Genomic DNA, 72,089 nt, shown 5'->3' with positions numbered 1-72,089 from the left:
TCTTCCAGCCTGGCATTTTGTATGATGTACTCTTCATATAAGTTAAATAAGTAGGGTGACAATATACAGCCTTGATGTATTCCTTTTCCAGTTAGGAACCAGTCCATTGTTCATGTCTGGTTCTAACTGTTGCTTCTTGACCTGCATACAGGTTTCTCAAGAGGCAGGTGAGGTGGTCTGGCATTCTCATTTCCTTAATAATTTTCCACAGTTTGTTGTGGTCCATACAGTCAAAGGTTTAACCCTGACCCTATGCATATATGGTCCCCAACTGAGTCCCAAATGGTTCTGTTACCCACAGCCACTATGGTATCTTTAAAATATAACCTACCACAAAATGTGTGCTACTAGCCAAAAAGTAGGTGTAGGCATGCAAGCTAATCTCTATTATTCTAGATTATTTAGAACATGGTTTTTACTCATAAGAGACAAGGGTCAGTTCTTTTACCTTTAAATTACAAAGTTTATTTTGTATTAAAATTGAAGGATTCTAAACAAACTATATTCTTCCAGCGGACAGGCACAGTGCCTGGGCCCTATAACACATTTAGAAGTTCAGAAATATTGGAGGAGGTCATGGAGAGATGGTGACCACCAGCTGATCCATGAGTTGGACAAGGTAGCAAAAGTTTCCCCACCCACTCCACTGTCTTTGGAATGTATGTTCCACCCACCATCATTCCCACATTAGGAGCTGTTTCAAAGATACAGCCTTGAGAGAGTAAGGTGTTGCTGAGACCACCTGGATTGAATATCTGACTGAACCTTTTAAAGGCCTCTCTATAAGCTTTTCAGGTTCTCCTTGTGGGTCCTGGGATCACAAGGTAAGCCTACATAATTTTTCTCGCTTATTATCAACACCAGCATGGAATGGCTGCCTCTTTCTTCATTCTCCTCTTGACCATCATGTCTGGTGCCAAATTTTGAACAAACATGAAAATGTTTCCATTGTGATTTGTTTTAAAATCAGAAGTAAAGCCAATTATAATAATGATGAATAGCAGTATTCCATTATAAATCCAGCACTGACTGTATTTGTCTTTACAACAGTGCGGTCATAAAATAGTTCATTTTATTGAGAGACAGGCCTATGAAGAAAATTGCCTAGGTCCCTCAATATCAAAATGCAACCTTGAATGATTCATAGTCTGAAAAAAACTCAGAGCTCCCAGAGGACTTCAGAGCTAGGTGAAGCCCAATGGATGCCAATCCTTCTACAAGGCTCAGTAGCTACTCCCTTGGCAGACCTGAGTAATTGACTCCTGCATTCTTTCCACTGGAGATCAGCCTTGAAATCCTTCCCGGCACTCACTGTTGCAGCCAGTAACAACCTCAGCTTCTATGACACAAAGCATTTTCATTTAGCCTGTTTGAAGCCATTAGTTGTGAATTTAATTTAGTATCTTTTAAATGAATTAAAAATATTAGAATTTGACTCTAACAAGACCAAAAAGTGTTTAGTTTTGTCTTCATCCATTGTTATTACTATTTTTGTGGTGCCTGCTTATGGATTTTGAGAACTCAGAGGTCAAGATGCTGTTCTGTCTTGAATAGAAAGAGTTGAAAAATCAGGAAGAATAAATCCTTATCTAAAGAAGTATATCAGAGAAGGCAATGGCAACCCACTCAGTATTCTTGCCTGGAAAATCCCATGGACGGAGGAGCCTGGTAGGCTGCAGTCCATGGGGTCGCGAAGAGTCGGACACGACTGAGTGACTTCACTTTCACTTTTCACTCTCATGCATTGGAGAAGGAAATGGCAACCCACTCCAGTGTTCTTGTCTAGAGAATCCCAGGGACGGGGGAGCCTGGTGGGCTGCCGTCTATGGGTTCGCAGAGAGTCGGACACGACTGAAGCGACCTTGCAGCAGCAACAGCAAGGAAGTATATATAGAGTATGACTCCATGCAAAAAATTGCCTTTGCTTGCTAATAGGCAAATAAAGTTAATATTTTAAAGTTAATATTTTAGAAGTGGGAGGTGTCCAAAAGGAAAAAAAAATGTCCGGTAAAGGTGCAAACTTTTGTCAAAAGAAGAGTTTATGTGTGTGTTTCTTTGTGTTTACATGCTGGGTCTCAAGCAAATCTTATTTCATGGCCATGGTCAAACAAAGTCCCAAGTCGTTGCCAAAGTACTATGAAAGGGAGAAGTCACTCAATCTCAGGTCTTTGTCCTGCCCAGAGAAAGAAAAGGCAGACGAGGGACGTGCAGGAGAAGAGGAGAGAGAAAAAGATAAATGGTAAATGTTAGGGCTTCTTCTGTGCTAAACATCCTGTTTACAAAAAAAGAAAAAAAAAATTAATCCAATGCCATTTTTCTTGAGAACAAAGCCAAAGCAGACCCTGAAATGGCACTGACTTTGGTGGCCCAAGTGTCCCCTACTGCTTTCTATTAAGTCTGAAAGAAGAGGAATAAAAGCTCCATGAGAGACTTCAGTTTCATTATGTTCCCTGCAGACTAAAAAGCAATGGTAAGTGGCGTCAAGGTCTTTAAAGAAATCTGAACAATCACAACAGCTTCCAGAATGTTTACTTTGAAGGAAGGAACATGTATTTTTCTCCACATGAAAACAACAACAAAAAGAGACTTCATTCCTAAATCTGAGTGCACAGATCAGAAAGTGTGGGAAGTGGGCTTGGGAGGTCTTGATTCTTGTCCAGGGCCCCTTGGGAGGGTTGTGCTGGTGGTAAAACAAATATACCTTCACCTTCTCTGCAAACACCTGCCGTATTTCACACCAGCTCCTGCATTACACATAAGTGCTTAAAAAAGTGTGTGTGAATGTTTTTAATTCACCTATTTGAAATACATCCATGACAATCTCTTTGGAATTCCTGTTCATGTTTTATAGTTTTGTTTATAAGATAATATAGTTCCCAGATTGTAAACTCTCAGAGAGATGAAGCTATTTATGGCTGACTCTCTTCAGTAAATGACAGTATAATGTGAGGGCCCAAGAAATAGTATTGAATAAATGAATGGGAATTCCATTGAAAACCATTACAATAATTCTTATTAACCCTAATGACTTAAGTGGGTTAATTCCAGTTAAACTCTAGAGAGTCTTACCTTCCTGAATAAAATGAGAAGTGATATTTGATCATCTCTAGCCTCTCTATCCTATAGAATGTGATGAGTCTCACTTCATATCTCTTGGCAACATTTGAGATCCCTATATGATTGAAGTAGAATAATCCCTAATATATTTGAACTTGACTGTCTTTTATTTCTCTAAGCCTGCTCCATGGATAGATTTTATCAATATCACCTGGAACACTTGCTACAATGAAAACAGGGATCTGCATTTGGCAGCCTGGAAGATTGTTAAACAAAACAGTTAATGAATGATCAGGTCACACATTTAGGAAAAACCTAGGCAGCACTGGATCTGGGGGGGAAATGGCAGCACGAGACTTTTAGTCTAGTTCTCTGAGGTGCAGTTAATCTATTGTCATACACTATAAAGGAATGGGGAACCAGGCCCATGATAGGACTGAGAGTGTGTTGTTTCTGTGTCTAGTTTAACAAATTCTGTTATTTAGGACAGGCCAAGGAATAAATTCCTGAGTGTTCAAGAAAAAGCATAAGCTTTGGAGTCAGACTGAATACATGTATGTAACTTGTCCAGCCTCATCTGCTGCTGCTACTAAGTCACTTCGGTCATGTCCAACTCTGTGTGACCACATCGACAGCAGCCCACCAGGCCCTTCTGTCCCTGGGATTCTCCAGTCAAGAATACTGGAGTGGGTTGCCATTTCCTTCTCCAATTCATGCATGCATTCTAAGTCGCTTCAGTCGTGTCTGGCTGTGAGATCCCAGAGACAGCAACCCACCAGGCTCCTCTGTCCACAGGATTTTCTTGGCAAGAATGCTGGAGTGGCTTGCCATTTCCTTCTCCAACAGCCTCATCTACACAATAAGTATTTCAATACAAGACTTACAAGGTGATAGAATTCTGTTAAACAGTCTATGAAAAATGTCTGACAGATGGTTGATGCTACAGATTTAGTATCTATCTCCATGAACTACTAACTTCATTCATTTATTTAAGTCCTTAAATACTTATGGATACAGTATCAAAATATTAAAATTTCAAATCACATAAACTATAGTTGAAACTTAGAGCACTACAGAATTGTATAAACATGATCTTCATAATGCCCTGGGAGAGAGAGATATCATCATACTCATTTTATGGACATGGGGTTTGGAACACTGATAGGTAACATAACTTTCCCAACATTATCTGGACGTATATCTCACCACTTAATGATGATCTGATTTCAGGCAGGACATGAAGATACACAAACAAGGCTTCAACTTTAAGATTCTTTTAGGCCAGATGCAACATATACACATATAAGTAATTCAAAGTAATATTAATAAGTTTTGAGGGTTACAAATAGAAAGTTATAAAAATTCTGGGAAAGAAGAGATCATTTTCAAGTACAGTAACAGGAGAGATTTCAAGAAGCTTTTAAATTTAGCCTTGAAAAATATGAGGGTCTGGTAGGTAAAGATGCAGGGAAATCTGTATAAGGAAAGGGTACAGCAAGAATAAGGTGGTGTAAATGGAAAAGTACAGAATATGATGGAGAGTAATAAAATAAACCCAAAGTAGGAACTGTGTAGGCAACAAGGTCACTGACATTTAGTAGATACCCAGTAAATTTTTATGAAAGGAATACAGAGTTAGTTTAAGGCCAGTTAAGAAAGCCTTGAATATCAGGCCAGGGTTTGGACTTTCCTGACAGGCACTACGTAACTATTTCAGATTTTAGGGTCAGGAATAACAGGCTGAGCTCACACTGTAGCTCTGAAAGCAGTTTCACAACATCCCCAAAAGCAGAGAGACAAGAGCAATGATAAATCAGAAAGCTACTGCAGTATCACAGGCAAAGGTAAGGTTCGGAAACACAATGGTACCATAGATCCCGGGGAGGAAAGACTAGAAGGTGATGAAAGATTTCTCTCACATTTACCACATAGCCTTCTTCATATACAGAGACAAAGACAAACACACCTCATCTGTAGCCTCTTATCATCAAACCATGTGTATCTACCCAAGATGGCGAATATATTTCTCCTCCAGGGAAAGAGGACCAATGCACACCATTTATTTTTTATTTTCCCATTAATTTTAATTATAGAAATGGGGTATATTATGCTATCTTGAAAACTGCATATCATGAATGCATTCCGAGAGTGCTTTCAAACTGCATTTCAAACAATTCAATTTCTAAGCTCTTAAAGTAGATACAAAGAAAGCGACAGTATAGTTGACATCTCTGAATTTTAATATGCGTTTTCTTGAAGCCCTACCCTCTAACAAATGATATCTTTTTAATCCTTTAAGCAAATTCTTTGGGGATTTGCATTGTAGGGGCAACTTTGTGTAGCTAGAAAGACAATAGACTGAAAGAACCAGGCCTTACTGTCAGTTTTCCAGTCTTCCCCACTGTTTGTAAAGTATCGGGCCATTCCTCAACCAATATTTCAGTGGGCTCGGCTGTCATCAGCTGGGAAATGTGTTGTTCACCTTCCCTTTCCAGTTTTTGAACCCCTTGTCCTGCAGCACAGATTTCTTCAGTACCAACAGAAAATACAAAATGCATAAGTCTTGGTAATCATACAGAGGAAGGGCTTCATTTGCATACCCTTCATAATTCAATTTAATTTTTTTTTTTTGTCAAGAGTTCTGAATGCTTTGTGTTTGCTTTAATCAGAATGTTGACATTTACACTGAAGCCAATTTCTCTTTTTCTCCTCCGTGTTTTGTTTAACCACGACAAGTGACAGCAAACTGGAAAGAACAGACTTTTTAAATTGGCTCCTTGCCCGGAATGCATCATTTCTCTTGTAGCTTTGCCCCCCTTCCTATGCATCTCAAGAGGAAATGTGAAAACATAGTCTGCGAACACAGGAGTGAGGTGTTAGTGCTTTTAGATAAAGATTTGTGTTGTATTTTAAAACTAGATTGCTATACAGTTTCAAGCTATTAGCAGGAGCCTATTACGCTGTGACTCTGGTCCTTGGAGAGATATGCTTAGTATATTTCAGTAATTCAAGGCAAATAGAAAACTGTATATGAAAATATTTAATGGTGAAGCATCAACTGCTGAAAGCTGCCAGAAAGCAATAAGCAAGCATGGCACCTGCCATTAACTCTTTCCAACAATATTTTCTCTGAGCTTTTCCTGTCATGCCCCAAATGGTGGAGGGGGGCACCAGTGTGGAAACAAACCTGCAGATATCAGGAATTCAGAAAAGCCTCAGCACAGCAATCACCGTGCCCTCTTTAGCAGAACATGCTATTGTTGGGTTTCACGCTTGATGTCAAGCAATTCTATGAGGATGTAGCTTATACTTGAATTAGAATTTTTCTTTATATTTGATTCAATGGTAGAAACCAAAAATAAGTTCACAAATGGCTTTTATCAAACAGAAGAAAAATATAGCACCAAAGAACCACCTGGTGGAAATAAAATGTGTCCCTTCATGGAATTTAATTCTACCTCAACAAAGGGAGAGTAAATAGGAAAAGATTGGGTTTCAAATAAACCAGATGTTGAAATAACAGATTCCTCTGGTAGAACATCATTTGAGGTGTCTGTCCCCTCACCCTCCTCACCCACCTTCAGGCAAACATGCCTTCAATAAAACTTTAAAAATATGTCTTCTTTCTGTGTATCAGAAATCTGAACTAAATAAATAAATTTCAGAGAATTATAAGAAGGGAATCAGAAGAAAGATATAATGAGAGAATGATGCATTCTTCCTGATCTTTCTTTAGCTTCACTAATGTGGGATCCCACATCGTGATCACCAGAAAGTACAGTCAGGCAAAAATCAGTCACCTCCCCAGTGATCTTCAAGGTCTGGATCATGATTTGTTATTGTGAGTTCATTTTTAGTTGCCCATGAATTGGATTTTGTTAACTATAAAAGCACATAATTGAGCAGAAAACAGATTTTTATCTTAGTTAAGCTAAGAGTTGCATGCGAACATTTTTTCAATTACATCTGTGTGTGAATGTGTGTGTGTGTGATTTTAAACATACTGTAAAAATATTTCATACTGTTGGTCGGCAGACAAAAAATTTTCAAAAACACTAAAAATGTAAATGTACCCTATTACACCTGATCTGTTCACATCGTATGGTGTCCCATTCACTTCTCCAGGGGATCTTCCTCACCCAGGGATCAAACCAACATCTTTTGTGTCTAATCTGCATTGGCAGGTGTGTTCTTTACCACTAGCACCATCTGGGAAGCCCCCCTTAGCACACACCCTGTTATATCTGATGTGTTTACATCCTATTGTGTCTCACAATTTATCATTGCAGTATGTTGAAAACGCAAGTATGCCTGAGAGAGGGAATCTATTCCTGAAAACTAAACATAAGTTTACCAATAGCTTCTCTTGCCAACAGAAGCCCCTGGAAAAACATAATAGCCCTTGATAGTTTAGCAAAAAGCTGAAGCAGTCTCTGACATATCCAAAAGAAGAAGTACAGTTATATTAAAGAATAAAAAGAATAAATGAAGAATGCTAACATGGGGGACAGACCAGAAAGGAAAGGTAACAGAAAGGAAAAAAAAAATCACTAATGTCACCAGTTGCAGACAAGGAATTCATTAATGTGGATAAAAGGACTGTGAGAACAAAAGGACTGAAAAGAGACCACAGTCAATTTAGAAATGTAGAATTTTGAGAAATTATTGGGGTGAAGAGTGGGGTATATTAGTTTCCTAGGGCTATCATAACAAAGTACCACAAACAGGGTGTCATAAAACAACAGAAATGTATTCTTTCAACATTTTGGAGAAGTAAAAAGTCAATGTGTCAGCAGGATTATTCTCTCTGAAGTTGATAGTAGAGAATCTATTCCATGCCTTTCTCTTAGCTTCTGGTATTCCTAGCAACTCTTGGCTTATAGATGCATCACTCCAACATCTGCCTTTATTGGCCATTTAGCATTCTCTCTGTGTCTTTCTGTGTCTGTGTCTATTTTCCTTTTCTCATAAAGACATTAGTCTTATTGGAGTAGGGCCCATCCTAATGGCTTTATCTTCATTTTATTACAGCTGAAAAGATGCTTTTTCCAAATAAAGTAACATTCAAAAGTATCAGGAATTAAGATTTCAACATATCTTTTTGAACCATAACAGTGGGTTGAATCAAAATGTTTTCATACCAAAACATTCTCTGAAATAATAATGAGGAAGAGAGAGAGGAGGAGGAGATGAAGGGTGGGTAGAGTGAGCTGTGTATTTGTAATGAAAATTATTTGTCAATACAAAAGCCATACTCAAGCCTATGAAAAACATAATGTATACGAGGAGTGGAAGTCTAGATAATGCCAACTTAAAACACATAAAGCTGGATGAACTATTTTAAATACAATACTTGAAATCATCTGACTATTTATAAGGAAATGAAGAGTTATAGGGACAAGATCTTAAAGAAGAGAAAAATCCAGAGAGGCAAGACTGATATTTGATGCCATTTTCCCCCTCAGCATATCTGTCAGTTCTAGAAGAGAAGCTGGGAGGCTGAGAGGATTAAAAGTTGAAGTTGGTTTATGGTAGATGCACAGAGCTAAGGAAATAAAAATTCAGAGCCTGCCATTGGAAGCAATGGTAACTTAAAGGGACCAAGAATTTCATTGTGTTCTCAAGACACTACCTAGGAATGGAAAGCAAATAGAGTAACATCTGTGAATATTAGATCTCTTGAGGTCTGATTATATTAAGGTGCTCTAGCGTCGATCTACTACCAACATCAGTAGCAAATATAGTGCTCCATGGAAGAAAACACATAATCTATGGTTTTAGTTATCTTTCAATTTTGTAAATATAACATCCAGCTCATAACTGACATACATAACTCAGTGGAAAATAACCAGGTATGAAGAGTGCAATAAAATATGACTGGAAAATAAGAAATGTAATATATAATAGAAGAGCCATAAATGTTCAGCACAATGGAGGTATGACACATAAACTTTAAAACAGTTAAAGATAGTATGTTCAAATAAATAAAAGATTAAAAATTTAGATAGTCAATAAGAAACCATAAAAGAAACAAACATTTTAGTTAAAAGAAATTAAACTAAAATTAAGTACTCTGTAGATGGAAGATAGAAGACAACGTGAAAATATTCAGAGACACAACAGTATGAAATGTTTTCAGAAAGAGGTAAAAAAAAAAACAAACCCAAAATTTTTTACCAAAAGTAAAATTTGAAACCCAGAGAAAAAAGGATAGAAAATTAAAACAAAAACAAGTTAAAAAAGATAATGATACAGAATGTTCCAAACTGATGAAAAAAAAAAAAATCATCACACATGTTCCACATGTTCCAAATGTACAACAGTAAGCTATAATAAATAAAATCCTAATTATATACATTATAGTAAAGTGGCTTAAAACCAAGCACAAAAAGAGACTCTCAGAAGCACAAGGATGGAAGAAAGGATAGATTTTCCTTAAAAGAGCAGTGACAAATAATAAGGGTCTTTCTTCTACTTTGATGTTCCCATTATACATATGTTGCACCTTTTGTAATCACCCTAGAGTTCTTGGATATTCTGTCCCATATTATTTTGCTATTTGTTTTAGTTTGGGACATTTCAGTCCACATATCAGGTATAATGATTATTTATTTGATTATATCCAGTTCACCAACAGGCTTATAACAGGGAATTTTTGCTTCTGTTAGATATACTGTTTTAATTTATAGCATTTAATTTTAATTCTTCCTTAATTTCTGACTCTATACTTACATTATCCATCTATTCTTCTATATTGTCTACTTATTAGACAATAGCACATTAGTGTTATTTAATCAGACTCTTTAACACATTAATCACAGTTATTTTGAATTCTCAGTTTGATAATTCTAATATCCCCGCTATGTATGACTATGGCTGTGATGCTTGCTTTAGCTCTTCAGATTGCATGTTTGTGTATTTCTTACCTTTTGAAAGTGAAAGTTGCTTAGTCATGTCTGACTCTTTGCAACCCCATGGACTATACAGTCCATGGAATTCTCCAGGCCAGAATACTGGAGTGGGTATCCTTTCCCTTCTCAGGCGATCTTCCCAACCCATGGATCAAACCCAGGTCTCCCACATTGCAGGAAGATTCTTTACCAGCTGAACCATTTTAGCATGTATTATAATTTTTGTTGTTGTTGTTCAAAGCGGAGAATGGTGTATTGAATGACAGGCACTAAAATACATAAGCTTTAGTTTGAGGTGTTTTGTTAATCTGGGTAGGAGCTATCCTGTGTTTATTTCTTTGTTATAGATGTATGTGTTAAGAGGCTTCAATTTCCTCTATTCTCGTGTTTATGTTCCCCCTATTGTCTTAGGGTTTCCTTAACAACTGCTTCTTAGACTTGAAGTTCTTTAAGCTTAGTCCACTGTTGTATAGTGAAAAGACCCTGATTCTGTGAGAAATTGAAGGCGGGAGGAAAAGGGGACGACAGAGGATGGGATGGTTGGATGGCATCACCGACTCGATGGACATGAGTTTGAGTAAGCTCCGGGAGATGGTGATGGACAGGGAGACCTGGCGTGCTGCAGTCCATGGGTTCGCAAAGAGTCGAACATGACCAAGCATCTGAACTGAACTGAACTGTTGTATAGAGGCCCTACTGATGTGATGGGGGTGGGGTGGTGAGAGAGTAAAGGGGAAGGAAGCATTTTATAGTAATAGGATTAGGTCCTTTAGTGAGCTTGTGCTCCTGAACTGTGATTCTCATTTTTTTTTCCTCCTTAAGAGAGACAGAAAGGCTAGAAGTGCCTGGAATTGTGTTATTTCCCTTCCTTCATTGCATGTAAGGTTGATGAATATTGTTGTGTAGGTCTTTGCTGTATAGAATTATCTAGGCTTAATTCAAAATTGATTGCTATCCTTGGGTATATTTCAAAAATTTTCCCCTTCCACTAGCAAAACAGGTGTGTTTCCCTTGTGGCTCAGGGGTAAAAAATCTGCCTGCCAATGCAGGAGACACTGTTCTGTCCCTAGGTCAAGAAGATCCCCTGGAGGAGGAAATGGCAACCTACTTCAGTATTTTTGCCTGGGAATTCACATGGATGGAGGAGCCTAGTGGGCTACAGTCCATGGGGTCACAAAGAGTTGGACATGACTTAGCAATTAAAACAACAGCAAAGCAAACCAGGTGGAGATTTTTCTCTAGTCTTCACCCTGAGAAACTGATGGGGTTCCCCGGGAGGTAAAACCAATAAATTTATGGGGGTTTTCCAACAGACTGAGTCCCTAGGAGCTTTTAACTCTCAGGCTACTATACACTGAACCTCTGGTAATTTGTTGATGTTGACATTTAAATGTTCCCACCATTACTGGCTCTGGCAGCTTCAGCTTCAGCAATGGTGATCTATATCTCCATATTTTCCTGTCTCCTCACTTTTCAGGGTGTCTCTTTGTTCTATGACTTCAGTTCTCTGAAGAATCTTTAAAACATCATTATTTTTCAGCTTCCTCAGGTTTTTATTCTTGTTGTGAGAGTTGAAATGATGATTTGCAGTTTTGTACGTGTTGAACTAAAAACTGGGAGCCCATATAACTTTTTAATAATTATTGCTGATATTATATATATATATATATATATAAACTTTCTATTTTGCATTGGGATATAGCCAGTTAACAATGTTTTAATGGCTTTAGGTGAACAGCAAAGAGGCTCAATCATACATTTACATATACATATACATATACATGTATTCCTTCTCCTCTAAACCCCCCTCCCATCCAGGCTGCCACATAACATTGAGCAGAGTTTCTTGTGCTATACAATAGGTTCTTGTTGGTTATCTATTTTAAACATACCAGTATGTACATGTCGATTCCAAACTCCTAACTATCCCTTCCATCCAGCAACTATAAGTTTGTTCTCTAAGTCTGTGAGTCTCTTTCTGTTTTGTAAGTAAGTTCATTTCTATCATTTCTATTTATAGTCCACCTATAAGGGATGTCATACAATATTTCTTTTTTTTAATCTGTCTTACTTCACTCACTATGACTATCTGTATGGCCATCCATGTTGCTGCAAATGGCATTAGTGCATTCTTTTTATTGGCTGAGTAGTATTCCATTGCATATGTGTCCACATCTTTATCCATTCCTCTAAGCTGCTTCCATGCCTTGGTGATTGCAAACAGTGCTGCAATGAATATTGGGGTGCATGTATAACTTTTGGATCATGTTTTCCTCCGGATATATGCTCAGGTGTGGGATTGCAGAGTCATATAGTAGCTCTATTTTTAGTTTTTTAGGGAACCTTGATGCAGTTTTCCATAATGGCTGTATCATTTAACATTCCCATCAACAGTGTAGAAAGGCTTCCTTGTCTCCACACCCTGTTCAACATTTATCATTTGTGAATTTTTTTTTTTTATAATATCCATCATGACTGGTGTGAGATGGCATCTCGTAGTTTAATTTACATCTCTTACCTTTGCATAATTAGCAATGGTGAACATCATTTCATGTGCCTCTTGGATATCTGTATGTCTTCTTTAGAGAATGTCTGTTTAGGTCATCTGCCCCTTTTTTTGATTGGATTGTTTGTTTTGATGCTATTAAACATCATGAGCTGTTTGTAAATTTTGAAAACTAATCCTTTGTTGGTCACATAATTTTCAAATATTTTCTCCCAATCTGTGGGATATCTTTTTGTTTTGTTTATTGTTTCCTTTGTTGTGCAAAGCTTTTGGGTTTGAGTATGTCCCATTTGTTTATTTATGTTTTTAGGAAGTTGGATTGAAAAACATTATTGCTGCATTTTATGTCAGAGAGTGCTTTGCCTTTCTTTTTCTAGGAGTTTTGTAGCGTCTAGTCTAACATTTAGGTCTCTAGTACACTTTGAGCTTCTTTTTGTGTACGTTGTTAAAGAATCATTTAATAATATTGTTTTACATGTAGCTGTCCAATTTCCCAGTGTCATTTATTGAAAAGACTGTCTTTCTAACATTGTTTAGTCTTTCCTCCTTTGTCATAGATTAATTGACTGTAGGTACATGGGTTTATTTCTGGACTTTTTATCCTGTTTCATTGATTTATCTTTCTATTTTGTGACAACTCCATACTGTTTTAGTGACTGTAGTTTGGTAGTGTAATCTGAAGTCAGGGAACCTAATTCCTCCAGCTCCATTTTTCTTTCTCAAGATTGCTTTGACTCTTCAGGATTTTCTGTGTCTCCATATAAATTTTAAGATTTTTGTTCTAGTTCTGTGAAAAATGTCATTGTTAATTTGATAGATATTGCATTGAGTCTGTAGATTGCTTGAGCAGTATAGTCAAATTCTTAGAAAGATACAGTCTCATAAAACTGAACCAGGAAGAAACAGAAAATATGAATAGACCTAATATAAGCACTGAAATTGAAACTGATTTTAAAACTTTTAACAAACAAAAGTCCAGGACCTAATGGCTTCATTGGCAAATTCTATCAAACATTTGAGAAGAGTTAGCACTTATCCTTCTGAGTTTGTTCCAAAAAGTTTTCAGAGGAAGGAAAACTTCCAAACTCATTCTATGAATCCACTATCACCTTGATACCAAAACCAGATAAAGATAACCCCAAAAAGAAAGCTACAGGCCACTATCACTTATAAACATAGGTGCAAAAATAATCAACAAAATACTAGCAGTTGGAATCCGGTAATACGTTAAAAGATCGTACTACATGTTCAAGTGGGCTATATCACCGGGATGAGAGGATTTTTCAATATCCACAAATCAATCTATGCAATACACCACATCAATAAATAGAAAAATAAAACCATATGATCACCTCAATAAATGCAGAAAAATCTTTTGACAAAATTCAGGACCCATTTATGATAAAAAGAAAGTGGGTGTAAAGGGAACATACCTCAATAAAGACCATATATGACAAACCTACAGCTAACATCATACTCAATATTGAAAAGTTTAAAGAGTTTCTTCTAAGATCAGGAACAAGACAAGAACATCCACTCTCACCACTTTTATTCAACATAGTTTAGAAGTCCTAGCTACAGCAATCAGTGGGGGGAAAAAGAAATAAATTGAATCCAAATTGGAAAAGAAAGAGTTTAACTGTCATTTTTGCAGATGACATGATACTATGAAAACATCCTAAAGTTTCTACCAGAAAACTACTAGAACTCATTAGTGAATTTAGCAACGTTGAAGGTTATAAAATAAATACATAGAATTCTGGTGCATTTCTATACACTCACAATGAAAGATCAGAAAGAGAAATTCAAGAAACCATTTACCATCACAACAAATAAAGTAAAATACCTAGGAATAAATCTACCTAAGAGGCAAAAGACCTGTGCTTCAAAAGGTGTAAGACACTGATGAAACAAATCAAAGAGGACAGAAAGAAATGGAAAGATACATTGGAAGAGATATTATATTATATTATATTACATTATATTATATTACATTATATTGTGTTACATTATATTATATTACATTACATTATATTATATTATATTACATTGCATTGCATTACATTATATTATATTATATTATATTGCATATTATAATATACCACATGTTGTATCATATTAGTATAAAACTTATCAGACTTTACTGGTGCCATTTTACAAATTAGAGTGAAGTAGGTAAGCCCTAACTTTCTTCATGTTTTTTGGTGTACCTCCACTTATGAAAGCGTTAGTTGCTCAGTTGTGTCTGACTCTTTCGGACCCCATGGACTGTAGCCCACCAGGCTCCTCTGTCCATGGAATTCTCCGAAGAAGAAGACTGGAGTGGATTGCCATTTCCTTCTGCAGAGGATCTTCCCAACCAAGAAATTGAACCCAGGTCTCCTGAATTGCAGGCAGATTCTTTACCATCTGAGCCACCAGGGAAGCCCATCTCCACTTATAATTGTCTTAAATATGTTCTCCACATACATCTAGAATCACATCGGACAGTGTTATGACATAATAGTTACTTTAACTGTTAAAGTTTAGAAGACCCCAAAGGAGTAGGAAAGCCTGTTATATTTACCCATAATATTGCTTAAGTTACCTTCTTTTTGTTCTGATATTATAAATTTTCCTCTTTTATTATATTCTCTCCTTTTGAGAAGTTCCTTTATCTATTCCATTAGAAAAGATCTTCTTGTGCTCAGCTGTTTTAATTTTCATATATCTGAGAATGCTTTCTTTTCTTAATTTCTGAGGGATAGTTCAATGGATATAGGGCTTAAGGTTTACAAATCTTTTGGCACTTGAAAAATGTTACATTATTTAATTTTGTTCTCTGTTATATCTTATGAGAAATTCACTTTCATATGTATCACTATTCCTAGTTAAGGTGTCATTTATCCCTAGATAATTTAATGATTTTTAATATATTTTTTTTCTTTTTAACTTCAAAAATTTGCCTATGATGTATATTCTGTCTTAATTATTTGGGATTATCCACTGAGGTTCACTAAACTGTTCAATTTGTAAGTCTTTGTGTCTTGCCAAATTTGTGAAAATTTCCAACCATTATTTGTTCTAAAACTTTTTCAGCCATACTCTATTCTCCTCCACTTCCAGAACTTTGATGAAGTGAATATTAAAACTTTTTGTAATACCACAGATCTTGGAATCTCTGTTCACTTCTTTTCTAGTATATTTTATTTCTGTCTTCTGATTAAGTAATTTTATTGTTCTATCTACCTATTTAATTATTTCCCCCCTTTCCTACATTTCACTATAAAGCCAACTGACTGATCTTATTTAGTCTTTATATTTTTCAGTTCTAAAATTTCCACTTGCTTCTTCATTCTATCTCCTGTTTATTTGCAGACAATTTCTATTTCTTTATGAGAGTTCTACTGTCATTTGTTTCAAGTGTGTATGTAATTGTGAAAGTTTTAAAATAATGGCTAACTATAAAATCTTCCTTGCATCATTCCTTTTTATTTAAAAAAAAAATTATTTTGTGTTAGAGTATAGTTTATTTGACAAACCTAGACAGTGTATTATAAAGCAAAGACATCACTTTGCTGACAAAGTTTCATATAGTCAAGGCTATGTTCTTTCCAGTAGTCATGTACAAATGTGAGAACTGGATTATAAAGAAGAAACAGCACTGAAGAATGGATGCTTTTTAACTGTGGTGTTGGAGAAGACTCTTGAGAGCTCCTTGGACAGCAATGAGATCAAGTCAGTCAATCCTAAAGGAAATCAACCCTGAATATTCATTGGAAGGACTGATGCTGAAGCTGAAGCTCCAAAATTTTTGCCACCTGATGTGAAGAGCCAACTCACTGGAAAAGACCCAGATTCTGGCAAAGACTGAAGGCAAAAGGAAGAGGGGGCCTCAGAGGATGAGATTGTTAGATAGCATTGCCAGTTCAATGGATATGAATTAGCAAATTCAGGGAGATAGTGGAGGATGGAGGAGTCTGACGTTCTACAGGCTATCAGGTCACAGAGAGTAGGGCATGGCTTAGCAGCTTAACAACAACAGCATCAGTTGTATCTTTTGCAAATATATTCTGCAAGCCTGTGGCTTGTCTTTGGATTCTCTTGATATTGAATTTGGACCCACTGGAGCTGGGAAGGCTGGTGCTGCATTGTTACTGCCAGTTGGAGGTTAAATCCAGATCTCCCCGAGCCTACATTGGCAACTGAAGGAGAGAACTCCTCATAAATGACTGCTGGGCAGGCTGGGATTTCCAGTCCCCATGTGCTCTCAACTGATAATGCATTTAGAGCTGGATGCGGCCTTGTTATTGCTTAGTAATGGTGAATGTCTGCTCTCCCCACCAGACCTCCTTTGACCTCATCGCCTCATGGAAAGAAAGGGGCACATTATTAATGCTGAGTGGAGGTGAAGTCCAGCCATCTCTTGTGGTTTCCACTGACTTTTTTGGAATTGGTGTCACTTACTAGCAAGTTAGAATAAAACTCCAAACTCCTTATCTCCTGTGACAACTCAATAGGAAGTTTGGTTTGACTCATAAGATTGGAAGTGTAAGTTTCCCACTCAGCCTTTGCTGATCTGTGAGGGTTCAGGAAGAGTTGTTATCTATGGTCCTTGGCTGGAGCATAGAAGCACTGTATAGAAGTTTTCGTCCTTGTAAACCTTCTTTTTTTCTCATCTTTTGTCTACCGAGGGCATGCGTTTATCAGGGATTTTGTTTCATTTTGTTTGTCTTTTTTTATGCTTCTGATTTATTAGCTTCTATTCAGCTCCAAGTCTGTGATGTATGAGGCAAAACGGAAAAATCAAGGAACTCATCGTTTTATTGTTACTCAAGTCCTGGGGTCCTTAATTTGTCTGTCTTATTCTATCCATACTTCAGAGTCATCTTATGCTCACTGTTCTTAAAAGGCCTGCAGTTATTAGTCATACTTAGCAGGAATACGATGATAAACTGTGCTTACTCTATCTACTCAATATTTTGAAGTTAAAGATTTTACTAGTCTTTTTTTAATTTTCTTTCTTCCATTTTTGGTTCTTAAAATAAACCAAACTTGTTCCTGTCTCGTGGATTTCTATTTGCTCTTTTCTCTGCCTAAAACTTTCTTTTCCACATCTTTATAGGAATGGACTGGTGTCTCAGCATAAATGTTACCTTCCTGGATGACCATACCAGACAAGCAATCTAATTTTCTCTTCTTCAATGTAATTTTCTACTACATTGCCTTGTTTATTATTATTTTTTTAATAGTGACTGACCTGATACTTTCTTGTTAGATTTCTTTTTTGTTATTCTGTGCCTATTTCTTGTTACTGGAATATGATGAAGCAGAAACTTGTTTTATCTAAGTAACCACTGTCTCTACATATTTCTAGAAGAGTCCCTGACACCAGACTAAGTATTCAAAAAAGAAGAATAAGAAGCATTGTATTTGAATAAATAATAAAATTGTGTTCATCTTATGTTTTCCTAGCTTAGTCCCTCATTACCTAGAATAAGAAATGTATTACCTCATATTGATAATAGGAGCTTTTCTTTGCCTTTCTTGATCATCAAAGCTACTGGCAAGCAGGAGCAAATGCCTGAGTGACAGCCTTATGGCTTTGTGGTTACATCCTGAGGATAATTAGCTCTCCTAGGCCAGCTGTGACCCCTGCTGGGAGTCAGCCTGTGCCCAACATGATGAGAGAATTGGCCTCAAATGAGGCCAGTACACTGGAGGCTCTCTAGTGACTTCTGATATTTTAATGAACCTAAGTCTCTGCCAAATATGAAAACTAAGGCAGAATTTAGGTACCAATTGATTTCTAGACAGCCTTACAAAAGACTTGAGAATCTTAGAAAGCAGGTTTGGTGGTCCCTCTGGCCAGTTTGGATAATTCCCAGAAGTGAAAATACAGCATTTTCTGATTTCCTTGTTTTTTTTTTTTTTTTTTTCATATGTCTTCATGTCTGGGTTTAACAAATAGAAACTAAGTGTGTCAGTTTTAGGTTTTTCTCACCCTTCAAAGCACAAATACTTCAGGGAAGAGGAACAGCTGGTCAGCCATTTTGATCTTAATATAATGAGTTTATTAGAGCTGGCCTGGAGAGGGGATTCTGACACTGTGCCTACTGTCCCCCAAACATGCCTGTCTTTTGACGCTTGCCAGTACTGGAAAGTTTCCCCAAAGGAGAACTTCTCATACATGCAGCAATGCAGTGAATCTAGTACATGCAGATGGAAGACATAGCATGGAAAATGAGAAATTCGATCTCAGAAGAAAGTACCACTATGGAAAATTATGTTATTTAGGGGGAGATACAAGAATCTCAAATTTTATTTTGTTTTTTAGTGTGTCAGGATAATTTTATCTATTTTAAATTAATTTTTGTTGGCATATAGTTGCTTTAAGGTGAAGAGTATGTGGAGAAAAGGGAACCATTTTACACTGTTGGTGGGAATGTAAATTGGTGCAGCCACTATGGAGTACAGTACGGATGTTTCTTAAAAAATTAAAAATGGAGTTACCATGTGATTCGTCAATCCCACTCCTGGGTATATATTTGGAAAAAACCACAGCTTGAAAAGATACATGCAATCCAGTGTTCATAGCAGCACTATTTACAATACCCGAAGTTATGGAAGAAACTAAATGTCTATTCTAAAGAGGATGCTTTATCGTGTCATGTTAGTTTCTGCTGTAGAGCAAAGTAAATAAGCTACACATATAAATATATCCTCTCTTTTGGACTTCATTCCCATTTAGGTCACCAGAGGGCATTGAGTATTTCCCTATAATATACAGCAGGTTCTCATTAATTACCTATTTTATATATTTGTCATTGAGTCACTAAGTTGTGTTGGACTCTTTGCAACCCCATGGATTGCAGCAAACCAGGCTTCCCTGTCCTTCACTATCTCCCAGAGTTTGCTCAGATTCATGTCCATGAAGTAGGTGATGCTATCTAACCATCTCATCCTCTGCCATCCCTTCTCCTTTTGCCTTCGATCTTTCCCAGCATCAGGGTCTTCTCCAATGAGTTGGCTCTTCATATCAGGGGGCCAAAATACTGGAGCTTCAGTTTCAGCTTCAGTCCTTCCAATGAATATTCAGGATTAATTTTCTTTAGAATTGACAGGTTTGATCTCCTTGTAACCCAAGGGACTTTCAAGAGTCTTCTCTAGCACCACAATTCTAAAGCATCAATTCTTTGGTGCTCAGCCTTCTTTGTATACATATTTTATCAGTCTCCCAATTCATCCCATCCTCCCCTCACTCCCAAGTATCCATTCTCTGTCTATGTCTCTATTTCTGCTTTGCAAATAAGTTTGTCTGTATATAAGCAATAGTATACTATAGTTGCTTTTCTCTGACTTAATTCACTCTGACAGTCTCTAGGTCCATCCATGTCTCTGCAAATTGTACAATTTTGTTCCTTTTTATGGCTGACTAATAAGAATCCCAAATTTTAATCTTAGGCTTCCCTTATATCTCAGTCTGTAAAGAATCTGCCTGCAATGCAGGAGACCCAGGTTTGATTCCTGGATTGGGAAGATCCCCTGGAGGAGGAAATGGCAACCCACTCCAGTATTCTTGCCTGGAGAATCCCATGACAGAGGAGTTCGGCAGGTTACAGTCCATGGGGTCGGAATAGTCAAACACAACTTAGTGACTAAACCACCAATTTTAATCTTATTGGATTTCACAAAATAAATGATCAATATGTCCAATGAAATCCTGCTTAAACTCTTATTATTTTAGATAGGATAACTACATTATATGAATATTACATTAAACATTATGAATAAAGGAAAACTGAGCAATGCCATTGAGAATGACACAGTAAGAGAAGAAATTAAATTGCTTAACTTGTACTGGAATGGCCACCCAAAATGGTAACATTTGAGCTGTGATTCAATGTCATTCCTATCAAGCTGTGGACCATGGAGATGGAAATGGCAACCCACTCTAGTATTCTTGCCTGGAAAACTCCATGGACAGAGGAGCCTGGCAGCTACAGTCCTTGGAGTCTCAAATAGTAGGATATGACTGAGTAACTGAGAACAATTTATGTAAAGGAAAGTTATAGACAGAAAAAACTTCTTTAATGTAATAACATGTTTAGTTTATTTAAGGCGTAAAAAGAAAGTCAAATTATTGAATATATAAGGCTTTTTAGAGTTGTATGATGTTTAAGCTATATTTTCTAAAAATAATAAGTACAGATAGATATCTGGAGTGAAAACAAAATAGAAATAACTCAGGGATAAAATCACCATTATAAGAGCTTCAACTTGGAGTTTTATAAATGACATTTTTGATATGAATATTATAAATTTTGTGCTTAAAAATAACTATTTATTAAAAACTCAAACAGAAAATCCAGAATGATAGCTGAATTCAAGAACCATATCTCAAAATTAAAAATACAGTATCAGTTCAGTCGCTCAGTCATGTCCGACTCTTTGTGACCCCATGAATTGCAGCACGCCAGGGCTCCCTGTCCATCACCAACTCCCAGAGTTTACTCAAACCCATGTCCATCGAGTCGGTGATGCCATCCAACCATCTCATCCTCTGTCGTCCCCTTCTCCTCCTGCCCCCAATCCCTCCCAGCATCAGGGTCTTTTCCAATGAGAAAATACAGTATAGATCTCACTTTAATCAGTAAAAATAAGCAAACCCAATTTTTGTTGGGAAGAAATTACGGGTAAAAGTAACCTTGATTTAAAATTAATCCCTTTCTTCTTATCTTTAAGTGTTATTTTCTTGATAGCAGAACAGCTAAATGCTTTTCACCATATTGTTAACCTGGAGTTCTATCACAGTTATGAACCACAGATGACTTTCATTATCACAGCAGTATTGAAACAAGCCTGCCTCCAAGGCTTTTGATGGGTTACCAACATGTAACTATGTGAGACTTGAGTTTATGGAGAAGCAGATAAGATAACAATGTGAACATTTCTCAGTAATTAGCCTGACCAATTGACAGATGGCCACTGAAAGATTTAAGCATCCTTTTCCATTTGCTTAATATGGAAGAGGACATGAACAGGTAGAATCTTACATGCCATTTTCTGACTGTCTGATGGAAACTTTCATTTCAGTAGAAATATCAAGTTTCAAAAATAGAACTATTTTTTTTTGCCACTATACTTCTTCAAGTTTTATTATTGTAACATCTACTTTAGGAAGTGGATAATAACACAAGAATAAGACTCAGGTTTCTCTCCCATCTCCCTCTCCAGAGAGTCTGGGTGGGAGGATCAGTCCAGTCTGAGCCTCAAGATGAGCCAGGTATATTTTAAGTTGTACTACGGGGTATAAAAGCAGGGTACCCAACAGACTGCTCAGAGGAAGTATAGGGAGGCCCTCTCCAACAAGTTGTTCCATTCTGGGGTCTATGGTAGGTACTGGGAACCAGTAAGTAGAGCGCAGAGACTGAGGATAAGGAATGTGACTCAAAATTGATGGACCACAGAAGACAGGCTGATGCAAGGCAGTTGTTCCTTGCTTAGAGCTTTGACATGATGAACTAGATAGGTAAAAATATACAATATAGGAGATAAACTCCTATTCTTTCTTCTCTAACCCCAGCTTCTCTCTATCCTTCCACTCAGACATAATGTACTCTGAGAGATTGCCAGAATGGCAGGAAGGGGAGGGATTATTTCTCAGGAAAACATTCAGTTCACATCAAGTCCTAAAGTATCCCAAGTATTTGTCTTTGTTCAGTAGGACTTCCATAAAGTACTCAGGTCCCTGAAGAGAGGGCATAGGAATATAGGGGATGTATGCCTAGGTTCTGCTGTGCTTCATCGCTCAGTTGTGTCCAACTCTTTACAACCTCATGGGGCTGCAGCCCACCAGGCTCCTCTGTCTATAGGATTTCCCAGGCAAGAATACTGGAATGGGTTGCCATTTCCTCCTCTAGGGAATCTTCCCGACCCAAGGATCAAACTCATGTCTCCTGTCTCCTGCATTGCAGGTAAATTCTTTACCTGCTGAGTCATCAGGGAAGCCACTATGCCATGGTTGGGGGTACATAAAGCAGGGACTTGAACAAAACCTGTGATAAGGTCAGTAGATGTCATAAGCAAGAGCAGCCATGTTTGGTAGGATGAAAGATAAGTTACTATCTCCATCAGTGGGCTTCTGTCAATGAGCATGAGAGTCACCACATGTAGAACCAGAAGGCATATTTCTGTGAAAATTGCCACACAAAGGAAATTTTTAGTCACACAGACTTCTGAGTCTATTTCACAAGCTCCCTCCTCTCCCCAGAGGCCCTATTGGCTGAACACCCCTAACCCTCCAATTCTGTATAGTCTTTCTGATGACCAGTACTCATCCTGAATAAACTCATTTCTTAGCGTAAAATCAAGTGGGATCCAAGTAGCTCAAGAATAACAAAGATGTTTTTATCACTTGATAAATTGGAAGGATTTAGAGTCTCCATCATAGAAGCCAGTGACAAAGGCTGAAATCTCTATTACATAATAATTTGAAAGCAACAAAAGGGAACAGATTCCTAGAACTATTGATCCCAGATGTATTCCAGATCACAAATTAGGAAAAAGCAAGAAAATTCCAGAAAAAAATCTACTTCTGCTTCACTGACTACACTAAAGCCTTTGACGATAGGAATACCAGACCACCTTACCTGCCTCCTGAGAAACCTGTATGCAGGTCAAGAAACAAGAGTTAGAAACAAACATGGAACGATGGACTGGCTCCAAATTGGGAAAAGAGTATGTGAAGGCTGTATACTGTCACCTTGCTTATTTAATTTATATTAGGGTTAGTCAGTCAGTTCAGTCACTCAGTCACGTCCGACTCTTTGCAACCCCATGAACCACAGCACGCCAGGCCTCCCTGTCCATCACCAACTCCCAGAGTCCACCCAAACCCATGTCCATTGAGTCAGTGATGCCATCCAACCATCTCATCCTCTGTTGCCCTCTTCTCCTCCTGCCCTCAATCTTTCCCAGCATCAGGGTCTTTTGCAATGAGTCAGCTCTTCACATCAGGTGGCCAAAGTATTGGAGTTTCAGCTTCAACATCAGTCCTTCCAATGAACATCCAGGACTAATCTCCTTTAGGATGGACTGGTTGAATCTCCTTGCAGTCCAAAGGACTCTCAAGAGTCTTCTCCAACACCACAGTTCAAAAGCATCAATTCTTCTGCTTATACAGATATACATCATGTATATACATGTACATCATGTACACAGAGTACATCATGTGAAATGCCAGGCTGGAGGAAGCACAATCTAGAATTGAGATTGCAGGGAAAAATATCAATAACCTCAGATATGCAGATGATACCACCCTTATGGCAGAAAGCATAGAGGAGCTGAAGGGCTTCTTGAAGAAAGTGAAAGAGGAGAGTGAAAAAGCTGGCTTAAAACTCAACATTCAAAAAACTAAGATCATGGCATCTGGTTCCATCACTTCATGTTTCCACATCATAGATGGGGAAACAATGGAAACAGTGACAAACTTTATTTTAGGGGGGCTCCAAAATCACTGCAGATGGTGACTGTAGCCATGAAATTAAAAGACACTTGCTCTTTGGAAGAAAAACTATGACAAACTTAGCATATTAAAAAGCAGAGATATTTGTGGACGGAGCTCCGTCTTGTCAAAGCTATGGTTTTCCAGTAGTCATGTATGGATGTGATATTTGGACCATAAAGAAAGCTGAGCACTGAAGAATTGATGCTTTTGAACTGTGGTGTTGGAGAAGATTCTTGAGAGTTCCTTAGATTGCAAGGATATCAAACCAGCCAATCCTAAAGGAAACCAATCCTGAATACTCATTGGAAGGACTGATGCTGAAACTGAAGCTGTAATACTTTGGCCACCTGATGTGAAGAGCAGACTCAAATAGAAAAGATCCTGATGCTGGGAAAGACTGAAGACAGGAGGAGAAGGGGACGACAGAGGACGAGATGGTTGGATGGCATCACTGACTCAATGGACATGGTTTCAGCAAGCTCTGGGAGATGATGAAGGACAGGGAAGCATGGTGTGCTGCAGTCCGTAGGGTCACAAAGAGTCGGACACAACTGAGTGACTGAAAAACAACAAGCCCATTTTTATTTTACCAAGAAGTTAGAGGTGAAAATTAGTTGTTTATGGAATTTAGTTTGGTGCATTTTCCCCTTTTGGGTCCCATGAATTTGAATTTGCAAACTTGTACCTCCATCCCCACTGCACTGGAGTTATTTGAATAACACTCTATTATTTGCCTTGACTTCCTTTTTGTTACCATTGTGTTCTCACATTTTGTAAATGTTTCTTTATATTTTCACAATCTTCTACAAAGTTAGTGGAGTAGTGTAGGTAAATAATTTTTGTGGTATGTATATTGTCTAAAATCTCATGGGGGGTGAATAATAAATTTGGACCATACATTATTAAAAGTTCAGGCTTCAGTTTACACCCCAATTACATGATTTCAGCTCAAATTTAAATAGTCCTTCTGTACCTTGTTCTCACATCTTTTTCAAGGAGGGGGAAATTTCCCTCTCTACCTCTCTTGGGTTCTTATAGTGGCTGTATTAATAATAAAATTGGCACAAAGACAAACTAATGTGAGAAAAATAGATATATGTAATTTGTGCACACAAAGGTGTTACAGAAATTGAACCTAAGAGGTGGCCAAACTGGGCAGCTTTTATGTTTTTTAGACAAAGAAGCAGTAAATTTGTGAGGAATTGACAGGACAAAGAAACTTAGGCTTCAGGTGCTTATTTAGCGAGGAATCTATATGGAGTTTAAGTTTGAGGTAATAAAGTAGTAGCAAGGTGTGTTTATGTAAGCTTCTCAACCCCACATTCTCTATGTTTAGTGATAAGGATGTCCTGCTTCCAGATACACAGGGTGAAACTTTCATAGGAGATTCATTTCCTGCTTTCAGAAGGTCAGAATGTCCCTCTTGCATTGGCCATTTCTTAAGTAACTTTAATTCAAAATGATTAATATAACATTAAGGCATATTTTGGGGCAGCCTGCCCTAGGCCCTAGTGTCTTCAAAATGGGATGCAATAATGTACCCAACGTTTCTTAATCTGCCGTGAAGACCTCCGTAATGCTTTGGCAAATACATCAAACATTTCACATAGGAATTGGCACAGAATAAACCTTCATGAAGCACTGCAAATTAGCTAAAGATACTGATATTTAATAAAATCCATGACAACTGATATCTGAACATCTTTCCCATTGTATCCCACTTTCAATAAAAGAAAAAGGAAATTGATTCTATTATTGAAGAATTACTGGGCTGAAATGTTCTGGTTATTTTCTCTCTTTAAAAGATACGGAAATGTGAATATTCTTTTAATCCCACAATTTCTCTACCATGGGGCACTGTGTCAGAGAAAAGAATCAGAAAATAAGTAGTTTTTTTTTTTTTCCCTCAGACCCCAGAATTGATGAATGAGACAACTCACAAAATCTCAGATAAGCTGCACATTAAATCTTCATTTTGAAACTTCTTTAGTCTTCTAATTTTCAGTTTCATGCTATCTCATCACAGGAACTAATTCCAAATTCCTATGAGCTGTAATAAAGTCCAACAGCCTTATGTTTTTCCTTCCTGCTTCAAGTTCTTGATACACTTGAGATATTCTGAGATCTGGCCATCCAAGTCTTTGGATTTTCTCTCTTAAGGCTCTTTTAAGCTTTTTGTTCTGTACCCTGCTAGCCATAAAAATATTTTCTTGATATTGCTTAACTTTTTATCTCTTTTAAATATCTTTGAGGAGGTGCTTGGTCTGAATCCAGTACATGCAAATTCTTTTAAATAATTGCCTAATATATCCAAATATCTATGAAAAAGGTAATTCTTGTTATAGAGGCATGAAAAACTACTTTAAGTATATGAGAAGAAAATATAGCTGAATTATTTTTTATTTGAGTGAAAAAATTGTTATCTTGACATACAACGTAAAACCCCATAAAGCACCAACAAATTTGAAGATACGTAAGTTAGAAAAAAAAGCATCATGATAACAAGTATCATTAGCAAACTAACAATATGAAAAAGTACAAAGCATAATATTCTAATCACAAACAGTAATTTCTTAATCAATAAAGAAAAGTGAACAAAATATATATATAGTTATAAAATAAATATAAATCATTGTAAGTTTAAATTATGTAAAATAATGATAGACATGGCTTCTAATAGAGAAATGTAGACTAACAGCTTCGAGATACTATGCCAAAAAAAGGAAGTCATGACAGACTGCATTCGTGAAGGTGTGAATGTGAATTTTTTGTGAGAGTACAAGTTGGTACAACCTGTATGGAGAGAAATTTGGCTATTACTGTCAAAATTACAAATACACTTGCATTTTGAAGAACTAAATTCACTGACAAGATTATATCCTACAGATATTTTTAAGAAAATATTTGCAATTTACTTGCAATTTTAATTAGTTGCAACAACTTTAATGTATGTCAATAGGAAACAAATATTTTTTAAAATATGATAGAACTATACAGAAGAATATTACATAGCAGTCAAAAAAGAATTAGAAAGTCTTTCTGTACTGATGGAAATGATACCTAAACTACCTTCTTAAATCAAGAAAGGAAGATGCAGAAGTGTGTATAAAACAGCTATGTCTATGTAACAAGGTAGGAAATAGAAAATGTATATACATATATTTATAGAACTTGCTTGAATTCTCATGGTATATCTCTGGAAGGAAGGCCAAGAACCTAACATCACAGGGTTTTGTGGGGAAGGGAACTGGTGTTTTAGTACATGGGTACACATGGAGACTCTTCAGTTCAGTTCAGTCCAGTCCAGTCACTAAGCAGTGTTCAACTCTTTGCAACCTCATGGACTATAGCACACCAGGCTTCCCTGTCCTCACCATCTCCTGGAGTTTGTTCAAACTTTTGTCCATTGAGTTGGTGATACCATCCAACCATCTCATCCTCTGTTGTCCCCTTCTCCTCCTCTGTTGTCCCCTTCTCCTCCTGCCTTCAATCTTTCCCAATATCAGGGTTTTTTTTTTTGAATGAGTCAGGTCTTCACATCAATTGACCAAAGTATTGGAGCTTTAGCTTCAGCATCAATCCTTCCAAAAGAGTATCCTGGATTGATTTATTTTAGGATTGACTAGTTTGATCACCTTGCTACCCAAGGGACTTTCAAGAGTCTTCTCCAACACCACAGTTTAAAAGCACCAATTCTTCAACCCTCAACCTTCTTATGGTCCAACTCTCACATTCATACATGACTACTGGAAAAAGCATAGCTTTGACTATAAGGAACTTAGTCAGCAAAGTGATGTCTCTGCTTTTTAATAAGCTGTTTAGGTATGTCATAGCTTTTCTTCCAAGGAACAAGCATCTTTTAATTTCATGGCTGTAGTCACCATCTGCAGTGATTTCAGAGCCCAAGAAGATAAAATCTGTCACTGTTTCCATTGTTTCCCCATCTATTTTCCATGGAGTGATGGGACCAGATGCCATGATCCTAGTTTTCTGAATGTTGAGTTTTAAACCAGTTTTTTTCACTCTCCCCTTTTACCCTCATCGAGAGGCTCTTTAGTTTTTCACGTTCTGCCATTAGAGTGGTATCATCTGCATATCTAAGGTTACTGATATTTCCCCCAGCAATCTTGTTTCCAGCTTTTGATTCATCTGGCCTGGGATTTCACATGCTGTTCTTGGCAGGAAAGCTATGACAAACCTAGACAGTGTGCTGAAAAGCAGAGACATTACTCTGCCAACAAAAGTCCATATAGTTAAGGCTATGGTCTTCCCAGTGGTCATGTATGGTTGTGAGAGCTGGGGATTGTAAAGGAGACAGAGCACCAAAGAACTGATGTCTTCAAACTGTGCTACTGGAGAAGACTTCTGAGAATCCTATGGAGAGCAAGGAGATCAAACTAGTCAATCTTAAGGGAAATCAACCCTGAATACTCATTGTTAGGTCTGATGCTGAAGCTCTGGTATTTTGGTCACCTCATGCAAAATGCAGGTGATTCATTAGAAAAGCCTCTGATGCTGGGAAAGATTGAGGGCAGAAGGAGAGGAGGGTGTCAGGGGATGAAATGGCTGGATGGCATCTCTAATGCAGTGGACATGAACTTGCACAAACTTCAGGAGATGCTTAGGGACAGGGAGTCCTGGTGTGCTGCAGTACATGGGGTCACAAAGAGTCAACTGGACAACCAAAAAAACAACCAACTCTATACAAGTTAAATAAGCAGGGTAACAATATACAGCCTTGATGTACTCCTTACCAATTTTGAACCAGTCTGCTGTTTGATGACTGGTGCTAACTGTTGCTTCTTGACCTGCATACAGATTTCACAGGAGACAGGTAAAAGGGTCTGGTATTCCCAACTCTTCAAGAATTTTCCACACTTTGTTGTGATCCATACACTCAAATACTTCAGCACAGTCAATAAAGCAGAAGTAGTTTTTTTTATTTTTTTCCTGAAATTGTCTTGCTTTTTCTATGATCCAATGGATGTTGGCAATTTGATCTTTGGTTTCTCCTCCTTTTTTAAATCCAGCTTGAATATCTGGAATTTCTCAGTTCATGTACTGTTGAAGCCTAGTTTGAAGGATTTTGATCATTACCTTGTTAGCATGGAGATGAGCATGATTGTACAGCTCTATGGTAGTTTGAACATTCTTTGGCATTGCCCTCTTTGGGGTTGGTGTGTAAACTGATGTTTTCCAGTCCTATGGTCACAGCTAAGTTTTCCAAATTTGCTGGCATATTGACTGCAGCACTTTAACAGCATCATCTCTTGGGATTTGAAATAGCTCAGCTGGAATTCCATCACTTCCACCAGCTTTGTTTGTAATAATACTTCCTAAGGTCCACTTGACTTCACATTCCAGCATGTGTGGCTCTAGGTTAATGACCACACCATCATGATTATCCTGGCCATTAAGATATTTTTTGTGCAGTTCTTTTGTGTATTCTTGCCACCTCTTCTTCATCTCTTCTGCTTCTGTTAGGGCCTTACTATTTTTGTCCTTTATTGTGCCCATCTTTGCATGCAATGTTCCCATGGTATCTCTAATTTTCTTGAAAAGATCTCTAGTCTTTCCCATTCAATTACTTTTGTCCATTTCTTTGAACTGTTCACTTAAGAAGGCTGTTTTCTCTATGCTTGCTATTCTTTGGAACTCTACATTCAGTTGGGTATATCTTTCCCTTTCCCCTTTGCTTTTTGCTTCTCTTCTTTTCCCGGCTATTTGGGAGGCCTCCTCAGACAACAAGTTTGCCTTCTTGCATTTCTTTTTCTCTGGGATGGTTTTGTTCACTGCATCCTGTGCAATGTTATGAACTTCTGTGCATTAGATCTAATCCCTTGAATCTATTTGTCACTTTTACTGTATAATCATAAGGGATTTGATAAAGTCGTACCTGAATGGTCTAGCGGTTTTTGCTACTGTCTTCAATTTAAGTCTGAATTTTGCAATAAGGAGCTTAAGCTCTGAGCCACAGTCAGCTCCAGGTCTTATTTTTGCTGACTGTATAGAGCTTTTCCATCTTTTGCTTCAAAGAATATAAACAATCTGATTTCGGTATTGACCATCTGGTGATGTCCTCGTATAGAGTCACTTCTCATGTTGTTGGAAAATGGTGTTTGCTATGACCAGTGCATCGTCTTGGCAAAACTCTGTTAGCCTTTGCCCTGTTTCATTTTGTACTTCAAGGCCAAACTTGCCTGTTAATTCAGGTATCTCTGGATTTTCTACTTTTGCCTTACAATCCTCTATGATGAAAAGGACACCATACTTTTATTTGTACCTTTTGATTTTTGAGCCATTTGAGTCTCTTGCTTGTTCAAAGTATTAACTTTAATTAAATATTATAATAAACTATAAAGATATCTATAGTTTTTTTTTACATTTATTCAGTTAAAAATAATTTACTACATGATTCTGCTGATTATTCTGATGAAAGAATAAAACACTAGACAGAGAGACATAGTGGCGGGCGGTAAAAGAATACATAAATCAGCCTTAAAAGACAGTCATTTCAGTGTTGGTAAAAACAAATATTTATCCAAAGATTATCGAAATTAAAATGAGAATTCCCTTGACCCATCTTCTGAGAAGCACAGCCTCACAGCATATTGAAGAGTTCAGGTGTGCTACCCCAGCATACCCAAGGAGGCAGACTTGGAGCTGGCTAGGATCTGGTGCCTGGATAGCTCTCTGTTAACCAGGTTGACTTTGAAGACTTTACATAATTTTCCTAATTTTTCACTTTATATTTCTTTTTTTTTTTCATTTATTTTTATTAGTTGGAGGCTAATTATTTTACAATATTGTAGTGGGTTTTGTCATACATTGACATGAATCAGCCATGGATTTACATGTATTCCCCGTCCCGACCCCCCCTCCCACCTCCTTCTCTGCCCAATCCCTCTGGGTCTTCCCAGTGCACCAGGCCCGAGCACTTGTCTCATGCACCCAACCTGGGCTGGTGATTTGTTTCACCCTTGATAGTATGCTTGTTTCAATGCTGTTCTCTCTGAACATCCTCCCCTTGCCTTCAGCCATTAAAAAGAATTCATTTGAATCAGTTCTAATGAGATGGATGAAACTGGAGCCCATTATACAGAGTGAAGTAAGCCAGAAAGATAAAGAACACTACAGCATACTAACACGTATGTATGGAATTTAGAAAGATGGTAATGATAACCCTATATGCAAAACAGAAAAAGAGACACAGATGTACAGATCACTTTATATTTCTAATGGGTATCTTTTATATGGGAAATTTCAACAGGAAAAAATAATAAATCCCATACTATTTGAGGAAAGACCTTTTTGTCACTTCACTGTTTCCTAAGGGAAGTGGGATTCATCCTTTAGAAGAATAGGCTAGAACTCTCTGTAATACTTCATTCATTCACTTACTACTTATTTGTCCATTTCAGGCATCTCCTTCCTTCCTGAGCTTTTGAGGGTGAGGGAAATAATTCGTGAAAATCCTGCCACAGGTTTTCAGGGAGCTAGAGCTTTCTCCTTTCTTCTCTTTGTGAATGGCATAGCAACGCCAATGATATTGTCCCTCTCCTAGGACACTTTTTATTTCTCAGGTACCACAAGCAGGAGAATCAGTTTCAGTCTCCTAGGTCTTCACTTATTGCTTCTAAATAATCAATTAAATGTTTTCCTTTTTTTTTTTTAACTTCATGGAGGAATAATTGGGGATAATTAGCATAATTGTTTGTATATTCGAACACATTTTCCATTTTTATTATGTAAGAAGGAAGACAAAGAAGATACGATTGAGAGCAGTGTTTTGGAAGCTCCCTGGAGCAAATTGCTTTCTAAACATGAAGGAGTGAGTGATGGCGCAGAAGAATAGGACAATAGAGTTACAAGGCGGCTGCCTGATTGATCTAGAGAAGTGAAGTGTGTTAGCAGTTATATAGCTCATGAGTTCAGTAAAGGGCCAGTGTGAAAAGACGAAAATCCAGACCTCTTTTTCTGGAGATGGTGCTCAGGATTTAATTAAACAATAGGCGGGAAAATGTTTTGCCAATTTTGCAGAATATGTCTTAGCATTTTAGAAGCATCTAGAATGATGGGTATTACCAGTAAAATTTCCTCAAAATGCTACCTATGAGACAGGATGGGCACAGAGTCCACTGGAGAGTGCTCTAACAAGCAACACCGTGTGAGGGAATCACAGGATGCGGGACCAGGTCGGAGGAAAAGCTGAGTTGCAATGCAGTAGCAGCAGAGCACTAAACTGATTCCATGGGGGTCTGGAATTGGCACTGAAGAGCTATCCCAAATTAGGGCAAAGGGCCCAAATCTTTACCCCTTCAGCATTTTAATGACCCCCTAAAAGGGGGTGTGATTTTGGACACAGTTGGTTTCTTCAGCCAAAAACCAATTTTGGAAGAATGGGGTGGGTGGCAGGGCTGAGAGCTGTCCACACTAATACTTCCAACATCTGGAAAAAGTAATGCTTCAATCCTGATTGTGGGCATCTGGTCAATTACCATAGCATCCAGTACCAATGAGGATGATCAGGTTAAGGATGGAATTTTACTCATAAATTGCCACATATACCAAAAATTCAGTTCAGACTAATCTTTGTCTAAGAATGGTATGGATAAACCATTGCATCTTTTCTTGGAGGAAAACAACAACAACAACAACAACACGCCAGGTGCCTGCTTTCAGTTATTCAAACAATCACTTCCAGGATTTCTCCAAAACCTGAGAGAGGAGGATTTGTGTTTGGCACTGGCATTAACCTATATTCCTGGCACAGGTCTTTATCCCCTCAAACACACACCTGAGAACTCAAATCGCTCACAGTTGGAACTGCCTGCAATCTGACTTGTGATGACAAAATGGAAAGGTTCAAGCCAAGAAAATTTAAAAAGACATAAGGCATGACAGATGATGCCTCACATGAAGAAAGCCAAGGGCAAGTTAATCCACCCTTACCTGAGGGCATTCAGATATGAAAAAAATTGTGTACAAATCACAGCTGAGCGCGTCTCAGTCAGCAGGACCAGAAGCAGGACTGTGATACATGTGTAGGTGAAGGGAGCGGCTGTACTCGCAGTGTGGTTATGAGTAGTGGGCAAAGCCCTTAGCTTTCAGTCCTGCCTCCAGAAGTAGTTTATTTCCTGAAGTCCCACTGTGCCTGACTTACTGGCTCTGATTCTTGTTAAAGACGTAACTCTATGTAGAAGTAGGTTTATCCTGATCATGCCAGGGACTAGCTGGTGAACTTGGATAGATACTTCTTTGGGACTTAAATTCTTGACTTGACAGAATGTCTGCAATTCTTATGCCTTTTGCTTTTTTCTGATGCATTTATGATGCATCAGAAACATAGCTGATTTCCTAGCAGTTGATCTGTGTCGGATTCCTGGAATACACAGTGTTCTGGGCTTCTCTGGAGGCTAGACAGTAAAGAATCCGCCTGCAATGCAGGAGACCTGGGTTCAGTCTCTGAGTTGGGAAGGTCTCCTGAGAAGGGAGTGGCTTCCCCCTCCAGTGCTCTTGACTGAAGAATTCCGTGAACAGAAGTGGGCTACAGTCAATGGGGTCATAAAGTGTTGGACATGACTGAGCGACTAACACTTTCACTTTCAATGCATTTATGACTTTTGATTATTGTTATTTCTAGATTTTCATAATTATAATCACCTACTTTAAAAATTCTGGTTTGGTTCCATTGCTGCTATTGGATATCCAGCAATGTCTGTGTTCAAATACAGCAAAAAATTTTAATCATAGATCCAATATGCTCAGTTCTAAAAAAAGTTCTGTGGCTTCTCCATTCTATTTGGTGTGAGTGTGTGTGTGTGTGTGTGTGTGTGTGTGTGTGTGTGTGTTGGAGAAAAGGGAGCAGAATGGTAGATCACACTTCTGAGTATGGACTCTAGCCCATTCTCTGAAATCTCTCTAAATATTCCTTTACACTCCACCAAGGCAACTGATCAGAAAGCCCTTATGCAAACTGGAGGACAGGTAGTCTTTGGATATTTTATAGTTCCACAGTAGGATGCAGGGGCTTCCAGGGTAGCTCAAATGATAAAGAAGCTGCCTGCAATGCAGAGACCCAGGTTTGATCCCCAGGTTGGGAAGACTCCTAGAGAAGGGCATGGCAACCCACTCCAGTGTTGTTGCCTGGAGAATCCTATGGACAGAAGAGCCTGGTGGTCTACAGTCCATGGGGTTGCAAAGAATCAGACACAAGTAAGCAACTAACACACACACAGTAGGTTGCAGACTTGGCCCTGTTACAATCCTTTTCATTAACCTTTCTCACTGCACCTCAGTGTCTCACCATGGTGGCTAATTTTAATTTTTATGTTTTAATTTGAGTGGGTGGTTAAATGAATGGATAAATGGGCAAAAATAATGAACAAAAATAAAAAATAAAAAAATAGCCAGCTTCCCAGCAGAAACCAACAGGGATGGGATTCTAAAGAAAATTATTGACTGAACAATACTATGGAAATCAACAAAGGGTACTGATGCTCCTGGAAACTAACAATGCAAGATGTCATTGTTACCCCTCAGGCTGAAGGGCAAGAAAGAAAGCCATGTAGAAAGACAGAGGCACCCTTGCCAGACCACGGTGACAAAAAAGGGAGAAAACAGAGAAGACGCATTCTGGAGTCGCTCCTTTCCTTTCATCTGTTGTTGGGGGCTCCCACTCGCCAAACTCAAATGGAAGCCAGAGGGCAAGGATCATCCCAGGATTTAATCATTAAAGGTCAGTACCCAGAGTTCTAATAGAAAGGGATTTTGTAGATGAGGAATACAAATGCAGAGCACCAGCCCAAAGATATGAGAACAATTTTTTTAGGGAGGGGGAAAATGCATGCAAGTGTAAGATCCTAGAAAGAAAAGGATGATTCATTAAAAGATGAATGAGGAAAAGGACATAGGAAGTGACTTGGGACAATGATGACTAATCCCAGTTACGCAGTGTTTGACAATGCCTGTAAAGAGTTTTGATTCTCCCTCAATCCAAGATTCCCTTAAGTATTACTCTTGAGTGTCTGATGTATTCTCAAAATGGACAAGCTTAGACAGTACACTTTGAAGAATAAAACAATTAAAATAACTGTAGCTATTTCCAGACTGCTTTGTCAGTAGCAGGCACTGTGTTAAAATTTATTCACAATTGATGCAATTTTATTCTCATAAAATCTATGAGAGAGATGTTATAATTTCTATTTCACAGTTGAAGAAATTGAAGAGAATGGTGGTGGAGTGACTTATCCAAAACTGTACAGCTACGGAGAAGCAGATCTGTATGACCTCACAGCCCGCTCTCCTAAGGACTGGTTGATTACTTTGATGTTCTTGTTTGTATGCTTCCCTGGTGGCATAATGGTAAAGAACCTGTTGCCAATGCAAGAGATACAAGAGACACAGTTTCAATCCCTGGGTCAGGAAGATCCCCTGGAGAAGGGCGGGGTAACCCACTCCAATATTCTTGCCTAGAAAATCCCATGAACAGAGGAACCTAGTGGGTTACAGTCCATAGTGTAGCAAACAGTTGGACATGACTGAAATGACTTACCATGCAAACACACTAGTTTTTGCAGATCATTGTGTGTAGAGTTTTCTTAAACTTGCATTTGAGCTGGAAGATTCAACGAGGTTTTTTTTGTTTTGTTTTGTTTTGTTTTGGCTACTATAAACAATGAACAAGTGGTGTTGGTCAAGAATTAACAAGTGGTGTTGTTATCTCCCTCAGAGTGCCAAGGAGGAAATGCAAGTGATTCAAATAACTATTGAGAAGATCAATGTGATCAATCAATTGGAAAGCTAAATTAGTTTTTTCCCATTTGTTTAAGACTACGCAGAGGCAGTGGCACACCGAGGAAATGCACCATATAAGTTAGGACCCTATGTTGTATATGAAATTAATTAGAACCTAAAGTATGCTAGCTGATCCCTGAGTTGGGAAGATCCCCTGGAGAAGGGAAAGGCTACCCACTCCAGCATTCTGGCCTGGAGAATTCCATGGACTGTATAGTCCATGGGGTCACAAAGAGTTGGACGCAACTGAGAGACTTTCACTCACTCACTCAGAACAAGGCAGTATATTAGTGCCCAGACCACAGCAAGAGGAAGACACTGCCAAAGAAACTGAGGAGGGTAAATGTCAGGGTACGCTTATGTCATCCAGAAAGATATCTTTTTCTCCATTCAACTTTCTCACTGCCCACCTGTTACCTCTTTTGTTCTTCCTCTATATTTCTCTATGCCTTTATGAGAGGTGTTAAAAGATTAACTGAGATATATTAAAATTTTAAGAGTTTATTTGGGCAAAAATTGATTTGAATCAGGCAGCATCCAATCCAGGAAACAGATAGGAGCTCCTAGGAGTTGTACAAAATGAAAGCATTTTGCAGCTATAAGGCAGAGAGGAAAGGAAGTTATACCAGGCAAAAGTTGGATTGGTTATTGCAAAGTTGCTTTCTTTTAGGGGATGGCAAAGGTCTATCAGGCAGATTACCTAACTAGTGCTGATCAGGCAATTCCTGAATGACTGGTTTAAGATTTCATTTCTAGAAAAGTTGAAAAGGTAATTAAGTTTTGATTTGGTGATGTGAGGCTTAGCTTAAACAACTATATTTTGAGATTGTTTGCTTATTTTCTTTTAAAAAATTATCTTATTGATCAAGATTCTTAGCTTGAGAGATGTGATTAAAAAAATAAAAATGGGCATAATGGCTACTTCTAGCCACCACTCTGGCACTTTTACAATTTTGTTTTTGCTTGTTTGTTTGCTTGTTTTTGTTTTCTGAATCTCTGTGTGGCATTCACAGGTCACAATGCCTTATTCACATTCTTTGAGTTGGTCATTCTCTTTGTATATTTTCCCAACATTACATTTCTAGGGAAACCATTTACTAGGTGGCTAGTGAGTGCAAACATCACTTAAATCTTTTGAAAGAATTTACTGTGTCAGAAAGACTTAGCATATTTCCCAAGGTCTGGAGTGTCAATGCAAGTGCAGCAAATAGCAGTGACCATAGTTCAAACACCTCATTGCTCAGCTAAAAAATATTCAAGGACTAACTTACTATCAAGAGAAATGACCAGAGTGTAGGGATATTTTCCAGGCAGCTATTGCTTTAGCAGCAGATTCCACAGTATCTTCAAGAGCTAAGAAGAGGTTCTTGATCATAGGCTCATTTGCACTTACTCCTAGGCAGAGGAGTAGAGATATGCCAAAGGAAACAAATTTTAAACCATTAATGTCTCCTTGTATTTCCATTTGAATTTGTGGCTTAGGTCTGGAAAAGTAACCACCATGGAGGGCAGTAAAATTTAAGGGTGTGTAGACTGCATAGGTAGCTTTATTTTGGTTACCGTTGCTCTGTGTCCTTCTCTTTGTAGAGTCTGAATGCAAGAGTCTATGTTTGGAGTTGTTAAACAGAGACTGGGAAATGGACCTCCAGGACTAAAGAATCTGACACAATAGAGAAGGGGCTGAGTTTATGCCAGAGAAACCGAGGCATTGAAAATAAATATTTTGTGAAGGGCGGAACCATGGGATCTCTGGCAGTATGACAACACCAGCAGTTGTTTGGAGGTTGAATTACACCCTTTTGCAATGATCTGAGATATATGAACGCCAGCATGATTTTTCTAATAATGCCAGAGCATGGTCAGTAGATAGTCAGAGAGGGAAGTAAGAATGTAAAGAAACATTCTCAATCTGACCCCTCAGGAGGAAGCAGCCTACCTTGATATTGGCTATTTATGTTACTAGTCAATTTGACTTTGAGGTCTCCAGCATTTGTTCAGGACCAGATGTCAGGGAAAGCCTTCTGCAGTTGTGAAATATGCACCCAAGATTTGATATCTTGTAATCTGGCAAGGGTACATGGAGTCAAGTGTACCTGTAGCATCTTTTCTATGAATTTCACTCTTAAGAAAGCATCGGAGTAAAACAATAACTGTCTGTAAATGACAGAAGACTTTAAAATACCCATGAGTAAATATTTGATGAGAGTTTATTACAATAGAATTGGCAAGGATATTTGTTTTTCTCTGTGACATATGACATTCTTACGTAAAACTACAATTATGGCTTATCAGTCATAACATTATACCACAAGACATATTTTGAAGAATCTCATACAATTTCTAGAACACATATTAATAATTGCATTCACACCAATATAACCAAATAAGTTTATAATCACTATTTAGCAACGCTTCCCATATAATTGTATATATGCATGCTCAGTCGTGTCCAACTCTTTGTGACCCCATAGACTATAGCCCACCAGGCTCCTTCATCCATGGGATTTTCCAGGCAAAAATACTGGAAAGGTTGCCATTTCCTCCTCCAGGAGATTTTCCAGATCCAGCGATCATACTCCTGTCTCCTGAGTTTCCTGGTTTGCAGGCAGATGCTTTACTGCTGAGCCAGACACCAGGGAAGCCCCTTCCCATATAATTAACATACAAAATAAACTCAATTAGTTTACATCTCCCTTCTACAAGAAAACAGACAAAACCTTTAAGAAGTTCCAGGGGACCTCTGGAAAATCTCCAACTTAGTTTGAGATCAGAAAGATTCCATTTAGAATTTGATTTTGGGGAGTTGTCAAATGTTTTGAATATTTGACTAAATGAGATAGTAGAGCATTATAAAAGCATGCTTAATTATCTATTTAACCAAAGTGACAATAGAAGATTTTAAAGGCAAATAGAGAAATATTAAGAGTTGCGAACAAAACTTGGCCTTGTTAATGTAGAGAGAACTGAGTTTTCTTAAGAAATGAAAGACCTGATAAAGAAACTGTGAAACAGGAAATTATTTTGGTATGGCACAAAATTGTTGCTTTCCAGGTGGCTTACCCAAAATGTGAATACAAACCAACAGAAACAAACAACAACAAAAATAGTTTCACAATCTCCTATCAGGAGAAGACCAGTAGTTCAAAAAAACATTTTCTCATTTTAACAGAGAAAACGCCAGATTTTGTACCAGTGTATTTTCAATATTAAAACTCATATTAAGTGTTAAAACTCATTCATTAAATATGGAAACAAACCCATTCAAATATTATCCAGCTTGACCACACATAAAATTCCTTTCCCAGGATTCCTTTTCCCCAAATCATTTACAACTACCTCTGTTCAGATTTTGTCCTATGTTTTTTGTCTTTTTCATTCTAAAATAATAGGCTTTTTTTTAGCTTTACTTATTTACTTTATATACACAGTTGCTTTCTTGTATCATTATTATTTCTAAGTAGTGATAGTTACATATGTATATATATATATATATATATATATATATATATATATATAGACTAAAACTTTTAACCTTTAGAATCCTTAACTCACAGTGAAAATTGAGAAGTAGGACATTGTGAATTGTTTATAACAACAGTGCATTGGCAATTCTGTGCATTGGCAAATATAAAAATACATTTCCAAAATTTCCATAAGTATATCCTTGCTAATAGTAAATATTTAAATGTCATAAAAAATATGAGTGCTAATGAACTCAAATATCTTGAGTTCTTCTAGGAAAAGAAACAAAAATGAATAAATCTATGTTCAGCAGTTAATGTTTCACTCCTCCATTGTATCTAAAAATGACCTAAATCTTCAATGAAAAGTTGTGTCCGACTCTTGTTGACCCCACAGACTGTAACATGCCAGGCTCCTCTGTCCTCCACTATCCCCCAGAGTTCGCTCAAATTTATGTCCATTAAGAACAGGCTTTTGGAATCTGGTAGAAGGCGAGGGTGGGATGATTTGAGAGAATAGCATTAAAACATGTATATTACCATACGTGAAACAGAACACCAGTCCAGGTTTGATGCATGAGACAGGGTGCTCGGGGCTGGTGCACTGGGATGACCCTGAGGGATGGGATGGGGAGGGCAGTGGGAGGGGGCTTCGAGATGGGGTCACATGTACACCCATGGCTGATTCATGTCAATGTATGGCAAAAACCACTACAATATTATTAAGAAATAAGCCTCCAATTAAAACAAACAAATTAATTTACCAAAAAAAAAAAAAAAGTCAGTTATGCTATCTATTTCATCCTCTGCCACCTCCTTTCACTTTTGCCTACAATCTTTGCCAGCATTGGGTTTTTTCCACTGAGTCTGCTCTTCCAATCAGGTGGTCAAAGTATTGAAGCTCCAATACTAGGGATGCTATCTGCAGGCCCTGGTGTGAGTGGGGTGTCTGGTCAACAGAAGCTGTACATGAGAAAATTACTTTTCTCTCTGCCTTTGTTAGTGAGGGCTTGACTGAGACCTCTTTGTCTCTAGAGCACCTCAGAAATGGGCAAGCACATCTAGGCTAAAAGTTTTCCACTGTGGCCCCTGTAATTTGAGATTAACTTTAGTAAGCTTAGCTGGTTTGTTCAGCCTTAAAACAATATTGTATTCACCTGGCCTCACTGAATCTAGTATCTAGTTTAAGTCTGATCCAGCCCCACCCCAGACTTAGTTCACTTTGTATATTGGACGCGGTCCAACCCCAGCCTGAGTTCAGTTTCTAAGTCAGACATAATATGACCCTGAAAACAGTTCAACTAATGTCCACTTTCTAAGTCAAACCTAGTTCAGCTCAGCTGGCTTTCAGACTCAGTCCAAAATAATTACTCAGAGTAGTAACCCAAAAATGGTAGGTCTAGAATCTGAGAGGGACCTGCCCACTACCTCCAGAAGCAATGAGAAAGCGGGAACTGAGGGGCTCCATAGACATTCACATCTGGTTGATAGCTGCTCCTGAGGCCTGTCGGGGGTCTCCTTTGGTTCCCTCTTCTGACCCCAGGACTGTCAAAAGACAAACTGGGACATATTAAAATGTTGAGCTTATTTGAGCAGAAACAGATTTTAGTCACACGGCATCTAACCCTGCAGATAAAAAGGAGATCCAACAATCTATATACAATGAAAGACTTTTAGAAACAGAAGAGAAAGGGAATAAGGAAGGTGTAACAGTCAAGAAAGTGGGTTAGTTATTGAAAAATCATTTTTTATGGGGATGACAGGAATCTATCAGGCAGATTATCAAATAGTGTTGACCAGGCAATTCCTGAATGACTAATTTAAGATTCTATTTGTGGAACAACTGAAACCGTACTTCAATTTTTGTTTGGTGAAGTGACTTCCCTTTGGACCTGCTGTCTTATTTTTAATAGGGGGTATATCACCCTGTGTTCTAAATATTTAACTGGCTCTCTGTCATTAGAACATAAGCTTCTTCAAAGCACAGTCTGTCTTTTATTATCTTTGATTCCCTAACCTAAGCACCCTGTTTTATCTTTAGAAGGTAATCATTTCTTTAATTATAGTGATTGATAATAAGACTTTGAAAATAGAAATCATTATTCCCATGTAACTTATTTTCCTTGTCATTTACACATATAATTGAACTCTCTCAACTTTCTTATGGACTGAATTTTTGTATGTCATATTATCATTTAAATGCAGAGGAGGAAGTAGCTATTTCTTAGAAACATTTTGGTGAATACTCTTGTAAAGGAAAGAATCACCTTGGAGTTTAAGAGAGTTCTGATTTCCATACATCAAGTTTGCTTCAAGCAGTGAGGATCTGTATGTGGTCGAATGGAGAAAAGCCGGGAAGCATAGCTTTGGGGGCTGGAATGAAAAGTTTAATATGTATTTTAAAATACAAATTGCATCTTCACATGGTGAGGTCCATGTTGTGATGATGGAAAGCAAATCTGTATTTTTGTGGGCACGTTTCACTACAATAATCTTAAAATCACTATAAAATGTAGGTGCCAGTAACCATTTGGAAATAACAGGCAGAAAAAAAATCACACATAGTTTCTCATTTTCTTAATAATGGCGGCCTTATTTTTCTGAGTTTATTCCACCTAAATTTGGCTTGAATAATAATAAAATATGGATGCTTTAGGGGTGAGGTGTTGTCGAGTTTTTTTCTTTTTTTTTTTCCTTTTTCCCTCCACTATCTCACCAGACAAAGGAAGAAAGGTGATGGAAGGTGAGAGCTAGTTAGTAGGGGCAAGGGAGTCAGAAATGGGGGAAGACAGAAACAAGAACAAGAATAACAACATTCAAGTCTAATGAAACAGACATGTAATGCTGCTAGAAGAAGATGTCTGCATCATTTGTTTTTTTAGACAGAGGAATTTGAGGTTTGATAGGTAAGATAGTCAGTCAGTCAGTCAGTTCAGTCACTCAGTCATGTCCGACTCTTTGCGACCCCATGGACTGCAGCACGCCAGGCCTCCTTGTCCATCACCAACTCTCAGAGTTTACTCAAACTCAAGTTCACTGAGTCGGTGATGCCATCCATCCACCTCATCCTCTGCCATCCCCTTCTTCTCCTGCCTTCAATCTTTCCCAGCATCAGGGTCTTTTCCAATGAGTCAGTTCTTCACATCAGGTGGCCAAAGTATTGGAGTTTGAGCTTTAGCATCAGTCCTTCCAATTAATATTCAGGACTGATTTCCTTTAGGATGGACTGGTTGGATCTCCTTGCTGTCCAATAGGTAAGATAATTATTTTCTAATTCATTCATTGGACAATCAGTTACCAAATGATCATTTGTTTGGGGCTCATGAGATAGAGCAGTCAACAATGCTCAGTCATGGCCTTGTAGTGTTTACTCTCAGCTTATAAAGGGAAATTCCTTCTCTCTGGTCGGTGCTGGATTTTAATTCTACAATATTGTCTAAAGAACAGATTCAACAACTTTATCTGTGAGTCCTCATACACATCTCATGAAGCATGATGTGGAGTCACTTTATATTTATAAATTAAATTATAATTTATATTTATAATAGATGAGAGGCCACTAGTAAACATTCTGAAAGAGAGGGAGCATGCACCTGGTCAGCTACCATAGCCAGAGTCCTTAAATCCAAGACAAAACGCAGGGACATTTTGGGAAACACACATCCTGACTGATGTTTTAGTTTACTCTGCCTAATGCAACTTCTCATATTTGATGGGTGGGGAAAAACAGAATCAGCATTTTATTATATGATGAAGTCTTTTTGCTAATGTCATATAATTCTTTTTGAGTATTACGGATTGGTGTATTACATTTGCTTCTCTTTGATTACAGAAGTTCTCAAACACCTCAATCACAGTTTTGTAAAAACATATAGGAATATATAGGAAAACCACAACATTTCTTACTCTGTTTTCTCTTGTGGCTAGACCTGCGGTCTTAATCAAATGAGAATGTTCACTAAGGGCATGCCTGGAAGTCTTGAGACTGTCTGATGGGCTCAGAGTGACAGGCTTTGGTTTGCGCTTTGCATCCTGAGCTAAGTCCACTGCTCTCTTCTGACGCCTGCCCCTGGGACATCCCCTGAACACCTCCCTTCTCCCACTCACAGTCCTCACCCTCCTCTTTCTCAGGCTCACTGAAGAGTGGCTCAGATATCAGGCTGCCCCTTTGCTGCCTTTCAGGTCCTGTTCCCAAGATTCTCCAAAGCAATCAATCTGAGCACAAACTGAGCCAGTGCCTTGCCAGCCAGCATTTCCTTAGCAATTATAAGAGGTTCCAGCCCTGTTTTCTCTCCAGCTAGTGACAATGCTGTCTTGAGAAGACCCCTTCTATTTACTATGTTGGACTTGCCTTGGCTCTTAAAATATCCATCAAGTATTGCTCTATGTTTTCCTAATGAGAGTGACTCAATGCCCCATTGTTCTTAAAGGCGAGTGTTTCCTGAGCCAATGGGAGCTGTAATGGAGGAGAGGAGAGGGTAGCATCATCTCTCAGTAAAATTATTATGCAATGGGAAAGTTGCTTTTTTCTGAGAATGATTGGGTATCTCCAGTTGACAAGGAGTTAGGGCAGGGTTCGTTCCCTTGCTGTCTTTTCTCTGGCTGTCCCTAGTCTCCTGACACTTTCGCAATAAAATATATACAATTCCAAAGTTGTTTTGTTTGATCGTGTTTGTTCCTACACACATCCAATTCTTACATATGGATAATTTCAACCTTTAACCAAATACCCTATCGCTCTCAAATCAATGCTGGTGGTTGCCAAATAAGTAGGACTTTTCAAGTGGGGTAAAACACTCCCAGACTGTATTCAAAAGGAGATCATAAGAATCACATAAGAAAACCAAGAGCTAGAGATGTTGACATATTAAACCAAGATCACGCAGCTCCTTAGTGGTATCCCCAAGAAAGCAAATCCCCAAACCCCTAAACCAGGACTTGTCCTATATCATAGCTCTAGCTCTCTTTCTAGGCATTTTGTTTCATAACACTTTCAATTCAAACTGTCACATTCACCCATGAGGACAGCAGCGTGTGTGTATGCTAAGTTGGTTCAGTCGTGTCCAACTTTCTGCGACACTATGGACTGAAACCCTCCAGGTTCCTCTGTTTACGGAATTCTCCAGACGAGAATACAGTAGTGGGTTGCCATGCCTTCCTCCAGGGGATCTTCCCAGACCAGGAATCGAACCCCCAAATCTTACATCTCCTGCATTGGCAGGTGTGTTCTTTATCACTAGCACCACCTGGCAAGCCCAATAACAGCAGAGGGAAGGGCAAAACATGCATTTAGGATTCAATTGAGAAGCACTAACTTACGCTTCATCTGACTCACATATGAAAATATTATTTCATTGTATGCTTGTATGCTCAGTTGTGTCTGACTGTGACCCCAGGAACGGTAGCCCTTCAGACTTCTCTGTCCGTGGGATTTCCCAGGCAAGAATACTGGGATAGGTTGCCATTTCTGACTCCAGGGGATCTTTTTGACCCAGGGATCGAACCGAGGTCTCCTGCATCTAGGGCATTGTAATTAGGACCATGGGCTTTGCAGTGAAGCTGTCTGGGATTGTGGTTCAGATTCCCCAGTTACTAGCTATATAACCTTGTGTTAGGTGCTCACCTTTGCTGTTCCCTCATATGTAAAAGGGGGATAATAATCATACCTTCCTCAGAGGCTATAGCCAGGACTAATATTAATGTATGTAAATTGAAAATAATATTTGGCATATGGTAAGAGATAGGTAAGAATTAACTTTTATTATTATCTGATGAAAGCTTACATATAGCACAATCACTCTGATGGCTACTTTAAAAATAAACTGTGCTAAGGATTTTTCCAGCAGCATCCCATTTAATGACATACCCTACATGGTAGGTTGTTCTTTCCAAGATGAAAATTCCGGTGTGTAGAGGCTTGTAGTGGATTCAGGGATTCACATTCAGAGATGACTATCTCCACAATTCTATATTCTTAGCTATGAGTTCTTTCTGCCTCTTACATTCTTTTAAACCACAATCATGGCCCTGGAAGAACTTTTACTTTCTATGTTGCAGCGATCTCCAACTTTGTTCCCTTAGCATGTTGAATTAGAGAAGGTTGGCAATGTTTACCCCATGCACACACTAACCTGGAGCAAATGTGTATGGAAACCAGATGTCAGGTCTCTAGGCATGTGTGTTGGCCTGCCAAACTGATGTAAGCTACATGAATTGATATAGGCTATGCTGAGATTTATCCCAAAGATAATACGGATCAATACTGCAAGGACAGGCTAAGACAAACTGAGAGCTTAGGGGCATATCAAGTTTATCTTCCCCAGAGAGGACATCTCCATTTTAGATATACATTTTTCTTTAAAATTAACTATTTGCTTAGAATTCAGAGGAGAGTATCCCATAGACAAGATACTCAGTACTTGGTTGGGCATAGAAAGTCTAACTCACCATCTGCTGCAACAGCCTTCACCTTGACTTTTTGAGACAAATTCTGCCTTCATTCCAAAATCTGTCTATTGTCAAGTAGATAATTTTTCTCCTAAATATTCATTACTGAAGTATATTTTCTACTTTGTTTTTCTCCCTTCTCTAAAAGATACTAATTCCCTATCTGTAGGTGTTACTATTCTTATCTATGTTTTTTAAACATTAATTTTTTCTTTTAATATCTTCTCACTTTAATTATTCTTCTTAATAGGTACATTACTATAATAGATGATCATCCATTGGCAACAGGATTAAGTATGAAGCCAGTGCTAACATTCTAATCTATGCCTTCTGGCTTATTATCTAGTCCTCTTTATATTCCTTTCAAACTTAATCATTCATTTTCTCCCTGATGAAAACGACTGCTCATTTTTCAGCCTCTAAGCACTGTCTGACTCTTTGTGACCCCACGGACGCCAGACTTCTCTGTCCTCCACTATCTCCCCGAGTTTGCTCAAATTTACATCCACTGAGTTGGTAACACTATATGACCATCTCATTCTCTACTGCCCCATTCTCCTTTTGCCTTCAATCTTTCCCAGAATCAGGGTCTTTGCCAGTGAGTCGGCTCTTTGCATCAGGTGGACAAACTATTGGAGCTTCGGCTTCAGCATCAGTCCTTCCAATGAATATTGAGGGCTGATTTTCTTTAGTATTGACTAATTTGCTCTCCTTGCTGTCCAAGGGACTCTCAAAACAGCATCACAATTCAAAAATATCAATTCTTTGATGTTCAACCTTCTTTATGGCCCAGTTCTCACATTCATACATGACTACTGGAAAAATTGTAGCTTTGCCTCTATGGGCCTTTTTTGGCAAAGTTACGTCTCTCTCTATATATATTTTTTATTTTCTCCATTTCTTTGGAGAAGGAAATTACAACCCACTTTAGTATTCTTGCCTGAAAAATCCCATGGATGGAAGAGCCTGGCAAGCTACAGTCCATGGGGTCTCAAAGAGTCGGACACGACTGAGTGACTTCACTTCACTTCAGTATTCTTGACTGGAAAAAAAAAAATTCCATGGACAGTATAAAATGAAAACTATATTTTTCTACTTTTATGATTTTGCCTATGCTTTTTTTTTCTACTTCTGCTATCCACTATCAAAATTCTTTTATAAACCTCACAACACCTCTTCTGTTGTTTAAGTCACAACAGGCTTGTACTTCAGATGAAATATTTAATGGCTTAACACAACAATTTACTCACTCATGAGAAGTTTTCTGTGGGTCTAGGCAACTGTATGGGGCACTGTTCTTGTGATGGCCCAGTGTTCAGAGAAGAATGTGTTGAAATAACAATCCATATCAATAATCAATTTCACCCACAGCCCACTGACCAGAGACGGCCACACGGCTCCACCAAATAATAAGATGGCATGGTCTCAGAAATGAGCTCTGTTGTGTATTTAGGACAAAAGACCAGATATGAGTGAGTAGTAGAAATTTCTATTTCATCCATGGAGGCTTTCCATGTCTCCTTAAATGATAGATAATAAGGTTATTTGTGAATATATACTAATAGGAAGGAAATATCTTGTTATTGCCTCTAAATGAATCTCAAGGAGGCATATCCAGGGTCATTAGGAAGGGCCCACTTTTTCTCTTACTTGACCAGAGATGCAGTAATAGTCTGAGATTTGGCAGTCTCTGCTTCTAAACTCTGTTCTTACACCTGTTACCTAGAAAGGCTCATGACCTTAGAAACTGAAAAAGGGAATCTGATTAAAGCTGGGTCATCCAGGGATTCTCAAAGATATTTTGTATTCAGAGAGACTGCTTACAGAATTTTATATGAAAATAAGAATATACCTTTCACTGATTTTTACCTTGACTGTGACTTGTGAAAGAGCCTAGCTCTCTATAATATGGTGGAGAAACAGCCTTTCCTAGATTAGAACCCCAAATATTCACATAAATAACAGAAAATAAGAAAATTATCATAAATAACACCTTGGGAGACAACATCTCAAATTCCAGAATCCTTCTTTCTATGGAAAGCAGTGAGGGAAAGACAAGTTTCCTCTGACTGTTCCAGAAGGTGCACGTTCAACATGGTGATTTTTGCATCTGCTGTGCTGAGATTGTTTCTGACAAAGTGGGTTTTTTTTAATATGAGAAGGCAGTGAGACAATATTGAGCCCAGGTATCCCAGACAAAATTTTAAATTGAAGCATGGAAGCATCCTTGTCCTCATAGCATCTTGAACAGAACTCCAGATAAGGTCAGCTGAATCCCAGAGCATAAAATGTTTGAGTTTGTACTGGGTTCATGTCATTAGGCCTAATTTATAGCTACCTGATATAAGCTTCTTCCCAATTAACCAAACTATGGATCCTAAAGTCAATTTTACCTGTTGAGAGAAATTTTCAGGCAAAATAGCAATAGGGTATACATAGCAAGTACTTACTCAAGAAGGATTCTTCGATGTATTCTAGAAGCAGTAAAGATGGGGTGTGGGTCTATCCTGCTTCCACCTTACTCTGATCCATTAAAGAAAAGTACAATGGCTAGAGAAGAAAAATATGTGATCATGCTGCTGCTGCTAAGTCACGTCAGTCATGTCCAACTCTGTGTGACCCCATAGACGGCAACCCACCAAGCTCTCATCCCTGGGATTCTCCAGGCAAGAATACTAGAGTGGGTTGCCATTTCCTTCTCCAGTGCATGAAAGTGAAAAGTGAAAGTGAAGTCGCTCAGTTGTGTCCGACTCTTTGCAACCCCATAAACTGTAGCCTACCAGGCTCCTCCGTCCATGGGATTTCCCAGGCAAGAGTACTGGAGTAGGGTGCCATTGCCTTCTCCTATGTGATCATAGACTCTTCATTTAATACTAATACCTATATCTTTACTTGACACAAACTCTCTTGTGTCTCATAAGAATTAGTAGGTATTATCTCTGGAAAGAAAATATAACTTTCTGTGTCTGTACCAGTGGATTTAAAATATTCAGAATTATGAACTTTCAAGAACTAATAAGATCTTCTTTGATCTTATGGATCTCCTGATAGGATCTTATGGGTCTTTTACCTATAAATTTGCATAAAATTTGAATATATTAACAGTTTCAACTATCTGAAGCACCAAATAATATCCATGGAACTGAGACTAAAGATATTGATATCAAGCAATAGACAGTCCTGGAATCACTTATGTGTTAGTGTAAACAGATACAGATCTATGCTGCAAATAATTTTGCTGGGAAAAATGAGCTGATCATCTTTCTAGGCTCTTCTTAAGATCTTAGAAGACTGGGCAGTGTCATCCCCAAATCAACTGTTTCCCCAAATTCTCACATCTAATATCCACCACCTGAGAGCTCATAGCCTTTTCAAATCACTTATTTAAGATTCACTCAATCAGGAAATCCTCCAACAGAATTTAGTTAAGTTCCCTCGCTCTAGTTATGACTACTGATGGCTTATATCTTTTTCAAAATCTGCTTCTCTGTGATCAGTTCTTGGACTTGTCCTCTGAGGACTTGAAATTATCTCTCATATTTCCCTAAGCCATTGTTTTATCCTGACTCAGTTCATAAGATTGGGCTTTTGCTTTGGCCTAAACGTCTATCTTGTACCATAAATTGAGCTTCAGGTCGTCTACAGATGCACAGTCAGTGGTGAACCACCTAACTGCACCTCCGATAAGGAGATACCACCCCAGATCTAATAAGAACAAACTGCTTATTGTGTCTGAAACACATCTCTCTGCCTTTGCCTATATTGTCTGGAACTCTTTGTTCAATGTCTTTCTCAGCGATCATACACTTTTTCCCCTTAATCACACTCAGGACTTAAGTCACAGAACCATAAACTCATGAATAAACTCAACAAATTAAAAAAAAAAATCCTGAGATTACCTCCTCCAAATCAGGTTGAATCTACTTCTCCATTCTTATATAATTTCTATACAGCTTGTCATAGCATTTGTAATGCTATATTTAAATGACCTCTTTATGTGTCTAGAGGGCGACCTCTCACATATAGAAATAGTCACCTTTTCTTCTTTTTGTCCCTTGCATTTATAATACTGGACACTTCTAGGTACCAACAGGTCTGGATACTTAAAGACATCTGGTCCTACAGCCCCAGCCTTAGTCCCTATCTACTTATATATGCTCCTGGATGATGCTGGCCCAGTTGGTAATGAAGATACTGTGATTCTTTATATACTGTGCCTTTTGTGGCCAGAACTCTCTTCAGAGACCCTCTTTACAACTAGAGAGAGTAAGTACCTCAACTATACCTCAACTATAAATAATCAAAAGTGGCTGCTTTGAGGAAATGAGGGAAGTGGATCAAGGGCAAGGAGATTGTGACTGGTTAACAAGATCACCTGGGGCTTCTCAAGTATAAACCAACAAGCCACATATCAACATTCATCTTACCACAAGTGAAAGAGTTTTATGAGAATCTCAATACTGCTTCTCTATCCATCTATGCTTTTCTGCTGTGAGTAACCCAAACTATCCTACGTGAGAATTAGCTTCAGTCAGGCTGTCAGAAAGGCAAAGTCAGATCTGGCAGAACCAAAGCAGAATGTGGTGATGCCACATGGGTGACAAGAAAGCTCTATAGAGTTCTCCTGTTCTGTTATCTTCTCACAAGAATGAGCCTTAAAACAACTTAAACTTTGGCCATCATCATGGAAGATTGGCAGCAGGCAGGGCCATCTCTGCCATGGCTAGGAGGTATCACTGAAAATGTGATAGTTAGAAATTAACAAGATATAATAAAGTATCTGCTTTATTGTAAGGCCTATAAGATAGAGGGTTGTTAGGCAGGAGCTTTCCAAATTTCATAGATAAGAAAACATCATGGGGCCTGTGTCCCTTTCTTCTTTTCCTCCCCAATCCTCTTTGAGAATTCTATCTCATCTCATTATATCTAGCCAATACTGAGAAAGTCAACAGGATTCTCTAAATATTTGCTAATTATGAATATCTAGTTCAGTAATTTTAAAGACAAGTCCTGTAGTTCTTTGCTTGAAACAGCCTATAGTCTCATAAAGTTGGTAAAAACAAATAAAATCATTGTTATAAAACAGCAACAATATACAATGACATTATAATTTTTGGTAGAGATTCTCTTTGCAATGGGAATTCCAAGGAAGAAGGAAAACTGTGTAATAGAGAAGGTTCCAGAAAAGTAGGTGAGGCTTGAATTGCAACTGGAATACAGGAGACTATCGGCCTGACATGGAGCACTGCACTCTGTGCTGAGATTTCAAAGGTATCTGGGCTATAAACTTGGTTCCAATCCTGTATCTGATCTGAAACATTAAACAAAAAACAAAGGATAAAGATATAGGTAGACATGTTGCACAAATATAAAAGTTAGCCTATGTAAGGTTTATAACCCATTTTCAGACAAATCAAATTAGTATACTCTCTCATCATGTCCATCTTTTTAAAACAAATAAAATGTCTCTCTGGCACAATCATTATGGCAAGCATTTTGGCATGTGTGTGTGCTCACTTGTGTCCAACTCTTTGTGACCCCATGAACTATAAACTGCCAGTTTCCTCTGTCCATGGGATTATCTCAGCAAGAAAACTGAATGAGTTGCTATTTCCTCCACCAGGAGATCTTCTTGAACCAGGGATCAAGCCTACATCTTTTGTAACTCCTGCTGAGTCACCTGGGAAGCCTGACCTGTATGGAGTTTCCCTAAGAAAATAAAGAGAGCTACCATATAATCCAGCAATCTGATCTCTTGGCCATATAGCCAATTGTTGTTCATTTGCTAAATCTTGCCCAGCGTTCTGTGACCTTGTGAACTATATAGCATGCCAGGCTCCTCTGTTCTCCACCATCTCCTGGAGTTTGCTCAAATTCATATTCATTAAGTCTGTGATACTATCTAACCATCTCATTCTCTGTACCCCTCTTCTCCTTTTGCCTTCAATCTTTCCCAACATCGGAGTCTTTTTCAATAAGTCAGCTCTTCGCATCAGGTGGCCAAACTATTGGAGTTTCAGCATCAGCAACAGTCCTTCCAATGAATATTCAGGGTTTATTTCCTTTAGGATTGACTGGTTTGATCTCTTTGCAGTCCAAAGCACTTTCAAGAGTCTTCTTCAGCACCACAATTTGAAAACTTCAATTCTTCTGCCATCAGCTTTCTTTTTGGTCCAACTTTCACATCTGTACATGAACACTGAATGAACTATAGCTTTGAGTATATGAACTTTGTCAGCAAAGTGATATCTCTGCATCCTAATACGATGTCTAGATTTGTTATAGCATTGCTTCCAAGAGGCAAAAGTTTTGTAATTTTGTAATTTCATGGCTGTGGTGTTTTGGAGCCCAAGAAAGTAAAATATATCACTGCTTCCAGTTTTTCTCCTTCTATTTGACATTAAGTGACAGGACTGGATGCCATGATCTTAGTTTTCTGATTCTGAGTTTCAAGCCAGTATTTTCACTGTCTTCTCTCACCCTCGTCAAGAGGATCTTTAGTCCTTCTTCACTTTCTGCCATTAATGGTATCATTTGCATATCTGAGATTGTTGATATTCCTCCTGGCAATCTTGATTCCAGTTTGTGATTCAATCAGCCTAGCATTTTGCATGACTTACTCTACATATAAGTTAAATACAGTCAATAAAGACAAGACTTGGTGCTAACTGTGACTCAGATCGTCAGTTCCTTATTGCATAATTCAGGCTTAAATTGAAGAAAGTAGGAAAAACCACTAGGCCATTCAAGTATGACCTAATTCAAATCCCTTATGATTATACACTGGAGATGACAAATAGATTCAAGGGATTCAATCTGATAGAGAGAACCCTGAAGAACTATGGACAGAGGCTTCTAATATGGTACAGGAGGCAGTGATCAAAACCATTCCAAAGAAAAAGAAATGCATAAGGGAAACAGTTGTCTGAGGAGGCTTTACAAATAGCTATAGAAAGAAGCAAAAAGCAAAGGAGAAAGGGAAAGATATACTGAACTGAATGCAGAGTTTCAGAGAATAGCAGGGAGATATAAGAAAGCCTTCTTAAATGAACAATTCAAAGAAATAGAGGAAAATAAGAGAATGGGAATGACTAGAGAGCTCTTCAAGAAAACTTTAGATATCAAGGGAATATTTTATGTAAGGATGGGCATGACAAAGGACAGAAATGATTAAGAGGAGAGAAGAGATTAAGAAGAGGTGGCAAGAACACAGAGGAACTATACAGAAAATGTCTTAATGACCTAGATAAACATGATAATGTGGTCACTCACCTAGAGAGGTACATCCTGGAGTGTAAAGTCAAGTGGGTCTTAGCAAGCATTGATATGAACAAAGCTAGTGGAGGTGATGGAATTCCAGCTGGGCTATTTAAAATCCCAAAAGATGATACTGTTAAAGTGCTGCACTCAATATGTCCATAGATTTGGAAAGCAGAAGTGGCCACAGGACTGGAAAAGGTCAGTTTCCATTCCAATCCCAAAGAAAGTGAAGTGAAGTCACTCAGTCACGTCTGACTCTTTGTGACCACATGGACTGTAGCCTACCATGTTTCTCTGCCCATGGGATTTTCTAGGCAAGAGTACTGGACTGGGCTGCCATTTCCTTCTCCAGAGGATCTTCCCAACCCATGGATCGAACCCGGGTCTCCTGCATTGTAGGCAGACGCTTTACCGTCTGATCCACCAGGGAAGTCCGATCCCAAAGAAAAGCAATAGCAAAGAATATTCACACCGCCATACAATTGTGCTCATTTCACATGCTAACAATATTATGCTCAAAATTCTTCAAGCCAGGCTTCAGTAGTACATGAACCAAGAACTTTCAGATGTAGAAGCTGAGTTTCAAAAGGGCAGAGGAACCAGAGATCAAATTGCCAGCATTTGTTGGATCATGGAATAAGCAATGGAGTTCCAGGGAAACATTCTACTTCTGCTTCATTTTCCTGTCATACATTGAACTCCCACTGGCTATCTATTTTACAGATGGCAATGTACATTCTTAAAGTGAAAAGCTATTGATTAGAACCCAAGGGATGAAGGGTGGGGTAGTTTGAATAAGGAAATTTAAAATCCCACTGGAAGACTGAGTAGTTTTCCTAATATATTTACAAAGTCAGGTCATGCAATGGTCATCTGAAATTAAGGTCCAAAACTCCAAAAAACCCATATCAGAAAAGTCAAATAATTATAGTCCTTGAAAGGGAAAAGGAGAAAAAAAAAAAAGAAAAGAAGGAAAGAGAGAAAAAGAGGAAGGTAAAGTGGAAGGAAAGGAAAGGGAAGAGAGGGGCGGGGGAGTTTTTCAGGTACTGTACCTTGCCAACACAGCTGTAAATATTTCTCTTGAAAAAGCTGAGTTAGTAACTCTAGAAAGCTCCTTTCCTTCTCCAGTATCTGAGAGCTGTATGCCAGCCAATAAGCATCTCCTGTCATGGAAGGAATTCTTGCCTTCATTCCTCCAGAGTCACAGACTGACTTGATAGACAGCTGGGAACACAAACAAGGAGACAGCATCCCCATAGCTCACAGCCTGTCCGGTCCTCAGCGCTCTAGCAGCCGCTGTGGCTACTGATGACAAGGTCACAAGGGGACTTCCTGCCAGTGCTGAGTTACTGAACACAATGAGGTAGGACAAGCAAATAAGGATCATCTCTTTTTAGAAGATTGTACATGAAATAAACCACTGAGCAAGTGTTAGAATACGGCATTTCTCTCAGGCTCTGGCAGTAGTGGAATTTCTCAATCAGAACATGGCAGTTGTACAGGGGCTGCTTGGGAGATTATATTGAGCATCATGCCCATTGATAACACAAACAATGGCTCAAAACAGGCCAAAGGCACATGTCTGGTCAGCCTGGATCTGCAGGTATGGCAGATGCTAATAAAATGGGATGGAATAGGGAGTTTCTGACCCTTATATAAAGCCATACTCTGACAGTGAGGAAGAGAGAAGAGTCCATTGATCTTGTTGGTCTGCCATTTTAGATTCCCTGTCTTTAGCTTTTCCAGAAGATTCCTCAATCATGAGATGCTCTGTGAGTGCCTATTCTGTGATAAGCATGATGTGAGGTTTTAGGATAATTGATGACTTTATCATCCTCATAGTTTGGTTTATTTTTGCTCGCAAATTGTGGACTATAAGCAACTACACTTTCTGAAATGTTTTATACTCTAAAAATTAACTTATTCTTAATGCTTTTCTGCATACTATTTTCCACATTTTGAATTAAATAGTCAGGCAAGTGACTATATATGAAGTACCCAAGTTGCTGGTCTATAGTGTACTCCCTGAGGGCATGCCCTCAGTCTATTTTGATTCCTCAAGTCCAGACAAAGCAAATTTGCTTTCTTAATTACATAAAGGGAAATTTGATTGATTGCATCTGTAGTTAAAACTCAGCCATCCCTCAAACAGAATTCATTGCAGCTATGGTTAAGAGCACAATGTATGGCAGCAAGAGTGTCTGGATTTGAATTCTGAACTACTTGGAGCATCTCCCTCACCCCTCTGTGCCTCACTGTTCTCATCCATGAAACAGGAATAAAAGCAGTACCTACTTTTTAGCTGTTCTCAACACACACTACATGTATAAAACTTAGAAGAATGGATGGCACCTAGACAATCCCACCTGAATGTTTGCTACTAGTGTTATTTTTATTAGTTTTGTGATAACCTTTCTTTTACACAGCTTACATACACACAACTTAAGGTGCATGTTATCTATACATTTAATTTTCTAAGAGAAGTCTGTTTCAAATAACTTGTTCTTTTGTCTCCTTAAATATATATATATATATATAATTTCATGTGCTTGACTATATGGTTGAGGGTGTGTGATCATGGTAGCCATGTGACATAGGGACAGTGCCTTCTTCTAGATTGCATTGCTTTTTTCTGTATGAATGTTGACCAGCTCATAACATGAATATCTCCAAACCATATTTTTGGAAACTAGAAGAGGAATTATAGCAAACATGACAAGTGATTGAGTGGAGATTTTACACGTAATATTAAATAGTTGGGAATTTACCATTGCTCTGGAGTTACCATAACTTTAAACAAAACAATTATTTTTATTTCATGGATGGAGACATGAGGCATCCAAAGGCCATAAAGGGAATACATTCTAAAATTCTATTTTTTATGCAACAACAAAAGGTGTCTATGATTCCTTTTTAAAAGTCCTAACTGCAGAGAATTAAAAACATGGCCATAGGACAAAACTGATTATTACTATGGTGTTGATCCAAATCACATCAAAATAAATTTAATTCCAGTCTCCAACAATCAGATTTCATTTGGCCCAGAAGTGGTCCTGCCACTTTTGTGATTTAAACAGATACTAATTACAAATTAGTAGATAGTGAAAGATAATGGAAAGTTATATGTATGTTAAAAACTCTAGCTCTGTTTCTTCAATCTTTGAAAATAAATCAGATTTTGTATTTCCACTCTCCATCCACAATAATAATAGAACACAGCTTTGGGACCAATAAGTACTTGAAGAAATGTGATTAGAACTCATATATAGGTGTTTCAGGCCACTTTCTTCCTGAGTCTTTCTAATTTATACTAATATTTCAAGATCATTCACCTACTTAAAGCATATTAATACTTAACCTTGTGTTGAATTTATTATGTGCTGGATAATATTCTGAGCCTTGTTTCACCCATTTAGCCATGTGATCATCATAATGACTCTATGAAGCAGATATTGGCACTATTAGTACTTTTTTTTTTTTTTTTTTTTTGATAAGGAGAAACACAGAACAGTTTAGCAACATTTGCAAAGTCACACAGCTCCTAAGTGAAGAGCTCAGAGGCAAACTCTGGCCATCTGTTTCTGGACTCTGCCCTTTACAACTGTGCTTTATTATTTCTTAAAATGAAAATCTATGTAATCATTAGCTATTGCATTTTCTAATCATCATTTTCAATATATTTTAGTTTGGAAAAATAGTTTTGAAGATTAAATTGAGCTAGCTTTCAAGTAACCTATAAATTGGATTCCTGGGTTGATAAGTTCACTTTTTGGGACAGCTGAGTTAAATTTAGTTTACTGCTCCTTATTGTATTTTTCCAGTCTGAATAATCTCTCTTTTTTTTCACAAAATATTGCCTTAATTTCCCCACAAGAGTTTATTAGGCTTCTTGCCTTCATGAATATCCACAGGTGTAGATTCCAGAGCTGTGGGTTAATTTCAACATTAGCTTACACAAACCACCACATGAATGGTAAAAAAATCCGAGTATGTATGATTAAGCTCCAAAATTACCAACATAATAAGAAACTTTACTTTTCAGAAAAAGGAGAGATGGCATAATCTGGCATGCTTTGGGAATGCTTCCTGAAGGAATACAAACTCACAATGAATTCTAAAAGTGGATAGGCTCTAGATTCCGGAAGAGTGAGTAAAGGTACTCTTTCTATAGAGGGGGCAGATCCAAGGTTTGTAGACTTTCCTTTCCAGACATATGGAAAGGAATGACAACTGGACTGCTAAAGTCAATTGTTACTGATGTAAAACACTGGGTAGCTCTAATCTTAAATTTTTTCTCTAATCTACTGTTTCTCTTCACAATACAACCTACAGCTATATAGTGCATGTTCTCTATACCTACAATGCTCTTGATTTTAGTGTCAATAACACTGTTAATGTAGGCCAATGTCTTGTTTTCAAAATTAAATAATAAATTCATAAATTCTGGGTCACAGGAATTAGGAAACAAGAATGCAGTATATTTTCTTTGCTATGGGCATGGGAACTACTAATTAATTCACCCTTGGCTCATACTGCCGATCAAAACTCACACCTCTAAATTCCAAAATAAATGATGGTTGCAGTAGGAAAAGGCTGACGAAATGTAGAATGCATGCAGGGAAATTCTGTTTTTCCCTGTTGTAGAGAGACTTTGAGTTATCTTGAAGGTGGATCCACATGCCAGATGATTTTCTGAAATATTCCCATGAAATGTTGGGGTTTTCTGGTGGCCCATTCTTCTCCATACCCTCCCTGGATTTGGATCAGGGTTCTTTTGGATACTCTGGGTACAAAGAGTAAAGTAAGTTGGCAGCCTAATTTATTACAATAATTTATGTGTTTAATCTTTCTTTTTAAATGAACCCTGTGGTTCTGTAACTAGTACATATGGTAATTATAAATACGATTAATATAGTGTCCACTTCTGGAGTGGGATCAAATAAAATAAGAAAAATAACATTAAGTCAATTAAAAGCAGCTAGCCAGAGTCTCTTGTGAACTATCTATGAACAACTGGCACTCTGGTGCCCTTGTTCAATACTTGTATAGAATCAGAAAACCATGAGACCTTCATATCTCAACTGACCCACATCTGCATTTTGAGATAAGTGAATGTCTATCCAAGCAGCATACCCAGGAGTTCCAGTCACACAAATATGATAAATTATTTCAGATAAAGCTGACTTTCAGACATCCAATAGATTGTTTTTTGCTCTATACGTCTATGGGATTGAGCAGTGTTATGGTGCGCGCTACTGTAGTGAGTGCTACAGTTAGAATCAGACATGGAATAACTGAATGGTTCAAAATTTGGAAAGGAGTGTGACAAGGCTGTATGTTGTTACCCTGCCTATTTAGCTTCTATGCAGAGTACATCATGCGGAATATCAGGCAGGATGAATCACAAGCTCCAATCAAGTTTGCTATGAGAAATATCAACAAATCTCATATATGCTGGCTCAGATGGCAAATAATCCACAGGCAATGTGGGAGACATGGGTTTGATCCCTGGGTTGGGAAGATGCACTGGAGGAGGGCATGGCCTGGAGAATCCCATGGACAGAGGAGCCTGGGGGGCTAGAGTCCATGGAGTGGCAAGGAGTTGGACATGACTGAGTGTCTAAGCACAGCACAGCACACATATGCAGATGATATCTAATATCAGAGTGAAGAGGGACTAAAGAGCTTCTTGATGAGGATGAAAGAGGAGAGTAAAAAAGCTGGCTTGAAATTCAGCATTCAGAAACTAAGATTGTGGCATACAGTCCCATCACTTCATGGCAAATAGAAGGAGAAAAAGGAAACAGTGACAGAATTTATTTTCTCGGGCTCCTAAATCACTGCAGATGCTGACTGCAGTCATGAAATTAAAAAACACTTGCTCCTTGGAAAGAAAGCTATGGCCAACCTAGATAGCGTATGCTAAAGCAGAGACATCATCTTGCCAACAAAGGTTGGCATAGTCAAAATTGTGGTTTTTCCAGTAGTCATGTATGGATATGAGAGTTGGACCACAAAGAAGGTTGAGCTCCAAAAAATTTGTGATTTTGAATTGTGTTCTGCAAAAGACTCTTGAGCATCCTTTGGACTGCAAGGAGATCAAACCTGTCAGTCCTAAAGGAAATCAACCCTGAATATTCACTGGAAAGACTGATGCTGAAGCCAAAGCTCCAATACTTGGGCCACCTGATGCAAAGAGCCAAATCACTGGAAAAGACCCTGATGCTGAGAAAGATTGAAAGCAACAGAAGAGGGTGGCAGAAGATGAGATGGTTAGATAGCATCACTAAACCAATGGACATGAATTTGAACAGACCCTGGGAGATAGTGAAGGACAAGGGAGCTTAAGATGCTACAGTCCATAGGGTCACAAAGAGTTGGACACAACTTAGTGGTTAAAAAACAATAACAATAATTCATTGAATATCTAGGTCATTTTAAAATACAATGAAAGAGTGAAACACTGAAGACTGAGCCTAGGTTTATATACTTTTGGTTTCCTTTCATAGAGGATATCAAGATATTTGAGCCTATTAGCACACATTTTTGTGGTACATTTAAAGATTTACTATGAAGAAGAACAACAACAAGTGGTGGGTGAATGAGATTTTACGTGCATCATCATCCTTTCTTTTGAGATACTTGAAACTCAGGGAGTGAAGTGTGGTGTAAATGGAATGTACACTTCTGTATTCCACCCAAAGCCAACAGAATAAAGTAATAATATGACTTGTTCCCAGAATGACTAATAATATTACTTTTTCATATATGGAAAGGTCTGTAGATGCTGATCTGGAGAAGGAAACAAACAGCAGGTGAGGGAGAATTGTCATCAACTCTCATTCTGGTGCAGTACAAATAAGTCCCCAGACTCTACCATGCATGCTTTCCAAGCAAGGACAGTTATCCTTTGGCCTGAACTAGAAATATCTATTTTAAAATTACCCAGGTCAACACAGCTGAGTTTTAAGCACCACAACAAGTACAAGGATTATTGTAGGGGGAAATAGGTGTTAAAAGAACAGGAGGAGAAGGAGAAGTGGGTAGTGTTGAGAGCTGGGTAAATCACATTCTTCATCTCCATCAGTCTGATTTCCTCCAACATCTGGTCATCTTCGAGGAAAAAAAAAAAAAAACAACTTCATAAAGAACCTTGAAGTATGTGTAATCAAATGTCAACATGTAGCTGATGTTTCACAAGGTGTATTTAGATAAAAAGGAAAGCTTTTAATGCCATCACTGATGACCATGAAAAATGCATCAATAGTCTTCCTAAAATATAAGTAAATAAATGGAATTTTAAAAACAAGTTCCACTGATTTATTTTGAAGCAGCTAGGCATAAATGTAAGCATTTTAATTTGATAATTGCCATTTCAGAATCAAGGAGAAATCTATACTTGAATGTTGAATCCTTTAGAAATAGGATGCAGATTAAGTAGCCATCTATAAATGTAAATCTTGGGGGAATACATTGAATATCCAAAGATCAAATAGCAAAACTCTAGTTATATGACAAGTAGCACTCTTTCTTTTTTTTTTTTCTTGGCGAATGAGCTTTCCACTATCTGACGACGATGAACTAAGATCAACAGGGGGAATTTAATGAAGCAAGAGTACTCTGATCTGGAAATTGAGAGAGTAGCCAGAATTCATAAAGGATATCAACTCACTTCCATTAAAATCATAAAGAAATGGCCAAAAAAAAAAAAAAAAAAAGAAATGGCCATTTATTGCAGATAAAATCTTGACCTGATAGAAGGAAATGTTATATGGGAGTGAGACTCTGCAGTAAATATGTGCCACAAGAATACATGTTACCCAGTAGAACTGGTTCTCCAATCATCTGTCCGGAGCAGTTAAATTTAACCTTGCTTTAAAAAAGGTGAAAAACTGGTGGAACTATCAAGGTTCTATCCAGTTCTGCAAGACTGTGGGCTGGAAATAAAAAGACCACATCACCTTCATGAAAATCCCTGTTTCCTTTCCCACTTTTCATTGACAATGTGATCCTGGGGGACCAGGATACGTGTTTTCCAACAGAGGTCATACTGATGACATTTCTACAGGATGTTTTCTCCCTCTCAAAGAGTCAGATACAATCACTAGAGAAGGCCTACTGCTCCCTTCATCTGTTTCTCCAAGGCTTTGTAGAATTGCTCCCAAAGTTATTTTTTGCTATGTCCAGTCAAGTTTCAAATAAACCAAGAAATTATATATGCTTCAGGCCTTTGGAAAACTCTTCTGTAATCTGATAGATCTTCTGTTTAGAATATGCTCATCAAAGCAAACCCACTGCAAAAGAAAATTATCCCATTTCTCTTACAATTCTGTAAGAGAGGAAAGCTCTTCTAGAATTGTTCAGTAACTTCTTCCTCTATGTCCTTGGTCACTGCTATCAAAGAAGCTTAATCATGTTGATGATGTTGTCAACCAGCTGGTTCACAAATAGAGTTTGGTACCTTTTGAACTGTGCCATTCAGGTGGCTTCTTTGTCACCATTTCTCTGAGGTGTCTGGTTTCCCACAACTTAACAAATGCCCCAAAAGGTAACTCTGGGCTGCAACCTGGATGGATTATGAGAAGAGTCAGAGGAGAGCTGCTATACTTGGCATTAATTCATGTCTCAGTTTTCAAGTAGAAGACATACCGAAGACTCTACCTTGGCCCCATCTACAGGGACTGGAGCAGCTGCTGGAAACATGTCCTTCTTTAAATAAATATTTTGTAATGAAGAGAGAAAAATAAGTCTTATTAATCTCTTTATGCTCAGATGAACCTGGCTGATCATTACAGCCTGTGTGAGTGTGTATGTGTATGTCCTTATATATATATATACATATATATGTATGTATGCATGTATATATATATATATATATATATATATATATATATAGTTTCTTACTAAAGGGATGGTTGAATAGAACTATCTGGTTTAAAGGATGAGCCTGACTGATTACTGTAATTCATAGGGCCTTAATTAGCTGCACAAACCATTAGCTACAATTAGACTATTATAAAACACTTGATGCGCTATGTCAACCATGGGGCCTCATTTATTCTGTGGCAGGGATCAGGAAGGGGGAGGGCAGGCACACTATACTGCCAAGCATGCTAATAAAGAATGATTTTTGATTTAAGATGTTGCCGATAGTGCCTCAAAATTAATCTCAATAGCTGTCTAATTTGTGTCGGTGGATGGTATATTTATTGTAAAATGACACCAAAGCTAAATGAGTTACCTGAAGCAGGAGTGTTAATGTCAGTGTCTGGAGATTCAACTCCATATGCTGGGCTACTGCGCACGCTGGTGCCGAGTGCTCCCGGCGGACTGCTTGGCCTCATCTGTCTCCGAAAGCTCAGCAATCTGACTTCCACTTCATGATACTTAAATCGTAATAATATAAGAGAAAGAAGGTGAAATGGACAGACACTATCTAGGACAGGAAGAGACAAAAGAGAGATGAGAAAACAGGAGAGAGAAGAGAGAGCTGGAAAGAGGACCCTGCAGAGAGGTATCCTCACAGTAGGCGTTTCCTAGGGTCAAGCTTAGCTCAAGACAGTTATGGAAATGAAGACAATAGCAGAGCCCAAGGTGTCCTTCAGGAGGTGTTCCATTAAAGAAGAAATGAAAGAGACACGATAGTGGGTAATATTCTCCCAGGGGGCAAGAGAGCAGGAAATGTCCTCTTCCTCTCAAAGACCATTTGATAGTCATATTTCACATTTATAGGAGCTTTGAAGCTACAAATATCATTCAGGTTCATTAGAGCTTCCAAATAAAAATGGGAGTCACCAGTCACTGTGAGGAAATTTGATTCAGAGGACAAAGGAGAATCCTGTATACAGAGTCATGTGATCAGTTATGAACAGTGGCAGGGCCAGAATTCATTTCCTAAATTAGCATTTATATTTTCAGAAAATATTTTTGAGTTGTTTCCCAAGTCTGGCCAGGAATAAAGGAAAAGATAAATTAAGAGAAAGAAAGAAAGGTTGTTTTCAGCCATCCCCAGACTTTCTGGATTAGAAAGTGGAAGTGGTAGTGAAGCTAAGGAATTTTTATTTTCAGAGTAATCCCCAAGATACCTATGATGATCAATCAGATTTGGAAACTAGTACCTAGACCAATGGTTCTTAACCTGGGCATGTCTTGTATTCAGTCTCCATTGGCTGAAACCCTCCCCAAGCATTTGCAATTTAATATCCAAGGGTCTGAGAATTTGCATTTCTGTTACATTTTTAGGTAATGCTCAAACTGCTCATCTAAGAATCACATTTTGAGAGGCTCTAAAAGTTTAGTTGGCTTACAGCTCAACATTCAGAAAACTAAGATTATGGCATCTGGTCCCATCACTTCATGAGAAATAGATGGGGAAACAGTGGAAGCAGTGTCAGACTTTATTTTGGGGGGCTCCAAAATCACTGAAGATGGTGATTGCAGCCATGAAATTAAAAGATGCTTACTTCTTGGAGGGAAAGTTATGATCAACCTAGATAGCATATTAAAAAGCAGAGACATTACTTTGCCAACAAAGGTCCATCTAGTCAAGGCTATGGTTTTCCCAGTGGTCATGTATGAATTTGAGAGTTGGACAGTGAAGAAAGCTGAGTGCCAAAAAATTGATGCCTTTGAACTGTGGTGTTGGCAAAGACTCTTGAGAGTCCCTGGGACTGCAAGGAGATCCAACCAGTCCATCCAAAAGGAGATCAGTCCTGGGTGTTCATTGGAAGGACTGATGCTGAAGCTGAAACTCCAATACTTTGGCCACCTCATGTGAAGTGTTGACTCATTGGAAAATACCCTGATGCTAGGAGGGCTTGGGGGTGGGAGGAGAAGGGGACAACAAAGGATGAGATGGCTGGATGGCATCACCGACTCAATGGACCTGAGTTTGAGTAAACTCCCGGAGTTTGTGATGGACAGGGATGCCTGGCGTGCTGTGATTCATGGGGTCGCAAAGAGTCGGACATGACTGAGCGACTGAATTGAACTGAACTGAAACACTACTTACACAGTAGAATTGTATAGGAATCTAAGGAATCTTCTAAAAGTCTGGTGCCTAGACTGTGCCTCCACTGAATTAAGCCTAAAATTGGAATGTACTAATCAAAAATGTAATGTAATCAATCCATCTAAGAAAGAGATGGATTTCTTTTTTTTTTTCCATTTATTTTTATTAGTTGGAGGCTAATTACTTTACAATATTGTAGTGGATTTCTTTTCAAAAAACTAGGAATAAATCTACCATATGATTCAGCAACCTCACTACTTGGCATGTACCTTGAGAAAACCATAATTGAAAAAGACGTGTACCGCAGTGTTCATAGCAGCACTGTTTACAATAGTCAAGATATAGAAGCAACCTAGATGTCCATCAACAGATGAATGGGTGAAAAAGATATGGTACATGAGTACAATGGACTATCACTCAGCCAGAAGAAAGAATGAATTTGAGTCAATTCTAGTGAGATAGATGAACCTAGAGCTTGTTATAAAGTCAGAAAGAGAAAATAATATTGTATATTAATGTATATATGTCAAATCTAGAAAAATAGTATTGATGAATCTATTTGCAGGGGGAACAGAGACGCAGATATAGAGAACGGACTTGTGAACACAGGTGGGGAGGAAGAGATGGGGGCAAATGGATCAAATAGCCTTGACATATATACACTACAGTGTGTATAATAGACAGCTGGTGAGAAGTTGTTGCATAGCACAGGGAGCCCAGCCAGGCGCTCTGTGATGATCTAGAGGTGTGGGATGTGGTGAGGGGATGGAGGTAATATATATACATTATATATATATTTATATATATATATTTACACACACACATATGTATACATACATATATATATACATTACTTAATAATATATACACATACATATATAAATTGCATAATATATAATATATATTTATACATACACATATATACATTACATAATATATATAATATATATACATTACATAATATATATTATGTAATATATATATATTTATACATACATATATATATGTATAAAATTATGGGTGATTTGTGTTGTTGTACATCAGAAAGCATTATAACATTATAAAGTAATTTTCTTCAAATGAAAAAAGTAAATTAAAAAAAGAAAGAAATGGGAAATTTTATTCAAGCTATGTTGAAGTCTACAACCCAGAAAGACCATCTCAGAAAGCTCTGAGAACTCTCCTGCATATTAGAAGCCAGGGCACACTTGCATAAGTTTTTCTGAGACAAAGGGCTACACATTATAGTCACTGATAGTTTACACAATCCAGAGCTAAGGTTCGTTGTGGGTCTTACAAGATCAAGAAGGAATGTTATCATTTAAGGAGTAATCTTGCTGATGCAACGAGAATGTCGCTCTTTATGGTTAAGCAGGTATTTCTGCTGGTGAAGGAAGTTTCATTCAGTAAAATCACTCAGTCACGTCCAATTCTTTGCGACCCCATGACTGAAAGCACACCAGGCTTTCTGGTCCATCACCAATTCCCGGAGCTTGCTCAAATTCATGTCCATAGAGTTGGTGATACCGTCCAACCATCTCATCTTCTGTCATCCCCTTCTCCTGCCTTCAATCTTTCCCAGCATCAGGGTCTTTTCTGATGAATCAGTTCTTTGCATCAGGAGGGCAAAGTATTGGAGCTTCAGCTTCAGTGTCAGTCCTTCCAATGAATATTCAGGACTGATTTCCTTTAGGATTGACTGATTTGATCTCTCTGCAGTCCAAGGGACTCTCAAGACTCTTTTCCAACACCACAGTTCAAAAGCATCAAATCTTCAGCACTCAGCTTTCTTCCTGGTCCAACTCTCACATCTGTATATGACTACTGAAAAAACCACAGCTTTGACTAGATGGAACTTTGTAGGCAATCTCCCTGCTTTTTTAATACACAGTCTAGGTTTGACAGGGCTTTTCTTCCAAGGAGCAAGCATCTTTTTATTTCATGGCTGCAGTCACCATCTGTAGTGACTTTGGAGCCCAGAAAATAAAATCTGTCACTGTTTCTATTGTTTCCCCTTCTATTTGCCATGAAGTGATGGGACCAGATGTCATGAATCTTTGTTTTTTTGAATGTTAAGTTTTAAACCAGTTTTGTCACTCTCCTCTTTCACTTTCATCGAGAGGCTCTTCAGATATTCTTTGCTTTCTGCCATAAGGGTGGTGTCATATGCATGTCTGAAGTTATTGATATTTCTCCCAACAATCTTGATTCCAGCTTTTGTTTCATCCAGCCCAGCATTTCACATGATGCACTTTCAGGTAAGTTCAATAAAAAGGGTGACAAAATACAACCTTGACGTACTCCTTTCCTAATTTGGAACCAGTCTGTTGTTCCATGTCTGGTTCTAATTGTTGCTTATTTACCTGCACACAGATTTCTCAAGTTCCAGGTCAGGTGTTCTGGTATTCCCATCTCTTTAAGAATTTTTCACAGTTTGTTGTGATACACACAGTCAAAGACTTTGGCATACTCACTAAAGCATAAATAGATATTTTTCTGGAACTCTCTTGCTTTCTCATTGATCCAACAGATGTTGGCAATTTGATCTCTGGTTTTTCTGCCTTTTCTAAATCCAGCTTGAACATCTAGAAGTTCTCAGTTCACATACTGTTGAAGCTAGGTTTGGAAAATTTTGAACATTACTATGCTAGCATATGAGATGAGTGCAGTTGTGTGGTAGGTTGAACATTCTTTGGAATTGCCTTTCTTTGGGATTGGAATGAAAACTTTTTGAGTCCTGTGGCCACTGTTGAGTTTTCCAAATTTACTGGTATATTGAATGCACCACTTTGATGGCATCATCTTTTAGAATTTGAAATAGCTCAGCTGGGATTCCAACACCTCCACTAGCTTTGTTTGCCGTGAAGCTAACTAAGGCACACTTGACTTCATACTCCAGAATGTCTGGCTCTTGGTGAGTGATCTCACCGTGGTTATCTGGGTCATGCAGATATTTTTGTATAGTTCTTCTGTGTATTCTTGCCACCTCTTCTTAATATCTTCTGTTTTTGTTAGACCCATACCATTTCTGTCTTTTATTGTGCTCATTTTGGCCTGAAATGTTCCCTTGCTATCTCTAATTTTCTTGAAATTATCTCTAATCTTTCCCATTCCATTGTTTTCCTCTACTTCTTTGCTTTGATCACTGAGGAAGGCATTCTTATCTCTCCTTGCTCTTCTTTGGAACTCTGTATTCAAATGGGTATATTTTTTCTTTTCTCATTTGGCTTTCACTTCTCTTTTTTTCTCAGCTATTTATAAGGCGTCCTCAGACAAACATCTTGCCTTTTTGCATTTGTTTTTCTTGGGGATGGTCTTGATCCCCTGCCTCCGGTACAATGTCATGAATCTCCATCCATAGTTCTTCAGGCACTTTGTCTAACAAATCTAATCCCTTAAACCCATTTGTCACTTCTACTGTATAATCATAAGGGATTTGATTTAGGTCATACCTGAATGGTCTAGTGGTTCTCCCTACTTTCTTCAATTTAAGTCTGAATTTGGCAATAAGGAGTTCATGATCTGAGCCACAGCCAGCCCCCTGTCTTATTTTTGTTGACTACATCAAGCTTCTCCATCTTTGGCTGCAAATAATATAATAAATCTGATTTTGGTATTGACCATCTGGTGATGTCCATGTGTAGAGTCTTCTCTTGTGTTATTGGAAGAGAGTATTTGCTATGACTGGTTTTTTCTCTTTGCATAACTCTGGGGGAGGTTTGGTTGATGCATAATACACATACACATACATAATACACATACACAAGGCACAGTGGAGGGGACAGAGGGGACCAAAAGGCAGAGAAAATTTTATATTTAAATTTCTATCATGCCATAAAATATGAATTTTATTTGACATTGGACCTCAGGAATCTGCAGTTTACAAATCTCCCCAGTTGATTTCTGTGAGCATCCAGGGTTGCTAACTGCCTTTGTACCAAACCATCTTTAATTAGTACAATTTAATTAGCATCTGTTATTGACAAGAAAGAACTTCTCAGGTGGGACTAGTGGTAAAGAACCCATCTGCTAATGCAGGAGACATTTAGAATGTGAGTTTGTCCCCTGAATTGGGACGATCTCCTGGAGAAGGAAATGGCAATCCACTCCAAAATGAAAACTGATGAAGTAGGAGAAATGAACATTCAAGAATAGGACACAGAATAGGAGTCAATAATGTAAAATAATAGTCAATTATTTATTTCTTTTCTGTCATTCACTGCTAGTTATGATTAATGTTCATTATGACAAAACTGCTTGATAAATAATAAAATTTCTTGGAAACTTGTGTCAATATTAAGTCAAAATTTCTTCCACATCTGCTGAGGTCAGGAGAATATAACCCCAAAGCCAAGATGAAGAACCCCATGAACATTATGAAAAGGCAAAAAGATATGACACTGAAAGATAAACTCCCCAGGTCAGTAGGTACCCATTATGCTACTGGATAAGAGTGGAGAAATAACTCCAGAAAGAATGAAGAGACAGACCCAAAGCAAAAACAATGCCCAGTTGTAGATGTGACTGGTGATAGAAGTAAAGTCCATTGTTGTAAAGAACAATATTGCATAGAAACCTGGAATGTTAGGTCTATGAATCAAGGTAAACTGGAAGTAGTCAAACAGGATATGACAAGAGTGAACATTGATACCTTAGGAATCAGTGAACTAAAATAGACTGGAATGGGCAAATTTAACTCAGATTAACACTACATCTAATACTATGGGCAAGAATCCCTTAGAAGAAATGGAGTAGTCCTCACAGTCAACAGAAGAGTCCAAAATGCTGTACTTGGGTGCAATCTCAAAGACAGAAGAATGATCTCTCTTCATTTCCAAGGCAAACCATTCAATATCACAGTAATCCAAGTCTATGCCCTAATCACTAATGCCAAAGAAGTTGAAATAGAATGGCTCTATGAAGACATACAAAACCTTCTAGAACTAACTCCCCCAAAAGATGCCCTTTTCATTATAGGGGACTGGAATACAAAAATAGGAAGTCAAGAGGTACCTGTAGTAACAGGCAAATTGGGCCTTGGAGTACAGAATGAAGCAGGTCAAAGACTAAAAGAGTCTTGCCAAGAGAATCCTCTCCCTCTTCCAAAAACACAAGAGAAGACTCTACACATGGATATCACCAGATGGTCAATATTGAAATAACATTGGTTACATTCTTAGCAGCCAAAGATGGAGAAGCTCTATACAGTAAGCCAAAACAAGTCAGGGAGCTGACTGTGGCTCAGACCATGAACATCTTATTGCCAAATTCAGACATAAATTGAAGAAATTAGGGAAAACCACTAGATCATTCAGGTATGATCAAAATCAAATCACTAATGATTATACAGTGGAAGTGACAAACTAGATTTAAGGGATTAGATCTGATAGAAAGTGTGCCTGAAGAACTGTAGACAGAGGTTTGTGACATTGTACAGGAGGCAGTGATCAAGACCACCCCCAAGAAAAAGAAATGCAAAAAGGCAAAATGGTTGTCTGAGGAGGCCTTACAAATAGCTGAGAAAAGAAGAGAAGTGAAAGGCAAATGCGAAAAGGAAAGATATACCCATTTGAATGCAGAGTTCCAAAGAAGAGCAAGGAGAGATAAGAAAGCCTTTTTCAGTGATCAGTGCAAAGAAGTAGAGGAAAACAATACAATGGAAAAGGCTAGAAATCATTTCAAGAAAATTAGAGATACCAAGGGAACATTTCACGAAAAGATGAGCACAATAAAGGACAAAAATGATATGGACCTAACAAAAACAGAAGATATTAAAAAGAGGCAGCAAGAATACACAGAAGAACTACACAAAAAAGATCTTCATGACCCAGATAACCATGATGGTGTGATCACTCACCTAGAGTCAGACATCCTGGAATGTGAAGTCACGCGGGCCTTAGGAATTGCTACTACCAACAAAGCTAGTGGAGGTGATGGAATTCCAATTGAGCTATCTCAAATCCTAAAAGATGACTCTCTGAAAGTGATGCACTCCATATGCCAGCAAATTTGGAAAACTCAGCAGTGGCCAAAGGACTGGAAAAAGGCAGTTTTCAATCCAATCCCAAAGAAAGTCTATGCCAAACAATGTTCAAGCTACCACACAACTGTACTCATCTCACATGTTAGCAAAGTAATGCTCAAAATTTTTCAAGCCAGGCTTCAACAGTACGTGAACTGAGAACTTCCAGATGTTCAAGATGGATTTAGAAAAGGCAGAGGAACCAGAGATCAAATTGCCAACATCTGATGGATCATTGAAAAAGCAAGAGAGTTCCAAAAAAAATCTACTTCTGCTTTATTGACTATGCCAAAGCCTTTAACTGTGTGGATCAAAAGAAACTGTGGAAAATTCTTAAAAAGACGGGAATACCAGACCACCTGACCTGCCTCCTGAGAAATCTGTATGTAGGTCAAGAAGCAACAGTTAGAACTGGACATGGAACAGCAGACTGGTTCCAAATCAGGGAAAGACTATGTCAAGGCTGTATATTGTCACTCTGCTTATTTAGCTTATATGCAGAGCACATCTTGCAAAATGTTGGGCTGGATGAATCACTAGCTGGAAACAAGATTGCCAGAAGAAATATCAATAACCTAAGATATACAGATGACACCACCCTTATGCCCAAAAGCAAAGAACTAAAGAGCCTCTTGATGAAAGTGAAAGAAGAGAGTGAAAAAGTTGGCGTAAAACTCAACATTCAGAAAACCAAGATCATGGCATCTGGTTCCATCACTTCATGACAAATAGATGGGGAAACAATGGAAACAGTGATTTAGGGCTCTAAAATCACCGCAGATGGTGACTGCATCCGTGAAATTAAAAGATGCTTGCTCCTTGGACAAAAAGCTATGACCAACCTAGACAGCATATTAAAAAGCAGACTCATTACTTTGCCAACAAAGGTCTGTCTGGTCAAAGCTTTTCTCCAGTGTTCAGGTATGGATGTGAAAGTTGGGCTATAAAGAAAGCTGGGTGCTAAAGATTTGATGCTTTTGAACTGTGGTGTTGGAGAAGACTCTTGAGAGTCCCTTGGACTGCAAGGAGATCCACTAGTCAATCCTAAAGGAAATCAGTCCTGAATATTCATTGGAAGGATTGGTGCTGAAGCTGAAACTCCAATACTCTGGCCAACTTATGTGAAGAACTGACTCACTGGAAAAGTTCCTGTTGTTGGGAAAGATTGAAGGCAGGAGGAGAAGGGGACGTCAGAGTATGAGATGGTTGGATGGCATCACCAATTCAAAGAACATGAGTTTGAGCAAGCTCCAGAGTTGGTGAAGAACAGAGAAGCCTGGCTTGCTGCAGTATGGGGTTGCAAAGAGTCAGACACAAATGAGCGACTGAACTGAACTGAAGATGATATCCTGAATATCCTGGGATCCCACACATATTCTGGTCACAATACTAAAGATAAGCATAGCCAAACAAGAGAGGTTTTCAAAAAAGGACATGAAGATGGCTAAGAGAAGTTTGAGGGAATTGTTACTTGATGATGACTGAGATCTATAAGGAATAGCTATATGGAAAAGAGAGACATATGGAAAAGAGCAATACGTTTGGAAGCCATAGTCGTGAAAGGAACGCCCTGCAGTTCACCTACAGTTTGAAAAGAACTTAATGAACACACTACTTGCCAGGACCAGACCAAGCACTGGAGGATACACTGATGACGTCACCATGGGCCCTTGCCTCAGACCCTCCCATTTCCCGGAGAACATATCAGAGCACAGATCTTTGATGATTTTTCAAACATTCAGGCTACAATTTGAAATCTAACTCTACCCCCTGCTGGTTAACAAACTTAAGAAAGTTATTGCCAAGAGGAGACTTTTGTTTTTTTTTTCATTTGTAATATGGGAACAAAAGCAAGCTTGTCAAATGGGATGTACCTCAAATAGTGTTATAAATGTTGATCCTTACAATAGGAATTTTTTTTTATAAGGATAACAGTAACCCTTGAAGCTCGAGATTTGTTTGATATTAATGAATCTTATTAAACAAAGGTAGAGATAAATGGAAGATAGGTGGTGTTCAAAATGATGAATAAGAAGGCAGACAAAATATCACTTTTTGCATTATATAAATGGCTGGATTCTTAAGAAAACAGTTTATCTTGTCCCATCATGGCACTTTAATGATGAGCCT

The sequence above is a fragment of the Cervus canadensis genome, chromosome 23 (assembly GCF_019320065.1).
Source record: "Cervus canadensis isolate Bull #8, Minnesota chromosome 23, ASM1932006v1, whole genome shotgun sequence".
In the NCBI taxonomy this organism is placed as follows: Eukaryota; Metazoa; Chordata; class Mammalia; order Artiodactyla; family Cervidae; genus Cervus; species Cervus canadensis.
This window is presented reverse-complemented; position numbering follows the sequence as displayed.